This window comes from Lathyrus oleraceus, chromosome 2 (genome assembly GCF_024323335.1).
Source record: "Lathyrus oleraceus cultivar Zhongwan6 chromosome 2, CAAS_Psat_ZW6_1.0, whole genome shotgun sequence".
Taxonomy (NCBI): domain Eukaryota; kingdom Viridiplantae; phylum Streptophyta; class Magnoliopsida; order Fabales; family Fabaceae; genus Lathyrus; species Lathyrus oleraceus.
Window position 1 is genome coordinate 130518302 of NC_066580.1, and position 72089 is coordinate 130590390.

Consider the following 72089-nt stretch of genomic DNA (forward strand, 5'->3'; position numbering starts at 1 on the left):
ACAGCATCATGCATATCAACACCTATCATCAACATATTGTCAATACATTCATCACAAAAGCATATCACAACATGCCATAAAATCAAACACAGTATTAGCACACTCTACTAATACCTATACTACTCAAAACAACGGGAATTGATCCCTATTACATCATACCTCAGCTAAGTCTCACTACTCAGCCTAAACAGTCAAAACTGCACAACAACAGCACAGGAATTCACAATCCTGCCCATACGCGTATTGCCCATGCCATACGCGTACTGCCCAAACCTGGCCAACTCCATACGCGTAATGCCCACTCTCATACGCGTATTGCGCGTTTCCTCGCCCAACTCATACGCGTATCACCTATCTCGTACGCGTATGCTACGCGTAACAATATCCCATTACGCGTACCACCAGAGACCAATTCACGTTCAAAATGTCATCTTTTTCTCCCATACGCGTAAGGCCTCATCCATACGCGTACTGCCCATTCTCATACGCGTATTGCCTAGAGCCATACGCGTATGACCAGAAGCCAGATTTCCAGATCTGCTATGGTTTTTCCTGCTACGAGTTCTATTCGATCTAACCTTCCACAGTCCACATTTACACAGAAATCACTCATATCATCTAACCCGAATCATTCCCTATTCGATTTCACAACTCCTAACATTATCACATACAATTCCTACGAATTTCTTTCGATTATCACCCAATTTCGTTCATCAATTATTTCCACAAATTCCTCATAATCATCCAATTCAAAGGTAAATTAAAGGTCTATCACTACCCATGACATATTATCATACAATACCCGTTAATCAACGGTAAACCCCCCTTACCTGAGTTAATCCGGCAAATTTTGCAGCTTCAAGCTTTTCCTCCCTTCAACCCTTGTTCTCTGGTTCTCTTTTTGCCCTTTTCCACGTTCTGCCTCTTTTTCCTTTTTCACGTGAAAACAATAACCTTTTTTTTACCCAATGGGACCTTTTTTTCTGATTTCCACTTTATTCCAATAATAAAAATAATAATCCAATAATAATAATCCCAATAATTATTATTCCAAAATAATAATATTATTAATCCAAACTTCTAATTATTCACTTAAATTAATAAATAAAATATTAATTTAAATTAAATAATTAGCTTATTTTAACTGGGGTGTTACAAGATGCAACACTAAAATTCAAATAATAGCGACAATTAGTGCAGTAAGAGTTATATTCTTTATTTATGCTTTGTCATTCATTTAAGGAGAATATGGTGTAGTATTTTCACGTACAATTTGATTTTGTTTATAAAATCCATTAAATAAACTGGAATCATATTCAGTTACCCTATCACTACGAAATATCTTAATCTTCTTACTATATTGATTTTCGACTTCACTCATATAAGCTTTAAACATAACAAGCCATTCACTATCATTCTTACTAAATTGATTAAATCAATTTCATTTATTAAAATCTTAAATATATCAATTTAAATTACATAAATATCATTCTTAGTGATTGTGTACAAGTCTATCATAATAGACTAACTAAACCATGCCTTATTCGGAAGTAAACTAAAAACAAGATTCTTTATAATATCAGAAGTATTCATGACATCCTTCAAGATTAAAGTCTTCTCGGAGGTGTACTTTAGTTTGAGTCCATTTATCTAATATCAACAATATTAGTGGCGTGGGAAACTTCCAACAACACTTTCTTATTCGTGTATATTTTGAACATTGCAGGATCATAACAGACATGGCGATAGGAACCAATGTCTATCCACCAACCATCAAATTCACAAATCATATTAATTTTAGTGATTAGAGCAATACATTGCTCACCATTCAGGTTAACTTGTGCATTAGGGGAAGCACGATATTGCTTCCTATCAATTGTAGTAATTAGGGTCCTTAAATAGTTCTAATTCTTAATTCGATTCACAACAATGCAATTTGATTCTTTAATCATTTGCCAAATGGCTTCAGAACTACACCGGTTTTTCTTTTGTTGTTTGAAACAACTAAGACTTTTTCTTTTTGATTTTGTCTCTGAGATTCTTCTTCAATTCAAAGGCGAATAATCAGACTCTCAATTAAAAATTATTTTGTTTTTGTGGTTGTTTCTTACAATAATCTCTAGGATAAAATACTGGTTTTATATTGTAAGATTATTGTTTGCACAATGAATAATTGGCCTAGAAATACACCTTCTCATAGTACAAATATCATTCGAATAAGGTATAAATACCATTCGTAGTATCTGGCATAAAAATCAGTCGTAATAATTTCTTAAATGATTCAAATAATTCTCTAAAAAGAATTATTATTTGACTATTCAAAAAGATTTCTCAAACAAAGAGAAATTCAAATCATTCTCCAAAGAGAATCCAAAAAATATTACTTGATAATTTCTCAACTCAAACGAAGATAAATTAAAATTATTCTCTAAAGAGAATTAAAAAAAGTACTCGAAAAATTCAACGAGTAGAAAGAAAGGAAGAGAAGTTGGCGATTCGACAAATCAAAAGATGCAAAGTTATAAGAGTGAGCAAGAAAAAACTCAATAGAAAATTTTGGTGGGTTTTAGAATGAAACAAGTGATTTCCTTATATAATGAAGTAATCTAGCCAAAATCTCTAATATAAGCAACGTGGGATTAAAGAATATTTTTAACTAACACACAAACACATTTATTTATTTTTAACAACGTGGGACTTAAGGAAAATTTTCAAATTCATCTCCCTAATGGAATATTGACTTGTTCCAACAATTTCCCAGTTGAATTTAAGATTGTGCATAAACAAAGGTACCTACGACTTAAACCTTTGCATAACAAGTAGAATTCCAATTTAACAAGAGTGACACAATTGTCTTGAACTCTATCTCAGACATCAAAATCACACACAACCTTTTATCAATGTGTATTCTAATAAGTATGTGCTTTAATAGCTCTACACGTTTATCCCAGTTTAGTGAAGACTATAGGAATTTTGCCTCGATATTTCATAGGAACCGACCTAAGTTCCCCAATCACACATGTGAGTCTACCAAGAGTACTCAGAGTCGCTAGATACTCCCTCCTATAGATTATAGATATCATTAAGAATTTATATTATCTCATCCTCTTTTCACTTCAGGATTGATGCCTCTCTTATTTATATTAGCATCATCACCTCATATTACTCAAAACTTGTTATTACCCATTGAACCTATTTCTCGGGATCTCCAATCTATTAGGCCGAGTTACCAACATAATCAACTCACTTTAGGCATTAGTCCCATCTTATTGGATGTATTATGGACTTTCTCTCTAGCTAATCATTTCGTCAAAGGATCTCCTAAATTTTTATCAGTGTGTGCATGATCTACTCTTAAAACTCTTTTAGAGATATAGTCTCTAAAAATGTTGTGCTTCCTCTTTATTTGATGTCTCTTACCATTATAATAATGATTATCAATTTTTAGAATAGTCGTGGTAGTATCACATTGGATCAACACAATTGACATATGTTTTTTTTTCTTCTATAAATGGGTCTCACCTAACAAGCATCTCATTTAACTTGCTTCTTCACTAGCAGCTGCTAATGCTAGCATTTCACTCCATCACAGAATAAACCAAGATAGTCTATTTATTTGATTTCTAGGTGTCATACCCCAATTTTGTCCGGACATATTTAATTTTTTGTAAAATCGACTTCATTTTTAATTTGCATCATATGCACAACATGACATACATTCCATCATGAATAATAACTAAAATATCAGTCAGAATAAATTTATTGAAAATACAGACAAATCGGTTGAATCTTTCCTCAAGTACGGACAAAATCAGCGGATAAAAAGTTTCGAAATTAAAATTGCAGACGCCAGTATTATTAACCTACGGTTCATGTAGTTAACCTGGTGTGCTCGTTGTATTTTTCAGCAGCTATTTCAGTTGCGTTTGGACCCGCCTGAGCCTTTTAACCGGTGCAAACTTATTTTAGAATTTGAAGAAACGCTGTATTTTTTCAATAAGTATATTTCGCACTGATCATTTTAATGCATTCAATTTAATTTTTCAAACAAATTTACATCTAATTTCTATTTATATTCAGTCATTTTATTCCTCTGATTCAAATATTCAAATTAAGTAATTAGAGATTTTTTATTTATTTAAATCGAAATATTGGTTAGAAATTTTTAATAAGAATTTTATTTAATAATAAATAATAATAATTGTTTTCAAATAACATAAATTGATAGCATTGGATTCCTTGGCCAATTGACAGCTAGCACCTCACAATATCTCTCTTTCCCCACGAATGAGAAGGCGACAACTAATAGACTTTTTGGATTCCCAATCCAACGATTTTGCTGGCTCCCCTTTTGAAAAGAGAATAAAATAAGAAAGATTGACAGCTAGCATTAGGAGGGACAGCTGGCGATGATCCCTCAATGGAAAGGAGGTCTCTTTCTCGGAGCATTAAATAAAAAGAAAAGAAATCTTCTTGAAAAACCAGATACTCATGACCCTCTCTCTCGGCTGAAACAAAAAGAAAGAAGGAAAAACTTTCATTGTTCCTCTTCATCCTCTTCCACACGCACCGCCGACAAACTCTCAACACCACCACCCGTCGCTCACGTTACAAACTCCACCCTCCGACGACGCCCTTTTCTCGTCGTCACCGATACACACCGCCATTTTCGTGAACAACCATGCACTTTCTCCGTCGATATTCCCTCCACCGCTAGACACAACGGTGCACCACGACGTTTAACCTTACATTCATTTCCGTACATCGGCCATATCTTCGCAACCCAGAAACTCATCCAAGCAAAACTCAAACCATGCAATAGCAACTCAACGGTGTGATACGACATCGAACAACAACAGAGCCTCTTGCTTCAACTTTGTTTTAGATGATTTCGAGTTAACAAGGCGTTTTTCGATTGGATTGCTGTTGGTTTTGATTTTTTTATGCAGGTACTGGTTCGGTTAGGATTCAAAATGGAAGGCTAAAAACACCAGATTCGCTCCACTAACGATAGAGTTTCGAGAGGTAGCAGACACATTTCCGAAGGCGATGTATTCACTATCGGCGATCGTGTTCTGGTGTGTTTTGTGATTTAGAGTGAAAATCAAGTGAAAAGAAATAGAGTCCGCATATCCCAAATCGAAAGCATGGCAACCAACTACTCGTAATGATCTTCTTGGAGCTGTTAAACTGCACCGTTCAGCAGGTATTTTGAGACATGCTTGACACTATATTCCCACTGCTTGTGAAAAGAACAAGCTAAATAGCGCTCACGGTTCTGCATTCGGTAATATTTTGAACCGAAAATACTATTACAAATGGTTTCATATTTTGATTCTGTTTTAGTTATTGAATCACGTTTATAACTCCAAACTTTGTTTCAATATAGGATTGCATTACGTATTGGCTTTACTGCATAAATTTGTTTCGATTCCATATATTTTATGACATAATGTGTTTCAGAATAAATGTTGGATTTATGTCGATATTGCAATAACTTTTTAAATGATTATAAGTTGTTCTTATTTTGGCACATTATTATGTTAGTATGCTTGCTGCTAAAATTTGATTTTATGGAGGATTCATATGAGGCTTCGGTTATATTACGTATTGTTTTGGTATTGCTACTGTTATAGTTTTTTTTTTATTATTCTCCCTAAAAGCCTTTCTTGTATTTCAATTTGTTTTCACTATCATTGCATCTTGGACGAGATTTGGGTTGCATTATGTTTGTGCTGCTTTGATACAAGCCTTTCTTGTGTTTCGATTTGTTTTCCTTATCATTGCATCAGTGTCATATTCATGTTTTATAGTGATTAACCTAAATGCTGTTGTTTGTGGTAACTCTAGGAGAAAAGTGTTTACTATCATTTTAAAATGTGTTTTACTTCAGTTTCCTGCTGCTATCACTTTTAATTAGCACTGCTTATTTATTTTTCTTCCTTTTAATCACCGTTTTGTTAATCCATATCATGTGAATGTCTTTATGTTTGTTAATGGCATATTAGGTATAGTAAATGGGAATGAGAGACACAAAGTTATATCATTTATACTACCATCATTCTAATTTTTTTAAAACGTTTTTATTTGACCTCAGTTGGTTTTATTATAGTCTTGTTTAGGATTGTTATGAGAATTTTACATTGTTACAAAGCAAGAATAACCTATATAATTTACTAGATCGACGAGAACCGGAAATTAGTATGTGGTATAGCTAGTATAGGAAGAAATACTTTCTAATTTTTTAAAAAGTTATTTACTCATTAAGTAACAAATTATATTTAAATGATTACCTAAGTAATTTAATTATTATAGATGACATTTTGTAAATAACTCCATTTTCTTAATTTTAGATAGTTATTAATTTGATTCATATTTTGATAAATGGATTTTTTTTAATTGATTATTTTTTAGATAATTAATTATTTTTCTAATCATTGAGCAAATTATTTAATTAATCGTTTAATCAATCTCATGTGTTTAATTGATTATTTAGATGATTCATGTTTGCATCCTCACATGTAAATAACTTTACTAACATTCCGTACCATTCAAACCACAAACACAAATCACACAATTCTTGATTTAACATCAAGCCCCCTCTCAAAACAAATCCTTTGTAAGTCGATCGCTTTTAAAGCATCGCCATCAACCTCACATAGCTTACTCTTGGGTTTTCTTACAATGAGACCTATTCGGTTTTTGAATAATCGAGTAGATGAACAATTCACTAAAATAAAGTCCAATCTATTCATAAAACACAAAATTAAAACCTTGATCCGATGTCGAGTATTTTCATTAAAAATTAAAAGAACGTATCCAATCACAATCAAACAACATTTCATTTGAAAATGAAAAGGGGGATGGCTTTGAGTTTTCAATTTCTCTCCTCGATTATTTGAATACGAGTTCTCTTATTCGGTTAGTCAAATAGTCGTCACTTCCACCCACTTAAGAACAAATAAATCAAATTCTTTTATAATAAGAAACGAAAAGGGAGATGACTTTGAGTCTTTAATTTTTCTCCTCGATTATTTGAATACAAATCCTCTTACTTGGTTAGTCAAATAATTGTCGTTCCTCTACAAACTTTCAAACCCGACTAAATCAAATTGTTTTCATATTAAGCTAAATGAAAAGGGAGTCGACTTTGAGTTTTCAACTTCACTCCTCAATTGGTTGAATACGAGTTCTCTTACTCAGTTAGTCAAACAATTGTCATTTTTCCGCAAACATACAACTTAATCAAATCATTTTCTTAACAAACTATACGAAAAGGTAGATGATCTTGAGTTTTCAATTCCTCTTCTCAAATGCTTGGATATGAGTTGTCTTACTCAGCCATTCGAGTACTTGTCGTTCATTCTAAAACATATCAACCATACATAAACCTATTTTCATAAATACTCAGATGAAATAGAAAGCGGTCTAGAGTCTTCTATTCCTTTTCCCGATTATTAGGATACGAGTTGTCTTACTCGATTATCCGAGTATTCGTCATCCATTCAAAACACCTTAATTATTATCAAATCCTTTTTATAATTAAGGATGGAAAAGAAAGTGGTCTAGAGTCTTCTATTCCCTTTCCCGACTGTTAGGATACGAGTTGTCTTACTCGACTATCCGAGTAATAGTTATCCAAAAAAAATATCTCAACACATCAAATATATTCTCCTTCTCACCCCCGTGCAATTGAAACCGATCAAACAAAACATCCAACATATTAACTCAACTTGTCACCCCCGTGTGACCAAAACCCTTCTTTCAAAAAGAACATTGTTAATCCTTTCTGATGCGTACAATAAACTAATGCTTAAGCCTCCGCTGAGAGTAGACAAGCCAACGTTTAGCCTTTAGAATGCGATCTACACAGTTGTTCATTAAAAAACACCAACCAATCGTAGTTCCCCGAACTACGAATGCTCTGATTTCCTTATTGCACCATAAGGATACGTAGGCAGGAGATTGTTGTATCTTCACGAGCACACTAATAAAAAACCTCCCCTTTTCCCTTTCTGAGGTTCCCATCCATTTCTATTCTTAATATATTTATAACCCGAAGATAACGAACAAACATAAATTAACACTCGAAACGCACATTAGAACTAAAAGGTTCCCGTTGAGTACAACGGACGTAAGGGGTGCTAATACCTTCCCCTTACGTAATCCACTCCCGAACCCGAATATGGTTGCGACGACCATTATTCCATTTCCTAAAGGTTTTATCGATATTTCCCTATCCCTTTATTGGGATAAATAAAGTTCGGTGACGACTCTGTTCGAACATAATTTTTTCCGCGACCATCGCGAGGAATCGTATTTTTCGAGATGCGACAGATGACGACTCTGCTGGGGACTAGCTCCAAGCAAAAGAGAGTGAAGCCTAACTTAGTTCAGTTGATGTATTGTGTGTTAATTTTATCTGTTTGTTATTTATTCTGTTATTATTATGCTGTCATGATTACTGTATTGTGATTTATTGAATATGTTTTATTTGGGGTTCTTTGGTCGGTGATGCTTTGTGAGATAGGCTCTCCACCCGAGTCTGAGAAAAAACCATAAGATTAAGTTGGTGGTTGTAACACCCCGATTAAAATAAGAGAATTATTTAATTGAGTTAATATTATTTTATTAATTTAATTAAATAAAGTTGATTTATTGGGAATTATTATTATTATTATTATTATTATAGATGATATTTATTTTAATAATAATTAAATAAATAAAGTAATTGGAATATGAAGAGTGGAAGGGTAAAAGTGGAATTGGATATAAGAGGCCAAAGTGAGAACTCAGGTTGTTTTCACGTGTTTTGCCTCAGAGTCAGAGAAAGGGGGAGAAACGCTGAAGAGAAAGAGAAGGAAGAGGAAAAGGCCAAAGAGTGCTCAGAGCTTCCTTCAATCCAAAGAGGTAAGGGGTCTGAACCTTATTAAACGATAATATGCGAGCAAATTCATGATATATGTTGGATTGTTGATGAATTTTGGGGATTTTAGGGAGATTGGGAAAGTTGAGGTTTTGATGGAAATTCTCCGATCTGTGAGTTTTGTTGAGTTATATGCGTTATAATCGAAGTATGTTGAGTATATATGACTGTTAAATGTTGATTTTGGGTTGTTAGCTGTGGGGTATGAGTTATGGCGAGTAGGGAAGCAAAGCTGCGCTGGTTTCTGTAGCAGAGGGCTTCTGTTCGCGCGCGATTCGCGGCGCGAAGCCCAGTTCGCGGCGCGAACTGGGCAGGATTCAGAGGAGTTCTGTAACTCATCGTTCGCGGCGCGAACCCTGCTTCGCGACGCGTACTGAAGCGAAATTAATTGTTCGCGACGCGATCCTTCGTTCGCGGCGCGTCCTGGAATAAATGGAGGAGTTCGCGGCGCGTCCCTATGTTGGCGGCGCGAACTGTGCTGTGCAGCTAATGTTGGTGAGTTTTTGAGTACGTTGAGTTGCGAGACTCTTAGTAAGTTGCTGTAATTGTATCATAAACAATTAATAGTGATTATATGATTGTGTATGAGGTGTTTATGATGATGAGATGTTGAATTTACGTGTTTAATTATAAATGTGTTATGTAACGATGTGATATCGTTGTAATGTTGTTGTTGTTTTGTTGAGTTGTATGTCATGCTATTAATGATGATGATAACATGACTATATGATGCTGTTGTTGCTATGTTGATTATGATGCATGTTTGGTGTGCATGCATTAATGAAAGGCCGATGCCTAGTGATGAACGGACTGAGTTCCAATGATGTTGTTGACTCCGGGCTTGTTGAGAGGCTTGGTTCCTTGTGGGGAACTCGGATTCTATGGTGATGAATCTGGGAGTGGTGATCCTGTAGTTGGTCACAAAATGGGTATACCGAGTCGTGTTGAGTCATGCATGGGTGTGTGCATTGCATTTGATATGTTGTTTTGTTGATGTTCATGAGTATGTTAATTATGATGATTATGATGAGCGGTGTTGTCATATGTGAAATATATTTATGTTTATATTTCTGTCGTTATATTATTATTTAATAATGTAATTCTCACCCCTTCTGCATGTGTTTACGTTCATCTATGATGAGCAATGTGCAGATAAAGAGGAGTAGCTATTGTTGAGGTTTGAAGAATAAGTGTAGAGTTATTCTACAGAGTCGAGTCAAATGCTCTGGTCATGTGACACCGGGGTTATGGGATTCGATAGTTATTATTTACGTTGTTTATGATGACTAATATGTTGAGATGTTTTGTTGAAATAATGTTGAACATTATTATGAATTGTTATATGATGAATGATAATATTTGTGTTGTTGTCCGCTGCGAAGTTTTAATTTTAATAAATAATATGTTTTATGTTGTGATGCGATAATTGTTATGTTGTAAGAAATGTAAACTCTTCTACATGTTGTACTCTGATAATCTATTTAAATATGTCGTTTGGGTAGAAGGGTGTTACATTAGTGGTATCAGAGCATAGTCAGTCCAGTCGAGTCATAACGTGATGTTTTCCCTGTTGGTCGATTAGTGTAAATGACACTGTCGATATTTAACGGTGGTGGCTGTGTTGTGCAGAGTATGGCTGGAGAAAATGACCGTGCGATTGCTGAGGCTTTGGCTGCTATGGCGCAGGCTATGCAGGCGCAGCAGAATCCGCCGGTCGACGAGTTTAGGAATTTGGGAAGGTTTCTGAAGAATAACCCTCCTACATTCAAAGGGCGCTATGATCCAGATGGTGCTCAGATTTGGCTGAGGGAAATTGAGAAGATTTTCCGGGTGATGACGTGTACTGAAGCACAGAAGGTGCAGTTTGGTACGCATATGTTATCTGAAGAGGCTGAAAACTGGTGGGATAACACTCGCCAGAGAATTGAAGTACCAGGTGCTGAGATGACTTGGGAAAGGTTCAAGACGGTCTTTCTGGAGAAATATTTTCCTGCTGATGTGCGATGTAAGAAGGAGATGGAATTTCTAGAACTGAAGCAGGGTAACATGTCTGTTGCTGATTACGCTTCGAAGTTTGAGGAGCTGGTGCAGTATTGTCCTCATTATAATGATGCTGATGCTGAGGAATCCAAGTGTGTCAAGTTTGAGAACGGGTTACGTCCCGAGATCAAACAAGGCATTGGTTACCAGGAGATTCGTAGGTTTCCTACACTGGTTAATAAGTGCAGGATATTTGACGAAGATAGCAAGGCTAGGACTGCTCACTACAAGAGTCTTAGTGAGAAGAAGAATAAGGATCGTGGTAGTCCTTATGCATCTCCGAATGGTAAAGGTAAGCAGAAAGTGGTAGATGCGAAGAAGCCAAGTGGGGGAGGATCTCCCATAGCTGGTAAATGTTTCAAGTGTGGCGAGCCAGGCCACCGTGCTGATAGCTGTACCAAGAAAGTGCTGAGATGTTTCCGATGCGGTCAGGCTGGTCATAGAGTTACTGAATGTAAGGATGCTGGTCCGACATGTTTTAATTGTGGCGAGAAAGGCCATATCAGTTCGCAGTGCTCGAAACCGAAGAAGGCGGCTACTGCAGCTCATACTACTGGTAGGGTGTTTGCTCTGAGTGGGACTGAAGCTCCTAAAGAAGATAATCTGATTAAAGGTACTTGCTTGATTAATAATGTTGAATTGCTTGCTATTGTTGACACTGGTGCTACCCATTCGTTTATTTCGTATGAGTGTGCGACCAGGATTGGTGTGATTATGTCGTCCCTAGGCGGAAGTATGGTGATAGATACTCCTGCTAATGGTTCTGTGAAGACTTCTGTTGTCTGTCGAGGTTGTCATTTGACGATCTTTGAGAGAGAGTTCGTGGTTGATTTGGTGTGCTTACCCTTGCACCAAATTGATATTATTCTGGGAATGAATTGGCTAGAATTCTATGGCGTGTTTATCAACTGCTATAGGAAGACGGTGCGGTTTTCTGAAGTTGGTGAGAATGATGAGGCAAGATTTCTATCTGCTAGGCAGGTGGGGGATTTTGTGAAAGATGAAGCTCAGATATTCGCTTTATTTGCGTCTCTGCAAGCGGATAAGAAAGTGGTGAGTGTAGATTTGCCTGTTGTCTGTGAATTTCAGGATGTGTTTCCGGAGGATGTAAGTGATTTACCTCCAGAACGTGAAGTCGAATTTGCCATTGACTTAGTACCAGGTACGGGTCCAGTGTCGATGTCCCCTTATAGAATGTCGGCAACTGAATTAGTTGAATTGAAGAAGCAACTTGAAGAATTGCTTGAGAAGAAGTTTGTGCGTCCAAGTGTTTCTCCTTGGGGTGCACCAGTATTGTTAGTGAAGAAGAAAGAAGGTTCGATGAGGTTGTGTGTCGATTATCGGCAGTTGAATAAGGTGACTATCAAGAATCGGTATCCATTGCCGAGGATTGATGATTTGATGGACCAGTTGGTTGGAGCTCATGTTTTCAGTAAGATTGATTTGCGGTCGGGTTATCATCAGATCCGAGTGAAGTCAGATGATATTGCGAAGACTGCTTTCCGTACGAGGTATGGTCATTATGAATACACTGTGATGCCGTTCGGTGTGTCTAATGCTCCAGGTGTGTTTATGGAATATATGAATCGTATATTTCATCCGTACCTTGATAATTTTGTTGTGGTGTTCATAGATGATATATTGATATATTCTAAGACGGAAGAAGAGCATGCAGGACATCTGAGAATTGTTTTGCAGGTGTTAAGAGAAAAGAAATTATATGCAAAGTTATCTAAATGTGAGTTCTGGTTGAAGGAAGTGAGTTTCCTTGGCCATGTGATTTCGAGTGGTGGGATTTCTGTTGATCCTGCTAAGGTTGTTGCTGTATTACAGTGGGAGACTCCGAAGTCTGCTACTGAGATACGCAGTTTTCTGGGGTTAGCTGGTTATTATCGCAGATTTGTTGAGGGCTTCTCTAAGTTGGCATTGCCGTTGACGCAGTTGACTAAGAAGGTCAAGTGTATGTGTGGGATGCAGCTTGTGAAGCGAGTTTTGTTGAGTTGAAGAGGCGGTTGACCAGTGCTCCAGTGTTGATCTTGCCTAATCCTGGTGAGTCCTTCGTTGTTTATTGTGATGCTTCTTTGATGGGTCTTGGTGGTGTTTTGATGCAGAATGGTAAAGTTGTAGCTTATGCTTCTAGACAGTTGAAAGTTCATGAGAGGAATTATCCTACGCATGATCTAGAACTTGCAGCTGTTGTATTCGTGTTGAAAATGTGGAGGCATTATCTGTATGGTTCCAGATTCGAAGTGTTCAGTGATCACAAGAGTCTGAAGTATCTGTTTGATCAGAAAGAGTTAAATATGAGGCAGAGAAGGTGGTTAGAATTACTGAAGGATTTTGACTTTGAATTGAGTTATCATCCCGGTAAGGCTAATGTAGTTGCAGATGCGCTGAGTAGAAAGTCTCTACATATGTCTATGATGATGGTTCGGGAGCTTGAGTTAATTGAACAGTTCCGTGATATGAGTTTGGGTTGTGAAGTTTCCACTGATAGTGTAAAGTTGGGTATGCTGAAGTTGACTAGTGGAATTCTGGAAGATATTCGGAATGGTCAGCAAGTTGATGTCGCTCTAGTTGATCATATTACTATGATTAACCAGGGTAATGGTGGTAATTTTGAGATTGATGAGAATGGCATCCTGCGATTTAAAGGTAGAGTTTGTGTTCCTGAGGTGTCTGAATTGAAAAAGAGTATTCTTGAAGAGGGCCATAGGAGTGGATTGAGTATCCATCCAGGTGCAACTAAAATGTATCAAAATTTGAAGAAGTTGTTTTGGTGGGCTGGTATGAAAAGAGATGTTGCTAAGTTTGTGTATGCCTGTTTGACTTGTCAGAAGTCAAAGATTGAACATCAGAAACCGGCAGGTATGATGCAACCTTTGAAGATTCCTGAATGGAAGTGGGATAGCATTTCCATGGATTTTGTGACGGGATTGCCGAGGACGGTGAAAGGTAATGATTCTATTTGGGTGATTGTGGATCGATTGACTAAGTCGGCGCATTTCTTGCCGATGAAGATTAATCACTCTTTAGAGAAGTTGGCAGAGTTGTATATTGAGGAGATAGTGAGGCTGCATGGTATTCCATCCAGTATTGTGTCTGATAGAGATCCCAGATTTACTTCTAGATTTTGGGAAAGTTTGCAGAAAGCGTTGGGGACTAAGTTGAGGTTGAGTTCAGCTTATCATCCTCAGACTGATGGTCAGACTGAAAGAACTATCCAATCCTTGGAGGATTTGTTGAGAGCTTGTGTGTTGGAGCAGAGTGGTTCTTGAGATAGTTATTTGCCGTTGGTGGAGTTTACTTATAATAATAGTTTTCATGCTAGTATCGGTATGGCTCCATATGAAGCATTGTATGGTAGGAGGTGTAGAACTCCATTGTGTTGGTATGAATCAGGTGAGAGTGTTGTTCTCGGACCTGAGATTGTGCAGCAGACGACTGAAAGGATTAAGATGATTCAGGAGAAAATGAAGATTTCTCAGAGTCGTCAGAAGAGTTATCATGATAAGAGGAGAAAGGCACTTGAGTTCCAAGAGGGAGATCATGTGTTCTTGAGAGTTACTCCGACGACAGGTGTGGGTAGAGCTTTAAAGTCTAAAAAGCTTACTCCGAGGTTTGTGGGTCCGTATCAGATTTTGAAGAGGGTTGGGGAAGTGGCGTATCGGATAGCTTTACCGCCGTCGCTTTCTAATCTGCATGATGTGTTTCATGTATCTCAGTTGAGAAAATATATTGCGGATCCTTCGCATGTTGTTCAGTTGGATGATATCCAGGTGAGGGATAATTTGACCGTTGAGGTGTTGCCAATTCGGATAGATGACCGAGAAGAGAAGACCCTGAGAGGTAAGAAGATTGCTCTAGTGAAAGTTGTTTGGGGAGGTCCAGCTGGTGAGAGATTGACTTGGGAGCGTGAAGATCAGATGAAGGAGTCGTATCCGGCTCTATTTGCTTGAGGTATGTTTTCGAGGACGAAAACTCTTTTAGTGGGGGAGAGTTGTAACACCCCGATTAAAATAAGAGAATTATTTAATTGAGTTAATATTATTTTATTAATTTAATTAAATAAAGTTGATTTATTGGGAATTATTATTATTATTATTATTATTATTATAGATGATATTTATTTTAATAATAATTAAATAAATAAAGTAATTGGAATATGAAGAGTGGAAGGGTAAAAGTGGAATTGGATATAAGAGGCCAAAGTGAGAACTCAGGTTGTTTTCACGTGTTTTGCCTCAGAGTCAGAGAAAGGGGGAGAAACGCTGAAGAGAAAGAGAAGGAAGAGGAAAAGGCCAAAGAGTGCTCAGAGCTTCCTTCAATCCAAAGAGGTAAGGGGTCTGAACCTTATTAAACGATAATATGCGAGCAAATTCATGATATATGTTGGATTATTGATGAATTTTGGGGATTTTAGGGAGATTGGGAAAGTTGGGGTTTTGATGGAAATTCTCCGATCTGTGAGTTTTGTTGAGTTATATGCGTTATAATCGAAGTATGTTGTGTATATATGACTGTTAAATGTTGATTTTGGGTTGTTAGCTGTGGGGTATGAGTTATGGCGAGTAGGGAAGCAAAGCTGCGCTGGTTTCTGTAGCAGAGGGCTTCTGTTCGCGCGCGATTCGCGACGCGAAGCTCAGTTCGCGGCGCGAACTGGGCAGGATTCAGAGGAGTTCTGTAACTCATCGTTCGCGGCGCGAACCCTGCTTCGTGACGCGTACTGAAGCGAAATTAATTGTTCGCGACGCGATCCTTCGTTCGCGGCGCGTCCTGGAATAAATGGAGGAGTTCGCGGCGCGTCCCTATGTTGGCGGCGCGAACTGTGCTGTGCAGCTAATGTTGGTGAGTTTTTGAGTACGTTGAGTTGCGAGACTCTTAGTAAGTTGCTGTAATTGTATCATAAACAATTAATAGTGATTATATGATTGTGTATGAGGTGTTTATGATGATGAGATGTTGAATTTACGTGTTTAATTATAAATGTGTTATGTAACGATGTGATATCGTTGTAATGTTGTTGTTGTTTTGTTGAGTTGTATGTCATGCTATTAATGATGATGATAACATGACTATATGATGCTGTTGTTGCTATGTTGATTATGATGCATGTTTGGTGTGCATGCATTCATGAAAGGCCGATGCCTAGTGATGAACGGACTGAGTTCCAATGATGTTGTTGACTCCGGGCTTGTTGAGAGGCTTGGTTCCTTGTGGGGAACTCGGATTCTATGGTGATGAATCTGGGAGTGGTGATCCTGTAGTTGGTCACAAAATGGGTATACCGAGTCGTGTTGAGTCATGCATGGGTGTGTGCATTGCATTTGATATGTTGTTTTGTTGATGTTCATGAGTATGTTAATTATGATGATTATGATGAGCGGTGTTGTCATATGTGAAATATATTTATGTTTATATTTCTGTCGTTATATTATTATTTAATAATGTAATTCTCACCCCTTCTGCATGTGTTTACGTTCATCTATGATGAGCAATGTGCAGATAAAGAGGAGTAGCTATTGTTGAGGTTTGAAGAATAAGTGTAGAGTTATTCTACAGAGTCGAGTCAAATGCTCTGGTCATGTGACACCGGGGTTATGGGATTCGATAGTTATTATTTACGTTGTTTATGATGACTAATATGTTGAGATGTTTTGTTGAAATAATGTTGAACATTATTATGAATTGTTATATGATGAATGATAATATTTGTGTTGTTGTCCGCTGCGAAGTTTTAATTTTAATAAATAATATGTTTTATGTTGTGATGCGATAATTGTTATGTTGTAAGAAATGTAAACTCTTCTACATGTTGTACTCTGATAATCTATTTAAATATGTCGTTTGGGTAGAAGGGTGTTACAGTGGTTGCGTAGTGGGCGCCCACAAGGAGTCTTCCTTGTTGGGAAGATACGAAGACCCCGCCTAGAGGAGATTCTCTTGAGATATTATTGCCCGACGAGTTTTCGTCACGACGATAGTATTCTCAAGTTGGATCAATGACTCTAGGGACCTTTTAACCCATTATATTCGGCGGTTATGTAGTATTAACCTACGAAGTTTCAGACTTGTTGGGTTAATACGAAAGCCCCAATCAGATGAGATCCCTTGGACGTATTACTATCTTACAGTAATATTTCCAACCTCGATCTATGACTCTGAGAACCTTGTTAGAACCCTGGACTCGAGAGTCATGTAGTAGAATCCTCATGGAGTTTTCCTTGTTGGGATAATACAAAGACCTCACCTAGATGAGATCTTCTTAAGGATACTATTGTCCGACGAGTCTTCGTCACGGAAGTGACGTCCTCAAGAAATATCCATGACTCTGGGAACCTACCAACTGTAGAGCCTACCCATGGGGTTCCATTAATCAGAGATACCTGTCATTTACCCATTATTTTGATCCATCTGAAAACACTTTGAACCTGTGATCCTGAACATGTCACTACAACTCATACACATATCATTGCATCTGCAATCGTCATGCATTGCATATCACCTTTCCAAAAAAAAAAATACCAAAAAACTCATCCATCCTTCGTCCATAACCTGCAGTTGATTTCCCGACACTTATATCAGACTAAAAGTAGCTCTTGAAAAACTATGGATCCATTGGAGCAAAATCACATTGCATTAAGAGGAGATCTTGACTCGATGAAAAATCAGCTAGACCAACTTGTGGAAGCTATGATAGTTTCATAAAAAAAGGAAGACATCCTCAACACTGGCAATCGTTGGACTGATTTGTTTCTATTTTTGCACTTGTAGTTTCTTTGTTGTTAAAAGCTGCTTGTGTTTAAACATTGTTGTTTTTAATGGTAATATTGATGAAGTAATGATGCATGTTTTGAATTAATTATCTCGCATTCGCTCATTTTTATTCTCTTATATCAAAAACAAAAATACATCAGTGTTTCTCCCATTCACTTTTCTTTATCATAACCTTTGTTTTAGCAAAGATTTGAGGGAGGATGACGAAAACAAAATACCCATAATTGCTGACTGTATGCTTTCGGATAAAATCCTACTGATGATGTACAAGCATTGTTCAAATCCCCAAACACTGGAGAGATAAAGAGTTAATCCCTAGTCAACCACTTCGAGCATAGAAGTAGGAGTTTCTTTCGGATCTAAAAAACCTTACATTAAACCTGGGGCAGGGTAGTGTTCAGTTAATCTAACTATGCATTCAAATTACAAAATGAAATATCCCGTATGTGGATCAACTACATGACATTCTCCACACACATCCTAAAGTGTCGAAGGAACCTTGAAAAATTCAAAAGTTATGATGGTTGTTCTTCAATGACCAATGACTTGGCAGTCACATTCTAAAAAAGGGAATCAATGAAAAAGCCCGCTAAGTCGATACCCCAAAAGGAGACTTAGGCAAAAACCGGGGCAATCCCGATGGACTAAAGCTTCAAAAAGCGGTCCATGCAAAAGTTAGGGATCAAAACAAAAATCAAAGGAGGTCACGAAAACCCTCAACAAAATAAAAACAAGATTTAGTGACCACCATATCAAGAATCAAAGGGTCACCAATATCCATGAAGAGCAAAATAAAGTGTCTGTCATTTCAAGAGATCTTACACCTGCAAACTCTCTTAAAAGTTGAATGTGTATGGTGAATTAACTGAGCGTAGGACTGGAGTTTATCAAGAAGAAGGGTGGGTACAGAAACAATTTTGAGCCTCATATCCTTTGTTTCGATAACTCTCCCTCAATTTCGTCGTCTATAAATCGATAGATAAATGTTTTTTAATAGGAGATCATATATAATTAAAAATAAGGATTTAAGTATAAAAACGATTATTTATATAAGAACAAAAATAATATAATATGAAAATGAATTTTAGAATTTTTGATGTCTTCTCTTTGTGCTTTTCCTTCTTCATCCAGTTTACTTTCACTTCCATTTCTATCTTTTGCAAGAGATAAACAAAACAGAGTACCCACTTTACCAACAATGCCATTCCCTTTCTCCCCAACTCGAAACCCTAATATCCAATTTCTTCTTCTCCCTCCAAAAACACTCTTCAAATGCTTCTGTTCTTCCACCACTCTCTCCCCCGACAAATGGGAACCTTTTCTCAAGAAAAAAGTCGTTATGAGAGTCGGATATATTGGAACAGATTTTAGAGGTTTTTTTCTTCTTCTTACTTTATTATTATTATTTTTTTATTATTGTTGAAATTAGAGGCTAATTTGTGTTACTGATTTTATTTACAGGTTTGCAAATTCAACGGAATGAACACAAATTATCCAGTAAGACCTTTACTCTTTACTTGTTGTCTATTGTTCTTCATTGTATATATCATTTCATTTCATTCTATTTTTTTTTGATTGTGTAACATTGGTTTTAATTTAGTTAACATGTTTCAATTTTTCAAATGATGAAAATGATATTTGTGTGTGAACTTTTTGGGAATTGTATTGAAATTGACTAATGTTTGAGATTTGGATTCTGTACTTGCTAAACGCTAAAAGTACAATACATGACATGACAATCCTTTGCGCTGTAGGGCTATAAGAGGTTTTTAGAGTTGTTGTGGTGTTAGAGCAAGCTCACGCAGGGATGATGAGAAGCTTTGTATGTGGTGTTTTGTGTAATGAACTGACTGTCCTTTCAACCTCAGGGTTGAGGTATTTTTAAGAACCTCGTAGGTCTGGATCTTAGATCCCGAGAAGATAGATTCCTAACCTTCCATTTTCAGGAGCGGAGAAAGAGGGTAGTTATTTCCCCCGTTTCTTTGAGGAACGTGGCTCCCTCCATTTGACTCCTTCTCTCATATTGTTATGAACTGGGACAGTCACCTCCATGTTATCACAGGAGGGTGAGTGATCGGGGAAATGAGCGCCATAACCAAATGACGGGTGCCTGTTCCAATGATTGGGCGTCCAGGAAGCTGGTGTGAGTGACATGTTACGTCGCCTTCCTTTAGTGAACCTTTTGCGCCGTCTCTTGTGGGTTCTTTACAAATATACCAATACAGATTCACATTAGTGAAATTTAATTATGCTCTTTTTTTTTTATATGAACAAAGTTTAATGTAACTATTGAGAATGAGTGTTGCTAAAGCATTTGAATTTTGACACGATGTAGCTATTGAGAAAGAACTTGAAACTGCTATCTTCAAGGTCGGTGGCATCCGTGATAGTAACTTCGGTGATCTGGATAAGATTAAATGGGGCCGAAGTAGCAGAACCGACAAAGGAGTAAGTAATCTTCTTATTACATAAATTTGTTGTTATTCTGTTTTTCATTGTCACAATGTCATGATTTCTTTATGCTTTTATGATGTGTGTCTGCTAGGTTCACTCTCTGTCAACAATGATATCCTTTAAGATGGAAATCCCTGAGAATGCATGGAAAGGAGATGATCATGGCATTGAAATGGCAAACTACATAAATTCTTATCTTCCTAATAGTATCAGAGTTTTTAGTGTATTGCCTTCAACAAAGTAAGACTATTAGTCACCTATTGTTTAAAATGTTTGATGTTTGATTTTATTCGATAACAATTTAGTTTCTCTTATCTGAATCATTTAGTTACATACATTATACATGCTTGACGCATGTTCTTCTATAGTAAACACATGATTTTTTTCCTTCTCATTATTTGAGCTATTGATTATGATTTTGTGATTTTTCAATTGACTAAATAATTAATAGTGTTCCTTTATTTTTAATTGACGATGACTTCTCATTCATATTTCTAACTTCATTGTTTTGGCTTATTTTAGAAGATTTGATCCTAGAAGAGAGTGCAATCTGCGGAAATATTCTTACCTCCTCCCTGCTGATATAATAGGAATCCAGAGTCACTTTAGTGAGGATGAAATAGATTTTCACATTTCTGAGTTCAACAGTATACTTGGTGTTTTCGAGGTATACTTTTTTTTTTCCATTTGTATTTTTTTTCATTATTCTAGAATTAACAATATTCTATTATACATTACAAATTTAATTTAGTTACAGTCATGATAAACCTCTCCTAAATGTTTACATTGGAACATTTTGTTGCTTTTTTGATGTAGGGAGACCATCCTTTCCATAATTATACTGTTCGGTCTATATACAGGAAAAAACACCATGTAAGGAAATCACCAAAAAATGGTGACATGTCGAAGAGAACGGGATCATCATCTAATTTGTTATCAGCCTGTGATTCAGAGAATGAGGAAAGTGATGTCGATGATTCTTTGAGCGATGATGAGGAACAAAGCCACAAGTGCTTAGAGTCTAGTGAATCAAATAGTTTGAATAATCAAAACTCTAGTTTAGGAGTTCGCGCAAGGTGGTTGCATGAACCAGATGAGGCAGATCGATTAAATGCTTCTCATTTTAGAAAGGTCGTACATTGTTCCTGTGGGAAGTTGGAGACACTTCTTGGATATCGTTATGTTGAGATCAATGTATGGGGGGATTCCTTCATGCTACATCAAGTAAGTCTTACTTGGTTTTATTTCCTAATAAGAGTTTAATTTACATGGCATATCTATCGGTTGAATGCACACTTATTGAATGACTCATCAGATACGCAAAATGGTCGGGACTGCTGTGGCCGTAAAGCGCAAGTTAATTCCAACAGACATCTTTTCATTGTCACTCCTCAAGTTTTCCCGTATCGTCCTCCCAATTGCCCCACCAGAAGTCTTGATTTTGAGAGGAAATGCTTTCAGAATGAGGTCAAGTGGTGGAAGCTACACCAGGCCTGAAATGGTGTCCATGGTTGAATCAGAACAAATTCTTAAATCCGTCAATGAGTTCTACACATCTGTTATGTTGCCTGAATTGTCAAAGTTCCTTGACTCGTCAAAGTCTCCTTGGGCGGATTGGGTTGAGAAATTGGATAAGTATTCAAGCATTCCAGATGATCAATTGGAGGAAGTAAGAGAGGCTTGGAGGACATGGAAGGTAAGTTTCAAGGCGAAACCGACATCGGATGCATAGTACATGTATTCAGTTGTTAAGGTACTGCTCATGTTCAACTGATCTAGTCATGTTCAAATTGATAATATATATATTATACAGAACAAAACCAAATGTGCTTAAAAGGTAAAACCTTGATTATGACGAGATCTAAAACCTCGATTATTACAGCTATATATGACGAGAAGACACATAAAATACAACCACATATATGAATGATTATAGTGCCGACATACTTTCTTTCACTTCTCAGCTGCAGTTTGCTTGATTTTATCATGGATAGATCTCTATGACAGACCTTAGGCCCAAAACTGGAGTTATCTTGTAGTCACTGAAACTAGCAGAGAAAATCAACTCGATCCATTCTTTCTTGTTTCTCTCTTTTCCAGCAGGCACTACCATCATCAACATATGAAAGAAGAGTTGAGTTTCAAATGTTTCATCATTTTCATTATCTTTTTCCACCACCATGCCGATGATAATCACTTTCCCTTTTTTTAAACTTTTTTTGCTATTGCATCTTTACATTTTTTTAATATCTTTATACATTCCTCATCATTCCAGTCGTGCAATATCCACTGCTTTGTCATTCAAAGTAATAAGGATCAAAACCATTTAAAGGAAATTAACAATTTTATGGTACGAACGGATAGGCTGCAACTAAGTTTTAAAGCACATATCAATAAAATTGTGATATAACTGTTTACCTTCAATAAAATGGCATCAGTTGGAGGAATTTTCTCAAACATGTCTCCACCAACATAATTTAGGTTCTCACCTCCCTGCAAGCCATCAACGACGAGTGGGAGATCAAACACAAAGCACTCCAATTGGCAAAGGCCTTTGCCATGGTTCCCTGTGCCTCCTCCAACATCAACCAATGATTCCAACCCATTGAACATTTCCTTGCACCTCTCAATCACCACAGTATTGACCAACTCGCCATTGTATCATTCATCATTTTGTTATATTCCGGCTTACTTGCTGCATACTCCCATGCCGTTATTCCATGTGTTGTTTTATACGGTGTAGGATCATTTTTTAACCAAGTAGATAATTGATGAAATGGATTTGTCATAATCGGGCGGAGCATCGCCCGCATAAATGGTGTCACACTCATTGGATTGTCCTTAAGAAGTAATATAGATACATCAGTTAGCGTATACTCAATTTTTAACTCATTATCTGTAACATTTTGTTGAGAAAAAGCCAAAATGAGTGAAATTATCTCACTCGCCAGGAAACATATTTGAGATATCCCTCTCTCTTTCTCTCTTACACACACATGCACACACATTTTCTTAATGTTTTTGAGAGTGAAATCATTATATTTGTGTGGTAGTTTGGTCTGGTGTAAAGGCAAAATTGTATTTTCTCATTAGGAGAAAATTTATTTTGGTTGTGAATTAAACTAAGTGTAAAACTCTCTTTTGGTTGTTGATATTGTGGATCAATGTGCTTGCAGGTATGAAGATGAAGGTCATGCTGAGAGTCTTCCTAATGTTTTGATGACGATAACACTAATAATTGTCGAAGTCGGTGGTAATAACTCTCCAACTCTCTGATGATGGTTATCAAATTTGAAGACAACTCAAGCCTTATCAAGTAGGAAATTCAATATTCCATTAAAGTGTTTATATAGTCAATGTATATAACAAAGGATCTTGAAAGAGAGAAAGTGTGAAAGTTTGTCTGATCGTGTTTGTCTTAGTGACCAAGAGTTTTGTGAATGTAAGAGAGTAACTCCTAAGATACTAAGACAACTCTCTCTCTCTCTCTCTCTCTCTCTCTCTCTCTCTCTCTCTCTCTCTCTCTCTCTCTCTCTCTCTCACGTGCGCACACGCACACGCACACTCACTATTTGGAAATCTTTTTTAACTATAAAAACTCCTAAAAATGTATTCACATGGCTCATGTTAGTTTTATTGGGGCCCCATAGTGGGAACAACTATACTTTTAAAAAAATATAGAATGTGTGGTACCCCTAAGCTAATAGGGGTGACTAGAAGCCTTAGTATTTTTTTAGGTGGTTTAGGACTTGCCCGCGGTGGTGAGATCCCCTGTTTGGTGGTGTTATGGTGATGAGAGAGCAAGCTCTCATGAGGTGAGAAACTTTGTGGTATTTAGGTGTATTGTGTGTATTTACAAGCTACCCCTCTTTCCCGCTAGGGAAGATGTATTTATAGGGGCTCTTGGGCCTATGGTTTTCTTGGGAATGATAACCATCCATTTAGTCAGTGGTGAATTGTTGAATCCTTATTTCCTAGGGATATGTAGGTCAGACTGTTGACCCTGATTTCTCTCTAACCGAGAAACGTCCTTTCCCATGTTTTCCACGCTATGCGTATAAAGAGAACTCAGGGTGAGATGATCCCTAATGACAGACGAAAGATTGAGGTCTCCCCCTTAAGGGAAGTTGTCAATCCCCCCCACCCTTAATAGATCTTTTTACAAATATATCACTGCAAATATATACCACGATAAAGCATCAAATCATAAGTACTGGTGAAATTTCTGGCGGAATTCAATTCGCCGGTAGACGAGATGGATTTCCTCACCTATACTCATTTAGTAGAAGGAGCCTCTAACCTAAAAGGAAATGGTGTTGGGATAGTGTTAGAAAAACCGGATAACCTATTGATTGAGCAATGGTTGAAGTTCGAGTTCAAGGCTAGCAACAACCATGCCAAATGTGAACCTCTCATCGTTGACATGGGCTTCTCCCTTGAGATAGGAACATTGAATCTAAAAGCCAATAGTGACTTCTAATTGGTAGAATTTCTTTTATCGGGAATATCAGATGAATGGGCCCTAGCTTATCAAGTATCTAAAAAAGGTACGTGATTTGCCATAACACTTTAAAGCCTTTGAGACGATGTATGTTCTCAAGGAGCACAATTTTAAGGTGGCCATTATAACCAAAATCGCTAGCTCGAACAAAACAGGGTACAACCACACTGTATATTAGGAGATGCTCGCCATCCCTAGTGTCAAGGCAGGCGAGACCAACACCGTCAAATTCGCCTAGACCAATGTGTCGGTGTAAGCCCTAGAGGCCAATACTTTTGGTACCTGTATCGAATTATTTATTAATAATAAAAGGTTTTTTCTTTATTATGTTTGTTTAATAAAGTCCCTAGAATAGCTAGTCCATTTAATGTATCAAGTGTGACTTAATCATGAGATCACATTAAACATAAGAACATTATTCTTAAAGTATCCGTAGTCGAGCTTTATTGTGAAGTGGGATAACATTAAAGCATTAAGACTATTATGTATATAGACTGATGATCACATCTCATGGATCATGGATAAGGAGTTATCAAGTCTTAAACATAGGTATGAATATTAAGAGTAATATTTATACTGGATTGACCCGCTATGAGAATACTATATAGAATGTTATGCAAAGTGTCATAAGTTATTCTCATGGTGTATACCACCCTTCGACCTGAAACCACTATGGACACTAGATGTAGAGTCGAGTGCCTTATTGCTGATCAAACATTGTCCGTAACTGGATGACCATAAAGACAGTTGATGGGTACTCCACGAAGCATGCTGAGGGATATGAGTGACCTAGATGGAATTTGCCCATCCTACGTAACAGGATAAATGTCTACGGGCCCAATATTGAATTGGACAAGGATGACACGGTCTATGCCTTGTGTTCAATATAGACATAAGGGCAAAAGAGTAATTATACACATAAGTATTATCACAAAAAGATTTGTCAGATCACATGACATTTTCGTGTCTTGGGTAGCAGTGATGTGTTGCTAGATACCGCTCACTGCTTATTATGTTAAATACGTGATTTAATATAATTGCTAATGTCGCGAAAACCTACAGGGTCACACACAAAAGGACAGATTGATGAGAGCTAGAGTAACTAAGGAACACCATAAGGTACAGTGCACTTAAGTGAATTGTAGAACATTGTAAGATACGATGTACTTAAGTAGAATACGAAATATGGTAAGGAACCACATGCTTAAGTGATTTTGGCATGTCATAAGATATGGGCCACATACACTTAAGTGGGCTTTTTAGCTTGTAGCCCACACAAGTGGTTTTATAAATAGAACCTTTGTACAGAAACATTTGTGCAGTTGTAATTTCGTTTCTCTCTCTCTCACTCAAAGCCTTCATTCGTAGCAGCTAGCACTGAGATTGAAGGAATCCGTTCGTGTGGACTGAGTAGAAGCGTTGTCACCGTTCAACGTTCGTGATCGCTCCGCAGATCGGCATCAAAGGTTTCAATCGCCACAAGAGGTAATGATTCTATCACTGATCATGCCCATTCGTAAGGATCACTAAAGGATAATTTTTTTTAAATTCCGCTGCATTTTGGATCGCCCTTCTCCTTCACAATGGTTGGATGACATCCATAATATACTATGTGCAATCAAATGAACTACCACAAGACGAGTAAGAGGCAAAGAAGATCTGTAAGCATGCAATAAAGTACACTTTGATGTCAAGAAGGCTTTAGAAAATAGGAAAGGCATATCCCATGTTAAGATGTCTGAGGGAAAATGAAACCACCTAGTTATCTCTAAAGTACATAAGGGAGCTTGTGGCCATCATATCGGTGGGTGATCCCTAGCCCACAATCTGCTACGGGCGTGTTCTAGTTGACCTACACTAATGAAGGATAATATGGAGTTCTTCAAAAAATGTGATAAATGCCAGAGGCACGCTAATTTGTACCACGTACTAGCTGAATTCCTTCATTCCGTCATGATGTCCTAGCCATTTTACCAATGGGGTTTGGACATTCCAAGCCCTTTTTCCCTGACACCCAATCAACTATTTTTATTTATTTTTGGAGTGGAATACTTCATAAAATCGATAGAAGCTGAAACCGTTTCCAAAATCACTACAAAAGGGCCCGCCATTTTTATTGGTAGATGATTATGTGTCGGTTAAGTTTTCCAGGCGTCATCATTTCAGACAATGAGACTTAGTTTGCCAACCCTTTTGTGGTTGATTTATGTTATGATCTAGGATTACAAATAAAATTTATTTCTGTTGTCAATCCATAGGCCAATTGGTAAGCAGAATCATCAAACAAAGTAATATTGAATAAAATAAAGAAGAAGCTATATGACGCCAAAGGACTTTGAGATGAACAACGACACTAAGTACTTTGGTCATATCACACCACCCTTCATTGAACTACCAATGAGATTGCATTCACCATGGTATATGGGGCATACAACATGTTGCATGTCAAAATTAACACGCCTTCCTAGTTCAATACAAAAGAAAATGAGGTAGGGACGAGATATGCCGCGGACTTGATTGACAAAATAAAAGATGTTTTCCATATCTTAGAATTTACAAATATTAGATTTTCATAGGAAGATCCTTGCCACCTTAAAAGGGAAATTACAAATATTAGACTTTCATAGGAAGATCCTTGCCACCTTAAAAGGGAAATTACAAATATTAGACTTTCATAGGAAGATCCTTGCCACCTTAAAAGGAAAATTACAAATATTAGACTTTCATAGGAAGATCCTTGCCACCTTAAAAGGGAAATTACAAATGTATAAACACTGTCTCTATAAGAAATCTCCCACTGAGGGACTCAATAAAGTCTCGTCAGAGGAACTCAAATGAAGTCTCGCTAGGTGGACACAAGTACAAGTCTCGCTAGAGGGACTCAACTGAAGTCTCTCTAGAAGGACTCAAGTACAAGTCTTTCCAGAGAGACTCGACTAAAGTCTTGTCAAAGAGACTTAACTAAAGTCTCGCCAGAGAGCTCAACTAAAGTCTCTCTAGAGGGAATCAACTAAAGTCTTGCCAGAGAGAATAAACTAAAGTCTCGCCAGAGGAACTCAACTAAAGTCTTGCTAGAGGGACTCAACTAATGTCTCGTCAGAGGAGATAAACTTAAGCCTCGCTTAAGGTGTCCCATTTGAGATTCCCGATAAGCTATTTTGAATAAAAAAATGAAACTAAATCACTTCGTCATTTACAAACCTCATACTTAAGAGACTGTGTATCAATATATCCGTGAAGGGTCCATTGTTTTATAAGAAATTCATTGGAGTCGAATGTCATGGTGACTTGAATAACATATTCACTTGATTTAAATCACATAACAAGATTGATTATTCGAAAAAGTTATTGGTTCATGTTATTTGGATCACATATTCACTTGACTTAAATAATGATGCGAAATCATTCCTTTTGAAAAGTTTTTAGTGCATCTCATTCCAATCACACTTTTATCTTGAATCAAAGCATATAATTTTTTCTTATAAAAAACTTAAAATGGGATGCTTAGAATCCTCCAAATATTTAAAAATATTTTTTCCAATCATGTTGTTAAAATTTTTTGTTATAAAATATTTTTACTATGAATAATCTTTTTCTCTCGTAACTTCAAATAGTAAAACTCCGATCCAGCTATTAGTTTTTCAAACTCTTTTCATCTCTTTGAAAGCTCATTAATTATTATTTAGACATTTGAAAGTCCTTGATTGAAGATATATCTTATGTAAGTAATATAGTTATTTGTTGTATCAATCGGGCTGTCAATTGGATATTGTAGAAGAAAATATTAAGAATTAGTCTTTTTATCTAAGTGTTGAAATTAGTGGTTTTCTATTTAACGGATTGAACACCCAATTATCTTTAGATACAGAAAAATTGATCAAAAGATCAAACACTAATCCAATCCCATACTAAGGTTTTGGTTAAAAAAATAATATCCCGACTCTCTTTCATCCAATCATTGAACAAAATGTCATTCTTAATTAATAAAATATCCTCGACGTCAGATAATCAAATAATCTTTTTTATAATTTTGAACTAAAGACAAATAATAAGAGATGATCAGAAATGGTAGAAACGAAAAAATTGTCAATCACCCCTATCTACTCCATAATAGATAGCCAAATCTGATTAACAACATGATAAATGATGGTGAATCTCGTCCGGACTAAGACATATTTCTTCTGTTCCTTTTTAATTTTTTTTTTTTACATTTTACATATATCAAAAAAATTAATTATTATTTTAATTTTTTCAATAATAATTCTCCTTTTGTCTATAATAGGTAAACGAGATTATGCACAAATGAAATAACTCCTCTTTTAACAAGCTCATTCCTTCTTTGCAATCTATAATTAAGCAACCTCCACTCAAACACTTAAATATTCAACTGACACATTTGATTTTCAGACATACTTTAAAGAAGACAACAAACCTGAACTAAAAACGAATTATGATCACTGCTCGTGCGCAATATGTCGAAAGCAGATTTCACCAAAAAGCCCCAAACAACACTCCATCAAATGAAACGATCAAACTGATTCGAGTCAGGCTGAAAATTCTACAAAATGAAAAACACTCTCACACTCAGTAGCTTCTTGCACGAACAACAACTCACAATTGGTGACTTGATATTCGATTGAGACTAAGGAAGTTCATGGTGGTGAAGTTTTCCAACAATCTTGATGGTAAATTCTGTGAAAGTTTTAATTTATGTGGGAATTGAATAAACTAAGAAAGAAGATTTCAAGAACAAATGAAGAATTGAATATTATCAGTGCTCAGACTCGAGGATTGTGTGAATTTCTTGTAAATATTTCCCTAAATAGTTGGTGAGTAATATTATAACAAATAAACTTCATCTACCTATGGTCTTGGAGTCAAAGCAATTAAGGAATTACAACTCATGATGACACAATTGTCATTATGAGACAATTGTCATTATCTGCATCATTATGGACAAAAATGCAACAACATTATTTCCTTCCTTTTATAGCTATGTACAGTTATTGTCATTACTATTGTAATTATAGATGGCTCAATTATAGGAGAATGACCATACACTATTATGTATATTTAAGCACTATTGATACAATGAGAACAACATCCTATTATTCCCAATTTCTAACTTGGTATCAGAGCTTTAAGCTTGAAAGCTCCCTTCTTTTTATTCGATCCAACCATGTCTTCTACTGCCAACACAAAGAAAAATGACCTGCCCACAATAGTTTCTGTCAAGCTGGATAGAGACAACTACCCTCTATGGAAATCCTTGGTCCTTCCATTAATCAGAGGCTGCAAACTTGATGTTTACATGTTGGGAACAAAAGAATGCCCAGACCAATTCATCACATCAAATGAAACAACAAAGAAGGCCAATCCCGACTATGAGGATTGGATTGCTCGAGATCAAGCACTCCTTGGATGGCTAATGAACTCTATGACAATAGACATAGCCACACAATTGATCCACTGTGAAACATCTAAGGAAGTTTGGGATGAAGCTCAAAAGCTTGCTGGAGCACATACAAAGTCAAGGACAATCTACCTAAAATCAGAGTTTCACAACACTCGTAAAGGCGACATGAAGATGGAGCAATATCTCATGAAGATGAAGAATCTTGCAGACAAACTGAAACTGACAGGATCACCTATCTCAAACTCCGATCTGATGATCCAAATCTTGAATGGATTGGATGCTGACTACAATCCTGTAGTAGTCAAACTTGCTGATGAAATCAATCTCAGTTGGGTTGATCTACAAGCACAACTACTAGCCTTTGAAAGTAGAATAGATCAACTCGACAAACTCAGCGGTCTCACAATCAATGCATCTGCAAATTTTGCCAACAAGACTGAGCACAGAGGAAACAAACATGGAACACGAAACTGGAGAGGTTCCAACTTTAGAGCTATGAGAGGAGGTAGAGGTAGAGGAAGGCCTATCTGCCAGATATGTAATAGAGTCGGTCACACTGCTGCTCAATGTTACTATCGGTTCGATAAGTCCTACACAGAACCAAACAACTATGGTGAGAATGCAAAACAAGAAACCCACAGTGCCTTCATAGCCTCACCCTACCACGACCAAGACTATCAATGGTATTTTGATAGTGGAGCTAGCAATCATGTCACACATCAAGGTGGCCAACTTGGAGATCTTAGTGAAAACAATGGTAAGAACTCACTACTTGTTGGTAATGGAGATACATTAAAAATATTGGCATCTGGTTCTACTAAGTTAAATGATGTTAATTTGCATAATGTACTATATGTGCCTGAAATCACCAAAAACTTGTTAAGTGTATCCAAGTTAACTGCTGACAATAATGCTCTTGTTGAATTTGATGAAAATTGTTGCTATGTGAAGGACAAAGTGACAGGGAAGGAACTTCTAAAAGGGAGGCTTAAGGATGGCCTATATCAACTCTCAACCAATAAAGATCCTTGTGCCTACATGTCCCTCAAAGAAAATTGGCATAGGAAACTTGGACATCCCAACAGTAAAGTTCTGGAAAAGGTACTGAAAGATTACAATGTAAAGACATCACCTAGTGACCAATTTACATTTTGTGAAGCATGTCAGTTTGGCAAACTGCACCTGTTACCTTTTAAATCCTCTTCCTCTCATGCTAAAGAACCTTTAGATCTGATTCATACCGATGTATGGGGCCCTGCACCAATATTGTCTAAATCAAATTTTAAATATTATATGCATTTTATTGATGATTTCAGCAGATTTACTTGGATTTTTCCCTTAAAACAAAAATCAGAAACTGTGCATGCCTTTAACCAGTTCAAAAATTTAGTGGAAAAACAATTTAACAAGGAAATAAAAGTGATTCAGTGTGATGGTGGAGGTGAATATAAACCAGTACAAAAACTTGCCATAGACTCTGGTATCCAATTTAGAATGTCTTGTCCATACACCTCCCAACAAAATGGAAGGGCTGAAAGAAAACATAGACATGTAACTGAACTGGGATTAACATTGTTAGCACATGCCAAAATGTCAATGTCATACTGGTGGGAAGCTTTCTCTACTGCTGTTTATCTCATAAATAGACTGCCGTCATCTATAAATCCAAATAAAAGTCCTTACTCACTATTGTTCAATAAAGAACCTGACTACACGACCCTGAAACCGTTTGGTTGTGCTTGTTACCCTTGCCTCAAACCTTACAATCAACACAAGCTTCAATTTCACACAACTAGGTGTGTATTTTTGGGTTATAGCAATACTCACAAAGGCTATAAGTGTGTTAACTCTCATGGAAGAGTGTTTGTGTCAAGGCATGTAGTGTTCAATGAGAATCACTTTCCGTTCCAAGAAGGTTTTCTTGACACAAGAAATCCTATAAAAATTGTTACTAATGATATTTCTATAGGATTTCCTTCTTATCCTGCAGGTGTAGCTACAGACAACATAGATGATGCAACCGACAATGTTGTTGATCAACAAGAGCCAGAAGCAAATGACAATAACACCATAGAAGATGAACCAGTCGTGGGTGAAAATTCTGAACCTACAAATAACAACAATCTCAGAGACAGTAGTAGTGAAACGGAAAACCCAACAGAAGCGGTTGGAAGAGAATCGGTGGAGGAAATCACTCAGACATTCTCAGAAAATAATTTACCACCGCAGCAGAACATCACTAACACACACTGGATGAGAACAAGAGGCAAGGCAGGAATATACAAGCCCAAACTACCTTACATAGGGCTAACTGAAGCATCTAAAGAAGATAAGGAACCAGAGAATGTAAGAGAAGCACTAGTCAGACCAGAATGGATAACAACAATGGACAAAGAGTACAAGGCATTGATGGACAATAAAACTTGGACCTTGGTACCATTTCAGGGACAAGAAAATATCATTGACTCAAAGTGGATCTACAAAACAAAATACAAGGCAGATGGCACAATTGAGAGGAGGAAAGCAAGACTTGTTGCTAGAGGTTTTCAACAAACAGCAGGATTGGACTATGACGAAACATTTAGTCCAGTCGTAAAATCTAGTACTATAAGAATCATTTTGTCAATTGCTGTACATTTTAATTGGGAAGTCAGACAATTAGACATAAACAATGCGTTCTTGAATGGAAATCTCAAAGAAACTGTTTTCATGCATCAACCGGAAGGGTACATTGATAAAAAAAAACCACGTCACATATGTAGATTAAACAAGGCAATATATGGTTTGAAGCAAGCCCCGAGGGCCTGGTATGATAGCCTGAGACACACACTATTAAGTTGGGGGTTCCAAAACACCAAGAGTGACTCGTCCTTATTTGTCCTAAAAGAGGCTGATCACACTACATTCCTTCTCATCTATGTCGATGATATTATAATAACCGGCAGCAACAATAAGTTCCTAGAAGCTTTCATCGGCCAACTTAATCTTGCCTTTTCACTAAAAGACCTTGGAAATCTACACTATTTTTTGGGAATAGAAGTCTATAGAGACAACAGTGGGATGTACTTGAAACAGACAAAGTACATAGGAGATTTACTCAAGAAATTCAACATGGAAAATGCAGCATCATGTCCTACGCCAATGGTAACCGGGAGGCAATTCACAACAGAAGGAGAACCAATGTCCAATCCTACACACTACAGACAGGCTATAGGCGCTCTACAATACTTAACCAACACAAGGCTTGATATAGCCTTTGCAGTCAACAAGCTCAGCCAATACATGAGTTCTCCAACAATAGATCATTGGCAAGGTATAAAGAGAATACTGAGGTATCTCCATGGAACAACAAACCTAGGCTTGCACATTAAACCTTCAACGGATCTTGACATAGCTGGGTTCTCAGATGCAGATTGGGCCACAAGCATAGATGACAGGAAATCCATGGCGGGACAATGTGTGTTTCTTGGTGAAACTTTGGTGTCGTGGGCCTCAAGAAAGCAAAAAGTGGTGTCCCGGTCAAGTATAGAATCAGAATATAGAGCCTTAGCTGATCTAGCAGCTGAAGTAGCATGGCTGAAATCATTACTAGGGGAACTCAAACTGCCAATACTTCGAAAACCTGTTTTGTGGTGTGATAACTTGAGTGCTAAGGCACTAGCCTCCAATCCGGTTATGCATGCTAGGTCTAAACACATTGAGATAGACATTCACTACATACGTGATCAAGTTATTCACAATGAAGTTACAGTTGCCTATGTCCCTACTGCAGACCAAATTGCAGACTGTCTAACCAAGGCTCTAACTCACACTAGATTCAACATCATGAGAAGCAAACTTGGTGTCACTGAGTCACCACCAGTTTGAGAGGGGGAGTCAAAGCAATTAAGGAATTACAACTCATGATGACACAATTGTCATTATGAGACAATTGTCATTATCTGCATCATTATGGACAGAAATGCAACAACATTATTTCCTTCCTTTTATAGCTATGTACAGTTACTGTCATTACTATTGTAATTATAGATGGCTCAATTATAGGAGAATGACCATACACTATTATGTATATTTAAGCACTGTTGATACAATGAGAACAACATCCTATTATTCCCAATTTCTAACTCTTGGGACTAGATTAAGCTGTTAGATAGGAAGATTGAACTGAACTAATATAAATATTTTTGTTCTTCATCTTCTAACCCTTACTTTCTTTATTTTTTAGTAAATTTAAAATTTTCAAAAAGCAATTTTTCAAATTGAATAAATTTTGTGTAATGTGTAATGTTTAGAAGTTAGTATATCAAAAGTGTTAATTTTTTTCAAATTTAAATCTCATTTACTAGTAAGCAATTCTTCGAATCGAATAAATTGTGTTCAAGAAAAATATTTTCTTAAAAAAGTTTTAGTTAGATTTCCATGTTCGTCGAAGTACTTATACTTGTTTTTAAAAATAATTTAGTGACTGTAATTCATTATTTAAAGTTTAAAGATAAATAAGTAGGATGTTGTCACAAGTTTGAACTCGCGACCCTTCTTATTCTGATGTCCATACATAGTTATTAATTGAATTGATTTAACAAATTTATTTTTAATTAAAATAAAATCAAATCATTTTTAAAGCTTTGCTAAAAAGTGATAGCATATGAGAAAAGAAAGAACTTAAAAAAAAAGCAAATTTCATGAAAGTGATTTTGAAGAACCTTCTAATGAAAGTGATACATGGAAACTAGAACACAAGATGAGGATAACCTATATCCGGATTTTTAGGTTATTCAAATTTCAAGGATAAAACTTATCTTAGGAGGTGAATAATATGTGCTATTTTGTTAATGTTTGGATGTTTGGAGAGTATTATAGAACAGTCAGAAACATTTTAGTAGATGTCTTAGAAAATGTAATTATTATTAATTATTATTCTAATAGATTAAAAATGGACAAATGATAGCCGTGCAAATAACAAGGGATTCTAAATATAGGTTTATAGGTGGTTGATTGCGAAAAAGTAAATGAAGATTTTGATGTTAACAATAAAAAATTGGTTAGGGATAGATTTTGTCATCGTTTATCCTCATGAATAATTATTTATCCTCATGAATAATTATTGGTTAATAATATGTTCTTCTACTCCGCTATTAATAACACATTATGTTTCTCTCATTGTATCTCATTTTTGACTCAACGATGTGAGATTAGTGATAAGCGATTTCTCACACTATAAAATTCAACAACTTTATGTTTCAACAATGATATAAAGCTTAATTTTTTACGATGTTTTTGCTCTAGGGATGAATATAGTATTTAATAAGGGATGAAAGTCAAACAATTGTTATGTACAATAACAAGTAACAATTAAACATGTTTTTTTTAATGATTTTGAATTCCATAAAAAACAACAACATGAATACATGATCACTCAAGACATTATTATTGTTACTTATATTAATATTCACTAATCAATAATTTCAGATGGTTATAACATTTGGTTTACTTTATTATGGATATATCTCGCTCATGGATCTTAAACCTAAAATTGGGGTTATTTTATAATCATTAAAACCAACCAATAAAATCTACTTAATCCATTCTTTCTTATTTCTCTTTTTTCCCGCGGGTATTACCATCATCAACATATTAAAGAAGAGTTGTGTTTCAACTGATTCATTAACGTTTCCATTTTCATTGTCCAACACCATATCTATGATAATCACCTTCCCTTCTTTACCTTTCTTTTCTAATGATTCCCTGCATTTCTTCAATATCTTCACACATTTCTTGTCATTCAAGGAATGTAAGATCCACTGTAATTTTATTAATACTTTGTTTAATTATTAAAGTAAAATAGAAAAAAATAATAATGCGAGAAGATAAAATAAGACGAGGAGACAATTACAAGATTATGAGTGCATTTCTGTGAAAAAATGAAAGAAAAATGTAATAAAATATTAGTAAGCATAAATGAAACAAATAGAAAATTATATATATATATATATATATATATATATATATATATATATATATATATATATATATATATATATATATATATATATATATATATATATATATATATATATATATATATATATACACGCTACTATATTAACAAAAAAAAAAGGAAAATATGGCATATATTACACATTATCCAGAAAAAAAAATTCGAAAAAAGAACTAAACGAGAATGTTTAAAAAAATCTAAAAGACCTAAAGGAAAATAAAAACAATCTTGAAGAAATCCTCCCTAATGATGTTTGGTAAAGTGTCCCACCTATCAAAGTCAGGTATGTTGTGTTCATGTTTTTGTGTTCATGTTTTGCTAATATACCCAAGCAACCGTTTCCTTATGTGAATATTAGCGAATAAACAAAATTTACACATCTTGCCTTGCCAATAACCATACATACATTTCTAAGGTCCCATGAGATAAGATAAGACTTTTTCATGGCATTAATTTCTCCATTTGAATTATTCTCTATCCAAATCTTATTCCATTTATTTATTATCACTTGTTCCACCCATCTATTATTCTCAAAAGCAAAACCTTCAACAAAGATTATATCCCCACAAAAATTATTTTTGCATTCATATCATATGCATCATGAGGTCTCTTAGGGACCAAAATTTATTTCTTCTTGTTGTTAGTTAAATCCGTTCTACCGCATTGATACAAAGATTTTAACCTTCGAATCCCCAGATAGAATGACCTTAAATTGGCACTACAACAAAAATGAGTTTAGGCAACAAAGGATAACCGCGGTATAAACTAAGAAAACCGTTGCCTAAACGTTTAAACTACGGTTTTCTAGGCGTGAAATAAACAACCTATATATATTATTTGGCTATAAGACGAATTATGTATCCTATCATATTGGCAATTTTCTAAATAAAAACCCAAATTGATTTAACTAAATAAAATTTTGTCTATGTTTTTCAGTATGTAATGGTGCCACCGAGATTTAAATCCATAACTTCACACATAATAAATTATCTCAGATGAGGCCAATCCTAGTATAGCTATAAGAAATTATAAGAACTTATGTATTGTAAATAATATTTTAAAATACTTATGTTCAAAATCAATTGTCACCATAGCTTTCATATCACCCTACACTAATACCAATCATATTTGCATCCAAAATGTTATTCCTAAGATATCAAATATCAAACGCCTAAAATTTTTCACATGATCCTCTTTGCAACAGTAGTTGTGACCAAGATTAACATCGTAGACATTGACCAAAAATTGAGTCAAGAAAAGTGCATACTCAATTTGGTAATGTTAGCTCGCACTCCAATTGTTGAAAGAGACCATACCTCTGAGTTTGACTTGGATGTCGACTATAGGTCATTTCTTCAATACTGTTTTATGAGCATGATGGTGGATGCATGACCAAACCATCTAGAATACATGAACAAACCAAGAAGATGAAGGTCATAAACTTATGAGCAAACCATCTAGAATACATGAACAAACCATCTAGAATACATGAACAAACCAAGAAGATGAAGGTCATAAACTTATCATGGATGGATGATACGAAACAATTTTACAGACTAAAAATCTTTTTTTGCAATAGGCCCAAAACATCATTTGCAAATATGAAAATATTTATGAATAAAAAGTGATTTTTTTAGAAAGAAATGATATTGTCTACCTTGCTTGATTCATAGAGAGAAAATGAAAGCTTCTCGTTGGTGTTGATTACGTGTTGATTACAAGGCTTTGCAAGTGAAGATGGAAACATTAACAAAAGAGAGTTAGGATCATTTCCTTCTCCAAAACAAAACTTGCTTGGTTTCCTTCTTCAGAGATTAAAAGTAACATAGAGATTCCTGCTCAACTTATCAAAATCATAATTCACTTAAAATTTCCCACAGTAAGAAGACAAAACACTTTAGAAAGATAACAAGAGCATCATGACTACCAAATTTCACAAATAACTTTACAAAATCCTGTTCTACATACCTGCAACTTCCACAAGAATTCAGAAGAAATCCACCACAATCAGTCTGTGATTCACTTCCTTTAGACTTTTATAAATTTAGTCCAACAAGACATAGTTTTTTTTACTATGGTTGGAAACCAAGCTGAAAACCAAATAGAAAATATAATCAGGGTCAAATTCCCGAATCCCCAAACACTTATCTTTTAACAATTTTTCCTTTCACAATTGCAATTACTAATGAAAAATTGAATTTTAAACCTATGCCCACAACCTCACCATATTGGAATAGAATAAATGAATGGCCAAACATAGTCAACAAATAAAATTGAAAGAAACATAGTTCTTTAAGAAAAAAACAATTAAAATCAGACTTTTTTATTACCTTTATCGGTTCCCGCTGCGTCATCAAAGAGAAAGCCTAATCGATTATCTTCCCTTATATTTCGGTGTAGTTAGGTTACAAAACAACCCCTTGCACGGTAGAATCAAGATGGTGAAGAGAAAATCTAGCAACTACGGCGGCCTCGAAAGGAGAGAGATAGTTTCATGGTTGCCTGAATCTAAGAGTAGATAAAAGAGTTTCAGCGACTAAAAGGGTTTCAGGGTCGCGTGAATCTGAAAGTAAGGATAAGGGTTTGAAGGAGCCTCAGCAAAGAGATGGTGGTTTTTCTTTTATTATTAAACTAAACAATCTTTAAGATTTTTATTTAATAGAATTAATTTTATATTTTTACAACTGCTTTTTTATGAAAATATATTTTAAATAAGAGTAATATTCATGTTAATCCACTTGTCATAAATTAAAAAAATTAATTGAAATACTCATTATTAATAAATTTTGTATAAAAAATCAATATTTTTTCAAAACCTTTCCAAAAACGTTTTTACAAAAAAATTTAAAAACAATTTTAATTTAATTATATAAAATTTTATTAAAATATATTTAAACATAATCCAACCAAATCGTCTCATTTAAATATTAGTGAAATATTTCAAAAATTAGTATATAAAATGATACTAATTTTTGATTATCCTGATTATATAAGATATGTATAAATCAGAGTTATAAATAGTCTATAAATAGTTATTAATTTCTTGTTTTAATTGATTTAATTTTAATTTGTATTCTCTTATTTTAGTTCTTTAAGTGAAAATTTATTAAAATATTAAAAAAAAAAGGTTTGTATGATTAAAATATGATTTTTATATTGAAAAATTATTTTTATATTCATAAAAAAATAAAATAATTATAAAATAGAATGGTTACGTAAAGTTTATAACTATTTCCTTTTCAATAAAAAATAGTATCTTTTGATATAGTTTATAACCAATCTAAAATTGAAAGAAAAATAAACAAATAGAATAAGGAATCAGATAGAAAAAGAGGAAAAACATATATGTTAATTAATAAAATTAATGAGATAAGGACATATATAAAACAATTTACTGATTCTAATATGTTTCCTTTAAGATGCGGTTTTATATGTGAAATTTATAACCTACGCTATTTACATGTGGCCTATTACCAAAACCGTAGCCTTTTGTAATAAATAAGAAAAGACAACAAGTCTAGAGCGTAGCCTAAATATCTAAGTTGCATATTCTTTATATAGGCGACGGTTGTGTAATACCCACACTAAAAATAGTGTGGCTTATAGGGAACATGGGACAATTATTTTCAAAAATCTATAAATTTGACAACGCTTTGTAAAGTGCGGCCTATAACGCTTTAGACTGCGGTTTTATAGTTGTTGCCTATTCTTCTGTTGCCTAAAGTAAAAAATGTTGTAGTGTGGGGTAGCTGTAAGACCCCAATTTCGACCCTAAGATCCCTCATGCCATCTCATTAACATGGCATTTGCATTGGGATCACACCTTGGTACCTTCTTACCTATCATTCATTGAGTTTACATTGGGAGAGATCACCAAGCATTTGACTGTATCATACTTTATTTTTCTTTGTTTTACTAACCAAAATACCAAAATATGTCTAGTGTGGCTTTTTTTCTTTTGTAGGAAGTGTGTATGTCCACCTGTGCCTCATTAAGCTCACAACTAGGGTTTGAGCCCCTCAGTGCAAGGGATCAAGTAAACAATGATTTAAATTGGTTCAAAGCATCATATATGGATCCCATTGTTCTTCATTTGTCATTTTGATCAAGAATTCATCAAGAGTTTGGAGTTTGTTTGTCAAGGAAGCCTTAATTCATTTGGGTATCTTGTGTGCCTTCCTCAGAAAGTCTCTTCAACAATTGGTCAAAGATATAAAAGGATACTCTATTTAATATAATCATAAGCATATATGATCCTCCATGAGCCTCAAAGATCAAAATAACTTCAAGTTTGCAAGTTGGTTCAAGGAGGTTGACCAGAAAAGTCAACGGGTCAAATCTAGGGTTCCCTAGACTCTATCTCCTATAATTTTTGTCATATGAAAATTATTCCAAGATAAACGTTACTCTTTATGAAATTACAAACAACTTTCATGTTGAAATCAAAAGCTAATTTTGCTTGGAAAGTTGTTTTTTATGGTGAACGGTTATATGTCATTTTGTTTGTGCCCTAGATAGAAGGTCAACTTCCAAGAACCATAACTTCTTCAATTTTAATAATATGAAGACCATAAAAGTTTCATGATCAATTTAAAAATGCCTTCTTCAACTTTTCTTCTTTTATAAAGGTCCAATTCCACTTGCAAGAGCATGTACCATGAGGAAACATTATAGGTCCATTTGGGTCCTCATCATTGAACAAACAATTTTCCTCAACTTCTAAAATCCATACTCCATCATGAAATATCCAAATGGTGTCAAATTTGTGACCAAATTTAATACAATTGAAACATCTACAACTTATAAGAAGGAACCAAAGTCATTTTAAGCTCATAGAAAAAGTTATTCAAGGTAGAAAAAGGGGTCATTTGACTTTTAACTTAGAAAATTTCCAAGTAAGTTTGATTCCTCCAACTTAAAGGTTAGAATTCATCATTATCCAAGCTTCAAATGGAAACATTCCCAACATCAAAGTTGTTCCCCTTAATGGTAGCTTTCAAAAGAGTCCAAGATCATTGCATTTGGATCAAAATTGAGGGACTTGCACATGGTTCCTTTGCATGGTCCAATTTGGAAACTTTTGCACTCAAATGTTAATCTCTCTTGAATGCATCCATGTCATGACTTCAGTATCAATTGTGCAAGAATTTGGAGTGGATTACATGGGCCTAATCACATGCCCATGCACCCATGCACACAATTTTCTATTTTTGATTGAAAAATTGAAAGGTGTGGAAATGAATTCAAGAGCCTATAATACATGTGCATTGCATAAGAATGGGAGATAACCTTGCCCAAGCTCTGCCCAACACCTCCATAACCTCCATTGAAAGAACACCTTGAAGATTTCTTTGAAATCGAGTTTTAGTTCAAATTCTTTTTATGAACTAAAACTCCAAGGGTTCACATCCTTTTTCATCTCAAACATCTCCTGCAAGCAAGAGGAAGCAAGGCCAAATGGATTGGAATCGAGATCAAGCCTCATCACTGCAACCCAAAGGTGAAAATTCTCAAACTTTAACTCTTCAATTCTCTCTCATTTTTCCACCTTTTTACTTGCTTTTTAGTTGCCTGAAGCCCTACCAATGTAGGCAACAAGATTGAGTTGCTTTGAGGTTGAACTGAAGCAACTCAGTTATGGAACCTCAATTTTCAATTCCACATATCTTCCTATATAGTGATAATTGGAAAAATTGGAGGTCAGATTCGAGATCCTCATGATTTTCTCTTCTAAATAGTATATGATCCATGAATTTTTGTGAACATTTGGTCCTGACCAGTCCGGTGAGGGTGGCAGGAGAAGATGACCGAAGCTAGGGTTCCGGGGATGCACTAGTTCAATCCAGACCATCTGATCCTTGGTCTATGTTCTAATCTTGGCCTTTCATTCTGATTACCGATTGTGCCGCGCATTGACTTTGGAACATGGTGGACTTGATGAACGTGGCCATCAGACCCGCCACCTCAATTAATGAGGGAGATCTGATGGCCCTTGTGTTTATTTTATTTTATTTGGTTTTCTGAATTAATATTTTAAATAGCCTTTTCTCATTTAATTTATTATAAATCCAATTTTAATTCAAAAAATCTGGGACATTCACAAAAAAATTTCAAATAATTTTCTCTTCCATTTTTTGAATTAAAATTATTTTTTGGATTAGACTTCACATTTTTAGTTAATTTAATGGTTTTTAACTTGTTTTTAATTGATTTTAAATACTTCTGACTTTTCAAAAATGCCAAAAAAATTAGTCTAAGGTCCTTTGACCTTGTTTGACCTATGATAAATCCCTTGGCCATTTATTTGATGATTTGAAGGGATTTGAGGTTTTTCCCCTTTTAAAATTTTTTTTCTTCATTTAAAAATTGAATTGAATTTGTTTAATTGCTTTATTATTTTGTTGAGCTATTTGATTGACTTTGTGTTAACTCATCTTCTATTTGGCATTGATATTGGTTGAATTAGACTTCAATTTGATCAATACTATTGGATTTAGGGGGTTGATGAAGTTTGAACTTCATCCCTCAAGATGAATGAATAATATTGATCAAATAAGGTTCATCCCTTGATCAACTTGGGGATTCTTTTTTTTCACTTCACCTCTTCATCTTCATCTCTTTCTTTCCCAATCCATCCATGGCCAATGATTTGTCAAAGATCAAATGCTAGTTGATTCATCAATGACCTTGTATCAAACATGAGCTTGATTGAGATAGATCCATCCTATTTTTTTTTGTGTGTCGTATGCTTTACAAGCTTGGTTCTCTATACCTTGTCTCTAGCATGCATTAACACCAATATTATTATTTCCCTAAAATAAATGGAGATTTGAATCTATTAACAACCAACACCATTCGTATGTCAAGCTGTACCACGATTTTTTTTAGGTAATTAATCCAAAATAAGCATTAATAATGAAGAATCATCAATATTAATTCTTAAGTAGAATTACATAAAACATCATGGCTGTAATTAAACATGAGAATATAATGACTACATCTACCCCCAACAAAGAGATTTTTAGCTATACAGGTAATCCCGAGAAGATAAACTTGAAAGACCATCTCCAACGATCTCTCGAGCAGTGCTTCCACCTTTGATCCCCCTATCCTATTCTCCTGTTAAGACCAATGTGAACCTACTATATTTTTGTACTCCCTTGAATCCACTGAAACTCCCTTAAAATTGAAATTGGACATCCTATTTATAGGCTTTAGAGAGGTAGACTTGCTAGACGTACCACTTATCCTCTCCTTGAACGCCTACTTTCTTCTCTATTAAGCAATATCAACTCACCCTATAATTAGCCTTAGCCTCTCTAGCTTGCTAGACGCACCGCTTATCTTCGCTTAGAGCACATCCTCTTCCTTCATCATGAAGTTACTTAGGCATGGAGTCTTATCTCGAATGTGCTTGCCTAGCATGCCCATAAACATGGACTAGTGAGCCTTGTTTGTAGGAAAATGGTCTTAGAAAAGTCTTTGTGTTGTTTGGTGATTTTTCAGACGTTTTCACATCTTTTTGATTAATATGCAAGTAGAAAGTTCAAACATATGTTTTAGCACTTTTCATTGATAAGTTGAGGGATTTTGTATTGATTGATTATAAAATAAGTTAATAAACTAGAAGGTAACACGCGCGTTGCGTGGAAGTTTTAATATATTTCTTTTATCAATTTTGTATTTATTTGGATATTCTAATTGTTAATATTTGGTTTTTTTCATAAAATATAGAGAAATTTAATTTAGATATTTTAATTATTTTGACATTATTAAAAAAAATTGTTGACTAAAATATGATAATTGTTTTGAATTTTGTGGTTTTTTTTAGTTTCAAGTAAATTTGTTATTTGTTATTTGTAGGTATTATGAATACTTTATGTTATTGAGGAAGCGTATATCGTGTTTTTAAATTATGAAAATTGATCAACTAATTAAATTATTGTAATTATTATATTTTGTAAAAATTTAAAATATTTAATATAATTTTTTTAGTCATTAGTTTTTAATTTTTATTTTTAAATAACTATTCCTTTTTGTGATGTTTTGTAATTTAACAAAATAACGTAGTTATTATATTTTTTTAGATATTAGACTCTATAAAATAAGAATAGTGTAGTTTTTAATAAAATTGTGTATTTATTATTTATTTTTTAGACGTAAGATGAAAAAATTGAATTATATAAAGAGTGATAATTGTGTTTAATTGTAATTAACTATTGCGAGATATTTACTATTAAAATTTTTGTAACATATGATTTTTTGAATAGAAGTTAAAGTGTAATTGTGTGAATTTTTGCAAGCTTCAATCCCATGTAACACATTCTATTTTAATTGATGTGGAAAAAATAACTTACATAACATATTAGATGTCGGAACATCATTTCTTGTATTAAATTTAATATATTATAATAGATTCTTATTTATTTTAATTCTATTTTAAAATAAGATTTTAACTAAATCTTAATTTTTTACAATGTTTTTGCTCTAGGGATGAATATAGTATTTAATAAGGGATGAAAGTCAAACAATTGTTATGTACAATAACAAATAACAACTAAACATGTTTTTTTTTTAATGATTTTGAATTCCATAAAAAACAACAACATGAATACATGATCACTCAAGATATTATTATTGTTACATATATTAATATTTGCTAATCAATAACTTCATATGGTTATAACATTTGGTTTATTTTATTATGGATATATCTCGATCAAGGATCTTAAACCTAAAATCGGGATTATTTTACAATCACTAAAACCAGCCGATAAAATCAACTTAATCCACTCTTTCTTATTTCTCTCTTTTCCCGCGGGTATTACCATCATCAACATATCAAAGAAGAGTTGTGTTTCAACTGATTCATTAATGTTTTCATTTTCATTGTCCAACACCATATCTATGACAATCACCTTCCCTTCTTTACCTTTCTTTTCTAATGATTCCCTGCATTTCTTCAATATCTTCACACATTTTTCGTCATTCAAGGAATGTAAGATCCACTGTAATTTTATTCATACTTTGTTTAATTATTAAAGTAAAGTAGAAAAAAATATAATGCGAGAAGATAAAATAAGACGAGGAGACAATTACAAGATTATGAGTGCATTGGTGTGAAAAAAATGAAATAAAAATGTAATAAAATATTAGTAAGCATAAATGAAACACAAGTAGAATTTTTTTTATCTATCTATCTATCTCTCTCTCTATATATATACACACACGCTACTATATTAACAAAAAAAAAAGAAGGAAAATATAGCATATATTAGACATTATCCAATTTTTTTTTTAGAAAAAAGAACTAAACGAGAATGTTTAAAAAAATCTAAAAGACCTAAAGAAAAATCAAAACAATCTTGAAAGAAATCCTTCCTAATGAAGTTTGGTAAAGTGTCCCACCAATCAAAGTCAGGTATGTTGTGTTCATGGTTTGCTAATATACCCGAGCAACCGTTTCCTTATGTGAATATTAGCGAATAAACAAAATTTACACATCTTGCCTTCGAATTTGACCATATATTTCTAAGGTCCCATGAGATAAGATAAGACATTTTCATGGCATTAATTTCTCCATTTGAATTACTCTCTATCCAAATCTTATTCCATTTATTTATTATCACTTGTTCCACCCATTTATTATTGCCAAAAGCAAAACCTTCAACAAAAAAATATTTCCCATGTATTTAATAGCACTATCATAAATTCTACCTCCCATTGCCACTGCCACAAGATTCTACTTTGATCCATCAGAATTCAGCTTCACCCACCCCATTGGTGGTTTCCTCTAGTTAATGGTGGTTGTTCGCGACACATTTTATAGAGTTGGTTGGATATCAAGAATTCCCAATATTCACACCTTATCACGACACTTCCAAAGTTTCAAATAACTTAATGCCAAACTATAGCCAAAACTTCTCTAACTTGGACCCATGACATTACGTTCTAAAAATCTCAAACAAGGGTCCTAACTCCCTAGATAAAACTAATGTTCACCCTAACCACCTAAAGTGTTTATACTAAAAAATTACACTAAACTCACATGATACAAACAAATGTTCCACCAAATCCACACACATCTAAAAATATCACAAAATATCCCAATGAGGTCCAACAAAACCCCCCATTCTAAACACATTTCCCTGGTTTGAACCCTATCTTACAATAGTTTATAAGAAAATACTATTATTTTTGAAGGTGCTCAACTCTTCCACGCTAGAGGGAAATAATAAGCGTTAACACTATTTGGATATTCTTGCTTTAAATTTTGAATAAGAATAGTAAGGTATCTTAATCTAAATAAGTTTCTTTCCCTAGGTTCATTAAGCCAAAGAAAAAAATCTAAACCCTAAGAGGGTATGACACCCTTGATATATAACATCAAACTATTCACCAGTTCTTTCTTTCAAATAAAATTCCTCTCATTCACCTAAAGCCTAAAACAAAGATACCTTGATGCTAAAAGCCTATTCCACCCACCAAAACACCTAATTAACTAGAAATCACAAATAACTGCTTGAAGTTATTTTTATTAATAACAACTCCCATCTATAGGTCTTCTCATAAATAAGTATGAAGGTCGTCGTCACCTTGCTTTTTAGTGATACCCTTAGAGAACCAAGCTGAATTAGATGACTGATCTGAGTCAAGGAAGGATACATTTTTTCACTAAGATGAGTTTCTTGTAAAACCTTCCACCTACCATAACAAGTCACAAAATAGTCACAGAACCATAGTGAGCCGATAAGATGTCATGTCACAAGCTACAATCATCCATAATCAACCTCTAACGTCCCTTACCAAGAAGAGCTAGGTTAACCAAATGAAAGTCTCTCACACCGAGACGACCTATATTATATGATTACGTACAACCGAGCTTCTATCCTAGAAAATATTTAGAAACCTCTTTGTTTCACCCCACAAGAAATTCTTTTGAAGCCTACCAATCTTTTTTCACACCTTTAACAACATCTTCACGAAGGATAATGAAAAGACGGGAATAAAGTTCAATAATGAATTGGTCAACACCACTTTATTCCCCATCTAATAGACCCATCACATAACGATTCAAACCTATTAGAGATTAGAGAGATAAGAGGCTTCCACATCAACTCAAGACGAGGGTTATCCGCATCTAGAGGCCTAAATATCTAAATGGAAAAATCCCTCTCTTGAAATTTAAAGCGCCTTCTACCATCATCAAGAAGTCAACAAAAACATTAAACCATATGAGACTACTCTTGGAAAATTTGATATAGAGACCCAAGTCTAGTTCAAAACACCTAAGGATTGTTTTGATAGTCCAAATGTTGTTTTATTGTAGCTTCTCCCAAGATATAGATATCAGACACATAATACATATGCAAAACAACTACATTAGAAGAGAAAACATGAAAACAAGCCCAAAATACTTGCTCTCGATAAGGATCCACAAATACCCTCAGCGACTAGAAGGAAAAGAAAATGGACAAGGGGATTCATTGCTTAAGACCCCTCCAAATACCGACCTCTTGAGTCAGACTCCCATTTACTAAACCATGGCCTTTGAAGCATATAATCCATAAAACACTAATTGATCGAATCATACACATTTTCAAAATCTAATTTAAATACGAGACAATCCTTCTTAGATTTTTTTTGCTAAGTTAATTAACTCATTGATCGCCACTACTCTATGAATCAATTGTCTCCCTATAATAACCATTGATTAGTTAGGAGAGACAATTAGATCAATGATGATAGACAATCTATCATCTAGAATCTCCGCCACCAACTTATAAAGAGATCTGATTAGTGAGATTGGAGGGAAACCTCCTAAACGCGTTGGAGAATCCATCTTCAGGATTAAAGTAACAAAGTACGAAGCAAAGTTACGCCGTAGAGATGCAAAACTAAAATAGTGATCAAACATAACTTATAGGATTAAGTTATGTTGGAGTTGACGAAGTAAGAAAATGTAAGAAGAAGAAAAGAAGAAGATGAAGTTGTGTTGGAGTTGAGAAAGCAAGAAAATCGAAGAAGATGAAGTTGTGTTGGAGTTGATGAAGCAAGAAAATCGAAGAAGAAAAGAAGAAAAAGAAGTTGTGGAGGAAGAGAGATATTTAATTAATCAAATAAATGAGAGAATATATGGTTGAAAATATTGACAATAAAAGAAGTTGAGAAATCAATACGTTAGAAATCAATACGTTTTTATCAAAAATTTCCATTATTACTTTGAAAAATCTGATAAATGCATAAAAAATAAGAATTTTTTTCATATGGGCATAAAGGGTAAGCCCTATGTGGAGGTGCTATGTGCCAGATGCAATTAGAGGGAAGTTAGAATAAAATCTCATCTTAGCTAGTAGGTATTAAATCTGAAAGGCTTAAGCCCCCAAATTCAGTTTCAGTAACGAACGATCAAATGACAGTAGTAAGAGAGGTCAGTCATGCCCCGTAGATCCACTAACCCTCTTGAAACAAAAATTCTATCCATCTGACTTACTATTTTTCCATTATGTTAAAACCATGTAAGCCACTTTTCTAAAGGGTGGATCAATCAGCTTCATTAGATCAAGATTAATTAGGGGTATACAAGTAAACAATAGAATTATATTATAGCAACATGTAAACAAATATTTAACATCTTACCTTTAATAAAATAGCATCTGTTTGAGGAATTTCTTGAAACATATCTCCACCGACATATTTTAGATTATCACTTCCTTGTAAGCCATGAACAACATGTGGGAGATCAAACACAATGCATTCCATTTGTGGAAATGATTTCGCAAGAGCCTTTGCCATGGTCCCCGTGCCTCCTCCGACATCAACTAATGACTCCAATCCATTGAACACTTCCCTACACTTTTCAATCAACAAATCACTTACTAATCGAGCATCACTTGCCATGGATTCATTGAATAAACGGTTAAATATTGGGTCATGAGCTGCATAATCCCAAAAAAGCCTCCCATGGGTAGTTTCAAATGCGGAAGAATCCTCATTTTTTAACCACGTGGATAATTGATGAAACGGATTGGTCAAAACTGGATCAAGCATCGCCTGCACAAACGGTGTCACACTCATTGGATTGTCCTTAAGTAATAACCTAGATACATCCGTTAACATATACTCGATTTCTAACTCATTATCTGTAACATTTTGTTGAGAGAAGAAACCATAATGAGTCATGATTCGCATCAAGCGATGTATGCAAGGCTTTTTGGAAGGATGGATTGGTAGTGAAGAAATGAGTTTCGAGAGTGACATGGGTTTGCCATAGTTGTGTATGATATCTGGTATGCCTAAATCAACAACACATTTAAGTGACATGGAATTTATGAAGTTGAAAATATGATTCCATATGTGACTTTGTGCTTTGAGCAAATTGGATTCCATACTTGCAAACGGGATTCTATTAACAAGGTTTAATGTATATAAAGAATGAGGATTGGAACCTCACATTATTTGGATGTTTATGGTAGCTGAAATGCGATATTCAATGCGTTATAATGTTATTATCCTATTTGAAATTCAAGGTTATGGATGTTTTATTTATTGCGCTTGCTTTTATTGACTTTTTTGATGTTTGGAATGGGTATTTCTTGTTTTAGTTTAATCCAAACATGCAACTTGGAACTAATGATAATTTAGTCAAATTGATGGAAGGATTAGACTTCCACGGCATTGCGAACCACAATATTCAATTTTCAATTAAAAATATCTTCCATAAAAAAATCTTATATTTTAATGTTTGATATCCCTTAAGTGAGATTATATTTGGTTATATCATAAAGTTTGTCATATCTCCTCGTTTAATTCATCTGATTTATGATTGTTCATTTGTATATATTTGTCTATTTGGTCATGCATTTAGGTCATTCATTGATATTTGCATATTGTAACATATTCAGGTCAAAAGTTCGACAATAATGAATTTATTTGGTTTAAGTGGATTTTCGAGGAGGATATTATGTGGTAATTATTCGGATTTATATCCAATATTACCTGCAGTGGGATCATCTCTTTTCATAGTTAGTTGATAGATTGAAACGATTGTTACTTGATTCAGATGATTTGCTTGAATTCAAAGAAAATGACAAAGTTGGAATAAAAAGAAGATTTCATTCATTTATTGGAAATTCACGGTACAATGCAGTTTATGTTTGACTCTTGTTGTTGGGCCTTGATCAAGATTGATTTGACTTTGTCAAATTAATATCATTGGATTTAGGGGATTGATGGAATGTACATTCCATCTCCCAAAATGAATGAATGATATTAATTTGGTAAAAATCCTCCTTTGATCAATTTGATATTTCATTTATTCCCTTCCCTCATCATCTCATTCCCCTTCTTTATGCATTCATCTCATTTGGCCTATGATATCTCAAAGTCCTAAAGATAGTTGATTGAAAAATTAACATGAGTATGAATGAGATTAGGCCACACCTTTTGCATATTCTTTTTGTGTGTGGTATGTTTCATGAGCATAGTTCATTATACTATGTCTCTAACATGCATTAACACCAAAATTCTATTGCCCGACCTCAAATAGTTGTGACTTCTACATAAATCCAATTACGATTGCTTAACATAGCGCAAATTTGTGACATAAAAGGCATAGCATTCTAGTTAGTGAGATTGTAAGTCTCCCCTCTTTCATGGTATTGTGTGGAAACTTGACATTTTTTCCTTCCTTTGAAAGATGTCTTGGTTCAAGGATCTATGCTTGTGATAAGTGGGTTGAGTGTTCTCCAAATAATGTCTAAGAATGAAAAGCAAAAACAAAACAATACTAACTTCTAACCTATTAACAACTAACTTTTAATTTCAAGCCATTTACTTTAATGTCATTTAATTCTTGTCTTTATACATTTGCCATTGTTCATATCATTCTAATTGTTTATGTTAATGCAATTTTCACTTTGTCCATTTGGACCATATTGTGTGATATATTTTGTTTGTGTATACTTAGCTTGTTTGTGTGGTCTTTGACCATTAATGTACATAATAACAACAAGAACCCTAAAAAACTTTTGTGTGGACTGTTGGCTTGATCTTGGACAAATGGACTTAGAATTTAGGCAACATTCATATGCTAAAGGACTTGGCCAATGCCAACTTATTGAGAAACCAAGTACTTGCAATTTGAAACTTCATCTGATACATCATTCAAGATCTCTCTATGTTCATCTGCAACACGATCATGGTGAAGCTGTTATTTTGAACCTGTGACTTGTGAAATTCATCTGTTACATGGGCTACCTTGAAGAAGACCATGGAATGGATAAGCTTGGATGTGGCCATCTTTATTTGATGCCTTGCTCTTCAAGATAATATAATTGTGCATTTGTGTGTTGCTTGATTCTAAAAGTCCAAGGGAATTCTGGGTTTCTATTAACATTTTTGTTTATTGGATTGCTACCCACTTAGTCAGATCTTTTCAACTCTAAACTTGTAATTTTGTACATAGGATTAGTCTCTTCATCTTCTCCCTATTTCTTTAATTTCAAAATCTCTCCTTCCTTTTTCAAAACCTTCTTTGATTGAACTTATTTTGTTCTAAACTTTGACCACTTTTGCAAAAAGATAGAAACTTTGGCCTTATGCCATTGCATTTTCAAACTTCTTTTCTAAATCAAACTTGTAAATAAACTTAACTATACTTGACTTAAACTTTCAAAAAAGCCAAAAAGAACTAACTCATTCAAACCTCTTTTAGGCCTTTGTGCCTTTCAAACTTAATTTTTGTTAAAAGAAATGCATCCACTTTGAAATTTGTATCACGAACTACGAGGTTTTGATCCCTCATTTTTATGTTGGTACGTAGGCACAAGACCGAAGGTATTGCCAAACACAAAAATATAATTAATGAATTCTTTTCTTATCCCCCCATTCTATTTGTTTGTAAACATCACTTTATACCAACTACACATGCACACAAAAGGTCTCCCTAGGAGTACCTAGGACACTTTGGGTGCTAACACCTTCCATCTGTGTAACCAACCCCCTTACCTGTAATCTCTGATATTTTATTAGTTTTGATTTGAAAACTTCTTACTTTTTGGGTTTTGTTCGTACTTTTTCCCTTTTCCCTTGGAAACAATAAAAGCGCGGTGGCGACTCTTGTTATTTGATCTCTAGCTTATCCATAGCTTGATGATCATGAATTTACCACTACAGACCTCACCAGACTGGTCCACCCTCAACGAAATTAAAAATGGAAAGTGAGTACACGTTTTTGAAGGAAAAATGCTCGGGAGCACGAGTCTGACCTCCAATTCTTCAAATTCCAAGTATATTGAAAGATACACGAATTTGAAATTTGAGGTTCATGATCTGAGTTGCTTCGATTTGACCTCAAAGCAACTCAATCTTATTGCCTACATTGGTAGGACTTCAGCAAACCAACAATCAATCAAGATGGATGAGAAATAAGAGAGAATCGAAGAAGAAAAGTTTCTGAAATTTCACCTTCGAGGAGCTTCAAATTGGCTTGATCTTGCTTCCAATTTGGCTTGGGTTGACTCTAGAAGCTTGCAGAAGATGATTTGGATGGTTAAGAAGCTTGGACTCTTGGAGTTTCAATTCAAAAACAGAATGAGAATTGAAACCCGATTTCTTAAGAGATCTTCAAGATTATCCTTTCAATGACATTTGGAAGAGAATGGGGACGAAGCTTGGGAAAGAGGGATCCATTTCTGAGCTTAAGCCACTTGTATTTATAGGCCTACTCATTGCTTTTTGCACACTTCCATCAAGAATCCAGAAATAGCAATGATCTCATGCAAGCTTGCATGGGCGTGTACAAAGCCCAATCAATGATGCCAAAAGGTCGAAACTCAATTCCAAATGATGCTAAAACAAAACCAAGGGACCATGCAATGTTGAAATGGAAATTGGTTACAAATCTTTCCAAGTGGGGCCATGCATTACACCTATGCGCAAGACATTCAAACCTTATCTAAATGAAGTGATTTTGGACTTTTTGGAAAGGTGAGATCAAGGGGAACAACTTTTATGTTAAACACTTTTAAATTTGAAGCTTGGATCATGATAAAGTTTGAGGTGGAAGTTTGGGAAATCAAACATATTTGAAAATTTTCTAAGTACCAAGTCAAATGACCACTTCTTCCACCTTGAATAACTTTTGCCATGAGCTTCAAATGGAAAACGTTCCTTCACGGAAGTTGTATCTCTTTCAAACCTATTCAAGTTTGTCATAAATTTGACCTCAATTGCATTTGGCATGAGGGAGTTATGCATTTTAGAAGTTGAGAAAAATTGTTTGTTCAATGGTAATGGCCCAAAATGACCTATAATGTTTCCACTTGGCAGATGCTTTTGAAAGTTGAATTGGAAGTTTCTGAAAGAATAAAAGTTGGAGAGTACATCTTGAAGATCATGAAAATTGAATGGCCTTCATATCATAAAAATTGAGCATGTTATGGTCCTTGTAAATTGACCTCCTAACTAGGGCACAAACAAAATGACCTATAATGTTTCACCATAAAAAATGTCTTTCCATGAAAAAATAGCTCTTGACCTCAACATGAACGTTTTTTGGAGTGTCATAAGGATTAATTATTCTCTTGGAATCATTTTTATATGACAAAAGTTGTAGGAGATAGGGTCTAGTGAACCCCAGTTTTGACCATTTGACTTTGTTTGGTCAACCACCATGAACCAACTTGCAAACTTGATGTTATCTTGATCTTTTGGACTCATGGAGGATCATATATGCATAAGATGATGTATAATGAAGTATCCTTTTATATATTTGATCAAATAATGAAGAAACTTGCTGAGAAAGTCACACAAGATACCCAGATGAATTAGGGGTTCCAAGGCAAACAAGCTTCAAACTCTTGATGATTTCTTGATAAAAATGATAAATAAAGATCATGGAGATCCATATATGATGTACAGAACCAATGTAAACCATATCTTTATTGATCTCCTTGCATTGAGGGTCTCAAACCCTAGTTATGAGCTTGATGGGGCATTGGTGGATGCACACACTACCTACAAAAGAAACAAAGCTATACATAGACATATTTTTGATATTTTGGTTAGTAAGTAATGAAAAATAAAGTATGATACAATCAAATTTTCTTGGTGATATCTCCCAATGCAAAACCAATGAATGAGGGGTAAGAAAGATGCCAAGGTGTGATCCCAAAGCCAATGCAAATGATGAGATAACATGAGGGATCTTATGGTCAAAATTGGGGTCTTGCAGCTGACCCTATTTAAGGACATTCTAACTGAGGATGTGAAGGTTAAAATCTCCGTATCAACTCAGTTGAATGGACTTAAATAACAACATATAAAAACAAATTTTGGTCCCTAAGAGACCTCATGATGCATATGATATGAATGTTGAAATAATCTATATGGGGAATATATTAACACAAAGGAAAAGAATTTGGAAGAGACTAAAGATCCATAGGAGCACCATGCATTCCGTAAGGAAAACTCACTGGGGAGACAAAGACTCTGGGGGGATAAAAGGTTATGCATAGGCCAGGCTACGACTTGAAAACTGCTGGAGACACGAGGGGATTTCCATGAAAATAAATCACTGGAAAGAATTGGTCTAGGGATAAGGGAAAAATGCAGGGGATAGGAATGGGATCAGAACAAAACCTAAATACTCAAACCAAACAGAGGACTGGTGATTTCACTAGGGAAATACACACTCAAACTCAACCGGGGAAGAATGAACTTCAACATAGGAGTACTAGAGATATATTATCCATTACCGGTTACTGGGTAGAAAGATAATATACTCTGACAGAGGAACATCCGTTACCAATTAGGGTAAACATATCAAGGATGACTCGTTGAGGAGAAAAAGGTGTATTCATTACCTATTACTAGGTAAGAATAACCTACTAGGGAGAGAACTCAAATAGGATTTACAACTACCGGTTATTGGGCAGAAGACCAAAGAGAGACTATCCGTCACCTAAATAAAGTGAACATATAAAGGATAAAATCAAAGGAAGAATATCCGTCATCGGTTAGGATGAACATATCAAGGATAAACTGCCGAGGATAAATAGGAATTATATCTATCAGTTACTTGATAGAATACCAAAGACATAATATCCATCACCGGTTAGGATGAACATATCAAGAATACACTCAGTAAGGGAAAGTAGGAATTACAACTACCGGTTACTAGGTCGAATACCGAAAAGGGAGAGAAAATCCGTCACCGGTTAAAGTGAACATATCAAGGATAAACTCTTTGGGGAATAAAATAGGGGCTACAACTACCATTTTACTGGGTAGAAAACCAAAAAAGGAAGAATATTTGTCACCCATTAAGGTGAACATATCAGGGATAGACTACTTGGGGAAATCGTGAAAACAAATCCGCTGGGGAAAAGAAAGGAAGTAGATTGCATTTTATCGGGTATTGGGAAAAAGTAATGTACTCAAAAATCGAGAAGAATATTACCAGTTACTGGGTAATAAACTCTGAGGGGACCAAAATATCTATCTAGGTAATAACTAGAAAGAAACGATCAAACAAAGACTCAACCCAAAGAGGATCTAACTCAAGGGGAGTGGTTCCATCCAGATAATTAATTGGGAGGAAACTGAAATAAGAATCATTCATGAGGAAATAACTCAGTGGGGAATGAGAAAGGTTAAACTCTTTCAGCTTAAAGGGATGACACTCTACAATTGAAGGAGGACAGACACACCAAATCTGCCAGGGTAAATAATATTACTGAAGCAGGGAATCAGAAGAAAAGATCAAATGTGATAAAATACATAATGAAATATATGATGTTGTGTTTACACATGAATATGCATGTATATGATCACGATTATGCTAACAAAATAACACAAAGGATACAAATAAGAAAGATTTGAGCCACTACTACAACACTCGGCTAATCTCAACAAGATGGAAATACAAACTGGAGAAAATTCTAGGGATGAAAATAAATCATCTAGCTCTGAATAAATCAGCCTTGGCTGGGAGAGTCATGGAGAACATGCTTCCAATCAATCACGACAAACCCTATGGGGAGAGTACTGCTGAAGGATGATCAACCAAACATACCGAGGATAGAAAAAGGATCTACTGAGGATCCAAATTGTCAACACTACGGGGAATTTTAATTCAATACCATATTAGAATGGGAGACAACCTTGAAGGGAAAAAAATCAAACACTGCTCAGAATCCAATGAACTCCACCGGGGAATACAAGAGGTAAAACTCTGTATAAGGATTTAAGAAACTTTTTGGGGATGCTATGACCAAGACCATCACATTCCTCAATACTCATTGAATTCTTCTTGGAAATTGCAAAATAAACCAATTTCAAGGCAAAGATAACCGGATCTGATTCACACAAAGGAGAAATTGCCGAAGTTATGCAACAATAAAATGGAAATGGTAACCAAATAAAGGTTCATGATCTCCAGGGTCTAATTATAAATCACAAACTGGGAGGATACAAAACATGAGCACCTCAGTCGGGTAATATGAATTTGCAAAAGGGACCGATCATCAGCTTTATTCTATTGGGGGATGATAAATTACTCGGGGATAAACTCATCAACCAAGCTAGGGGTAAATGACGAACTATTAGGAAGGAAAGTAATTACGAAACCAAATGCTTGGGGAAGACCAACAATGCTTCACACTTCAAGACTTACATGTCCTTAGATTTATGTTGACATTCCTTGCTGAAATCGATTATTCTTGAAGTGAATTATTTTTTATCATTTTAAGAAAAATAATTATTATTCATTAATTTATTTTAAAATCATCATCATAAAAATTCAATTTTATTTAGCAGAAGTAAGTAAGAATAGAAACAATTGGATAAAAACTCAACTTTATTTAATAGAATGATAGTCCGTAAATGAAGAAACTCCATAGATCTTTACAAAGTTTGAAAATGGTAATTTACATGGAAAAGGGATATATTGAATACAATGATCACTACTCTCCCTCCCAACTTTAACATCCATTGTGCTTGTCTTCAGTTGAAAACAATGAATCAGAACCAAATGACTTGCCCAAAATTGCTTCCATGATTAGGACCAACCGAATGCAGTTACTTGCCATAATCCCTAATTTTTGCCTAGATTTCCCTTACTGGATAAACTTTCTATTTTATGTCTCTAATTTTGGCCTGGATCACCCTTTCTGGTTTTTAATTCACCGAGACACTCTTTTTTGCCTAAGCCACCATTTCGGGTTTTCAACTTAGCAAGCTGTTCTTTTATTTTTAGGAGAAGTATTTCTTGACTACATCGGCATTCATAGGACGGATGAACTCTTCACCATCCATAGTTGTAAGAACCAAAGCACCGCCTAAAGAGGCTCTCTTAAAAACATATGGGCCTTCATAATTAGGAGTCCATTTTCCCCTGGCATCAGGTTTGAAAGACAAAATCTTCTTGAGAGCGAGGTCACCTTCTCTAAATACACGAGGCCTGACCTTCTTATCAAATGCCTTTTTCATTCTCTGCTGATACAACTGACCATGACACATGGCAGTCAATCTTTTCTCTTTAATCAAATTCAACTGATCATATCTGGTGTGGCACCATTCAACTTTTGTCAACTTCGCTTCCATCAATACACACAATGATGGGATCACAACTTCCATGCCATAAACAAGAGAGAAAGGGGTTTCCCTTGTTGGAGTGTGAATCGATGTACGGTACCCATGCGAAGCAAATGGGAACATATAATGCCAGTCCTTATATGTCACAACCATCTTTTGAATGATCTTCTTAATGTTTTTATTGCATCTTCAACAACCCCATTCATCTTGGGTCTGTAGGTGTCGCACCTCTAAAAAAAATGCGATCCCTCGCGATGGACACAGAAAAAATTTAGTTCGAACAGAGTCGCCACCGAACTTTATTCATTCCAACGAAGGAATAGGAAAATATCGATAAAACCTTTAAGATAATAGAATAATGGTCATCACAACCATATTCGGGTTCGGGAGTCGATTACACAAGGGGAAGGTATTAGCACCCCTCACGTCCGTTGTACTCAACGGGAACCTTTTAGTCTAATTTGCTATTTGAACCTATGTTATTTAGTCTAATTCGCTTTTAGTATAATTCACTTTCTTTGAGTAGTTAGAATAGATAATAGATATGGATGAAGACCTCAGAATGAGAAAGGGGAGGTTTTTTATTAGTGTGCTCGCCAAGATCTCGCAATCTCGTGCCTACGTATCCTTATGGTGCAATAAGGAAATCAGAGCATTCGTAGTTCGGGGAACTACAATTGGTTGGTGTTTTTTATGAATAACTGTGTAGATCACGTTCTAAAGGCTAAACGCTGGCTTGTCTACTCTCGGTGGAGGCTGAAGCACTAGTTTGTTGTGCGCATTAGAAAGCATTAACAGTGTTCTTTTTTTGAAAAGAATTTTGGTCACGCGGGGGTGATAAGTTGAATTGATGTGTTTGATGTTTTTGATTGATTTTGATTGCACAAGGGCGAGAGACATATATATTTGACGTGTTGAGATATTTTGTTGGATGACGATTACTCGGATAGTCAAGTAAGACAACTCGTATCCTAATAGTCGTGAAAGGGAATAAAAGACTCTAGACCACTTCCTTTTTCATCCTTAATTATAAAAGGATTTGATGATGATTAAGGTGTTTTGACTGGATGACGAATCCTCGGATAGTCGAGTAAGATAACTCGTATCCTAATAATCGGGAAAGGGAATAGAAGACTCTAGACCACTTTCTTTTTCATCTGAACAATTATGAAAAAGCTTATGTATCGTTGATGTATTTTAGAATGAACGACAAGTGCTCGAATGGATGAGTAAGACAACTCATATCCAAGCATTTGGGAAGAGGAATCGAAGGCTCAAGACCATCTCCCTTTTCGTATAGTTTATTGTGAAAATGATTTGATTAATTTATTAATTTGCGAAAAAATGAAAATTGTTTGACTGACCGAGTAAGAGAACTCGTATTCAAACAATTGAGGAGAGAAGTTGAAAACTCAAAGCCATCTCCCTTTTCATTTAGCTTATTATAAAAGTATTATGATTTAATTCGGGTTTAGCAGTATTTAAGAGAGATGAAAGTTATTTGACTAACCGAGTAAGAGAACTCGTATTCAAATAATCGAGGAGAGGAATTGAAACGTCAAGACCATCTCCCTTTTTATTTCCAAATGAAATGGTATTTGATTGTGATTGGGTATTTTAATTTAATTGGGATAAATGTACTCGACATTGGATCAAGGTTTTAAATTTGTGTTTTGTGAATAAATTGGATTTTTTAGTGTATTATTCATTACTCGATTAGTTAATAACCGAATAGGTCTCATTGTAAGAAAGCCCAAGAGCAAGCTATGTGAGGTTGATGGCGATGCTAAAAGCTATCGACTTACGAAGGCTTTTTGAAAATGGGCTCGACTTTGAATCAAGAATTGCAGGATTTTAATATGATTTACCATGGTTTTGAATTGAATGGGCTTAGCTTGAGAATGATTGAAATGGAAGCAAAATAGATTGATCAATGTTTAATTATCAAAGTTAATTGATTAAAATTCGGTTAAATCGATTAATTAAGTTAATTAAGATTGATTATCAAAATTATTTAACTAAGTCCAATAATTAAGTTAATCAAAATTAATTAAAAATAATAATTAATTAATCAAAATTTAATTAATTAACTAAGTTAATTAAAAGAGATAGAAGTAAGTGACAATGTTAATTTGAAAATGATCGGATTGAACGAGTCATAATGTGCTCAAGAACCGGTTTGCGCGAAATGAGAACATGATAAATGTCATACGCAAGGCTATAACACGGTGAAAATTTACAATCAGTATATAGGAGCTTGGGTGGCATATCGGCATGAAATTACCGAATCCACAGATTCAATCCAATTCTAACACAATGGAAATCAAGTAAAAACCCGATATCGTATATTTTTTTTACAACTATCGCCATATTGTACTAACATCACGACATCAAGTCCAAATCAAACACATTTGTAATAGAATCGAAATCCGCATATACCATAATATTTGACAAATAACTAAGAATATAATTCAATTTCTATGATTTAACGCAAAATATATTTTCAGTAGAGTATTTGTACCAACTAGAGCAAATGTCAATAACAACTAACGAAATAGTCAGAAATGTGGAAAATATGAGAAAGTAAATTTCCACTTTAAGCTCTCCACATGATCAATATGCGATTTCCCACCTTTGCAAATTCAAACCCAATATTATGATTTTCAATATCAATAGAGAACCACCAATTAATACACAACATAATTGACTCTTTTATTTAAACACATTACATCAGCCTATTATGCCGATATTAGTAACGAAACACAATCGTTACTAAAATTGTCGTATTCTGATTTGCTATATTTACATTACAGCAAACGATACTACATCAGCCTGGAAATTTAAACACATGGACTAAGAATGATTGCCTAAAGCTGAGGTTTGTATAGGCATGAGTTTGCATAGCAACAGGAAACGTGAAATTAAATTGAGTAGAAAATACCAATTCTGAAAACTTATGTGCATCAATAACCACATCAATAGACTAAAATACGTGAGTAAAGTAAATCCATTGGAAAAAAGTTATTAGTGAGCAATAGTTTGGTATTTCATTCACAAAATATGCGTCTTTATTTTTCAAAGTGAACCAAATCTACAACTAAAATCTGAGTTAGAAATGTATGTATGCATGTATGTTGCCCTCAGTATTCCTATCACATGAAATAAGTAAAGAAACACAATCTTAGTAACGAAAAAAAAACTAATACGAAAGCTCTATTATTTTTACCCAATCGTATCATTCATCAATAGCCAAACAAATATAGCGATCAATTTGTGCAACAAATTCATCATGATACCGCAGAACCAAATCAATAACAAGTAGCAAAATATCTGAGACATGACATAGTGCGAAACCGAGTTTTGATATGGATTTTTTTACCAGAAATATGTAGTTGGTGTGAATAGTCGTATCAGCGGCGTGGCTTCACCACTTCAATTTTATTGTCCGAGCTGGAGCTGAATACGCTTGCATCTGAGTCGCTGCAACAACCAAAAGAAGCAACAGTGAAACATTGTTGTACTTTTGTTGCTTGAAGAATTGTCGGTGGAAGGCGGAAGGTTGGATTTATCGTTGTTGCAGTGAGATGAGAGGTGCGTTGTGCAGATCGTGGTAGACGTTGCGGAAGTAGAAGGGGCTTGGTGCTGTCACGGGAGATTGTATGTTTGCAAAGAGTTTCCGGCAGCGTGAGGGAAGTGAGGAAGGAGGTGTGGCCAGCGTTACCCCGGCGATGAAGAAGGTTGTGTATCTGGTGACCGGAAGCGTGGAGGGCATAAAAAGGAAAGGGAACGGCGGTTGGGTTGTGAGAATGGAGGACGCGGCGGTGCATGGAGATGTGAGTGCCGTTATGACGGTGACGGGTGCAGAGTTTCGCCGGCAATCAGAATTGTTAGGGAGAAGAGGAGGTCGTGTGTGGTTTTTAAGAAGAAGAGGCACATTCCTCGTTCTTTTTTTTTTATTCTGTTTTCCTTTTGTCTTTTTGTCACCAAGAGAGTGAGTGTAGTGATCTAGCCTCCTCTTTTTATTTTCCTTTTTACTGAGCAAAGAGAGAGAATGTGAGGAGTAACGTGTGAGTGTTGGTCTGTGAGCTGGCGAGAGAAGAGATGTGCTATGAGGGTTGCCAACTGTTTTTTTTTGTCCTTTCCTTTCCTTATGTTCGTTGAGAGAGAGTTATGGAGGAGAGAGTCTTTTTTTTATTCTTTATTAATAGTAACTAAATTAATAATTAATTTTGATTGGAATCAATATGTATATGAATTGTAAATTTAGACCTTTGATTAGTTTAAATCAAGGGTTAAGATTGAATCAAAGAAACACAAATACTTTCAAAATGTCTACAATGTCCTTCTAGATGATTTAATTGATTTAAAACAATTTAAATCAACCAAATCAAATAAAAATCGTGACCTTTTAAATAAACATGATAAAATTAAGGTAAGAACATGGGAAATTCTATTTATTTTTTCGTAATATTTTGGCGAAAGAGCAAAATTAAAACGATTAGAAATGAATAAAAGTCGGGCAAAATTTTGCCCAAAAAATTAAATCGGACGCACTAAAACAATCAGCACGAAATATACTTATTGAAAAAATACAACGTTTCTTTTAATTTTGAAATCAATTTTCACCGGTTAAAAGGTTCAAGCGGGTCGAAATGCGACCGAAAAAGTCGTCGAAAAATATAACGAGCATACCAGGTTAAACTACACGAACCGTAGATTAATAATACTGGCGTCTACAAGTTCAATTTCGAAACTTTTTACTCGCTGATTTTGCCCGTACTTGATAAATGATTTAACGAATTTATTTTTATATTTTCAAGAATTTATTTCGACTGATATTTTAGGTATTATTAATGATGAAATGCAGGTTATGCTACAAATTAACAATGAAATCAAATTTATGAAATTTTTAAAATGCCCGGACAAAATTGGGGTATGACAGTTGCCCCTATTTAATTACCTTGAACCAGAAGGTGAGAATGACAACGATCTTCATACATTCGTGGTGGAAGGTAATTAAATACGAAAAGACCCAAATTTTGTCCTTTGAAATGCAATTGAGGAATGCAGAAAAAATGCAATAAATTCAAACAACACCAAGGTAATAAGGGTAGAACGTCCGATTAATGCCAACCCTCAAGTCGACACTCAAATCTTGCAAAGGTTGTTTGTTGATATAAGGACAATGGGGAGACTAAAATTGAATAGGTTTTATGGCACCAAAAGGATGACAGTGGAATTAGTTGCCATCACCAAAAGGATGAGGGTCAGACACAATAAAATCCAAAAGATTTCCATCACCAACAGGGATGATGCCCATCCCCAAAAGGATAATGGTTATTCTGATAAAGCTTTCCATTACCGAAAGGATAATAGCAGGACTACCGCCAAAAGGATGATAGTTAACTTATCAATTTCAAAGATCACCGTCACCACAAGGATGAAGGTAAGAATAGATAACAAAACTTGTTACCACCAAAAGGATGATACTAAGTCAATAACTTTAATGGTCACCATCATCAAAATGATGAAGGTAAGATCGAACAACAAAACTTGTTATCACCAAAAGGATGATAATAAGTTAATAACTTCAATGTTCACCATCACCAAAAGGATGAAGGTAAGACCTAATAACAAAACTTGTTATCACCAAAAGGATGATCATATCTTCAAAAACTCTAACGATCACCGTCACCAAAAGGATGAAGGTAGGATTAAAACAAAACTTGTTACCACCAAAAGGATGATAATAAGTCAACAATTCAAATGATCACCATCACCAAAAGGATGAAGGTATGATCAATCAACAGAACTTGTTATCACCAAAAGAATGATAATAAGTCATAACAACTAAATGATCCCCATCACCAAAAGGATGAAGGTAAGAACAAAACTTCAAAACTTGTTATCACCAAAAGGATCATAATAAGTCAACGATCACCATAACCAAAAGGATGAAGATATGATCAAGCAACAAAACTTGTTACCACCAAAAGGATGATAAAAAGTCCACAATCACCATCACCAAAAGGGTGAAGGTAAGATTAAACACACAAAACTCGCTACCATCAAAAGGATGATACAAAGTTATGATAACTTCAAATGTCAATGACACCAAAAGGATGACAGTAATATTAAACAACAAAATCGGTTATCACCAAAAGGATGATAATTAGGTCGAACTAGACGTCATCTCCAAAAGGATGATAATAAGTCGACAGTCACCATCACCAAAAGGATGAAGGTACTATTAAACAACAAAACTTGTTACCACCAAAAGGATGATAATAAGTCGACAATCACTATCACAAAAAGGATGAAGGTACTATTAAACAACAAAACTTGTTACCACCAAAAGGATGATAATAAGTCGATAATTACCATCACCAAAAGGATGAAGGTGAGATCATAACTTCCAAACTTGTTACCACCAAAAGGATGATAATAAGTCATGATAACTTCAAATATCACTGACACCAAAAGGATGACAGTAGGATACGAACTTTCCTAATGTCACAATCACCAAAAGGATGATAGATTAAACCAAACTCCATAGTTTCTATCACCAAAAGGATGATGTTTAGATCGAACTGGACGCCATCACCAAAAGGATGATGATTAGACATAATGACAGAGATCACCAACAACAAAAGGATGATGGTTGAACCAAAATGACAAGGATCCCTATCACCACAAAGATCGCTGACACCAAAAGGATCACGGTAAGTTATAATAATTGCAGAGGTCGCCATTCACCAAAAGGATGCAGGTTAGGCCAAAACTTCAAGGATCGCCGACGCCAAAAGGATGAAGGTAAGGTCAACTGACAAAACTTGTTACCACCAAAAGGATGACAATAAGCTTTAATAATGAGAGGTCGCCATTCACCAAAAGGATGACAATAAGCTTTAATAATGAGAGGTCTCCATTCACCAAAAGGATGAAGGTTGGACCCAAACTTCAAGGATCTCCAACACCAAAAGGATGACGGTCAGATCACAAATGTCAAGGATTTGCCATTACCAAAAGGATAACGATTATCGTAAACAGGGTGATGATTAATATTATTCCTTAATGGACTTTCACCAAAAGGATGATAGTGAGAAAAATATTCGAAAAATAGGGCTACTGACAAAGTTCAATAAACCCGACTTGTTGGGTAGTATTAGAACATTACTGGGTAAGACTTGCTTGGGGGTATCAACAACAAAAGGTTGCAGAAAAATATTCTATGGAAAGATGTAATTTTAACTTTACCAAAGGTTTAAAGGAAACAACTCATTCAGGGACACTCAATGTGAAACAAGGTAGGGGTTTGAAGAAACATTGTTTGACTTAACTGAGGGTAACATCTTATCAACAAAAGGTTAAAGGATGTAACTCAATGGGGAACACTCAACAATACAAGGTAGGAATTCACTCAGAGAAAATAATAATGACTCAACTGAGGATTGGCCTGGATACCGACGACTAAACCTTTGATTTTGATTTGTGCTATATGCATAAATGCCATGTATGCGTTACGTATGAGGTGATGCATGCAGTGTATGTGATGCATGTTTGTATGCAAAGGATAATTGATTTGTTTGGGATTAACCCCCCCTTTTTCACAAGTGATGTATTTTCTGGAAACCAATGCTGGTTGTATTTATTTTTGTGTGAATGTCAGAAAGGTGGACTTCATTTGTTTGGTAATTGTCATTGTGGATTGGACTTTGATTGGTGAAAGGATATGACTTCCCGACACTCGGTAGTTGATGATGTGATGAACACACGACGGATGTGGATACTCCTGGTGCCCCAAGTTTGATCTCTTGCTGATACGTTGTGTTTTTTCCCATGAGGAGATCTTGACTTCTTCTCTTGAGATGTTTGGCAAACTTGTAACTTGAGCATAGCGACGTGATCAACGCATGATGGTTATGCTTTTGACGTGCCCCAAGGATTCTTGTCGATATGTGATGTTGTACTAGCATGAACTTTTGACATTTTGGTTGGGATCTCAGACATTTTCTATCGTCTGACACAGTTTGCTGGAACGACTTGAAGATATGAAGGGAATTTGCCCCTTACAACTTGTCTTGCCCCTGATTAGTCTTTGAAGGACTTGCCCCGGACGGGTTGAGTATTGAAGATTTTTTCCTCCCTGATCAACCAATGCTTGGAGATCTATCTTACACTGACTACTCCTGAAGTCAACATAATAAAAAGATGCCATGCCCCTGATCCATAGGGTTATGAGATTGGTCTTGATTTGTGCCAGCTCCAACAATCAAGCACCACTCGAATTTCCCCTTGTTGGAATTTCCTGATGTCAAGTACTGACTGACAGTTTAAGAATTGTTATTCAAGAAATGGTGATTTTAGTGCAATAATTATGCAAGTTTTTGAAGAACAATCATTCATTTTGGGAGTGTCGTGGTAGTGCGACGAGTGGCCCAGGAGTCCAAATGCGGTGTTGATTTTAGTTAGCGTGTGAGTAATATAGTGAGAATAGAAAAATTAGCAAATCTCTAGGAGTCAGTTTACACAACCTTGCTGTAGTATGCTTTCAGAATAATCCTTACTTCAATTAGGTCTTTTGAGGGTTGTAACGTGGCTTTGGTTCATGGTTATCGAAACAAAAGGATATAAGGCTCCAAGTTTATTTTAACCCACCCCTTCTTCATGATTCTCCAATCCTACGTTCAGTTAATTCGATACATACATTAAATTTTTATGAGAGTTCGGCAGTGTAAGATCTCTTGAAATGGCAATCACCTCATTTTGCTCTTCATGGATGTTAGTGACCCTTAGATTTTGGTATGATGGTCACCGAATCTTGTTTTTTTCTCTTGTTGAGGATTCTCATTGTGTCTTTCGATTTTTTTTGATCCCTAACTTTTGCATGGACCGCTTGTTGAAGCTTTAATCCATCAGGATTGCCCCAGTTTTTGCCTAAGTCTCCTTTTAGGGTGTTGGACTTAGCAGGCTCTTTCTTTGTTTTTTTTTGGAAATTGTGACTGCCAAGTTATTGATCATTGAAGAAAAACCAACATAAAATTTGGATTTGTATGGTTCCTTCGACACTTTAGGATGTGTGCGAAGAATATCATGTGATTAATCCTTGTATGGGATATTTCATCTTGTAATTCAAATGCGTAGTCAAATCTACTGAACACTACCCTACCCCAGATTAAGCGTAAGGGTTTGTAGATACGGAAAAAACTCCTACTTATAGGCTCGAAGTGGTTGACTAGGGATTAACTCCTTATGTCTCCAGTGTTTGGGGATTGAAACAATGCCTGTACATCATTAGCAGGATTTTATCCGAAAGCATACAATCAGTAATTATGAGTATTTTGTTTTCGTCATCCTCCTTCCAACATTTACTAACAATAGTGTGATAAAGAAGGTGAAGTGGAAAAGTATGTGTTTGTGCTTTGCAAATGCGATAACATGAGTGAATATGAAAGATTGATTCAAAACATGCATAATCATCCCTTTAGTAAGACCAAATACAAATAACAATATTTAAAGCATACAGTACTTAAACAAACAAGAACAAATTACAAGAATGGAAACAGTAAAAATGGCATAATGATTGCCTTTAGTCAACGACACGGGCCTTCATCTCTTGATTCTTTGTTTGGAATTGCTCTGCTTGTTCAGGCCAGTGAGAAGCTTTATCTTCGAGCTTCACTCTGCTCCGCATGCGCCGGTATGGGGTTTGTTGCAACATTTGGCCTGACTGGTGTGAAAGAAACTGCTTTGCTGTCAATCAGGTCTTGGACTTTGTGTTTGAAGGCCTTACAGTTCTCAATTGTGTGCCCTGGGGCACCCATATGATACTCGCAGTGAGCATTGGCGTCATAGCCTGGTGGATATGATAGAGTTGCAGGCGTTAGCTCCTTCAAAACAATTGATCCATCCTTTAGCAGGTAGGGGAGGATCTTGGTATATGGTATTGGCAGCAGATCAAAATGTCTTTCCACCCTCCTTGCCCTTTGCTAGTTAGGTTGACGCTGTGGTGGAGCATGTTGTTGTTGATTTTGGTGTGGTTGCTGGTAAGCTGCCTGTTGGTACGACTGCTGATGTTGTTGCTGATAGGGTTGCTGATATGGTGGCTGATACGGTGTTGGGATGACAGCGGCAACCTGATGGTAAGGCATAGCAACATACGGATGCGCCCTATATCCTTCTCCTCTCATTATGGCGTTGGCCTGACCCTCTGGCTTCTTTGGGAGATTCAGATAGGGTTTCTTCATCCCACCCAAAGCATTGGCGGTGCAAGGCAACTTTCCTTTCTTGATCTGGCTCTCGATCCGCTCTCCCACAGAGACAACCTCAGCGAAAGTTGGGAAGATGGATCCTACCATTTACTCCATGTATTGAGTATGAAGAGTTCCCATAAACATATCAATTATCTCCTTATCAAGGAGAGGAGTTCGGACACGAGCTGCTAGCTCTCTCCAATGCTGGGCGTATTCTTTGAATGACTCATTGTTGCATTGAGTCATGTCTTGCAGCTGGGTGCGATTGGATGCTAGATTAGTGTTGTACTGAGAATGCCTAAGGAAGGCTTCAACAAGGTCTCTCCATGACTGGACCTGTCCTCTCTCTAGGTGCATGTACCACTCCAAGGATGCCCCACTGAGGCTATCTTGGAAGTAATGAATCAAGAGTTGATCATTGCTGATATGGGCATCCATATTACGAAAGTAAGCTCTGAGATGAGTCCTAGGGTAGTTGATCCCTTTGTACTTGTCAAATTTTGGGACTTTGAATTTTTGCGGAATCACGAGGCCTGGCACCAAGCACATGTCAACGGAGTACAAACAGGGTGTAGTGTGAACCTCCAAAGACTTGAATTTCTCTTCCAAAGCTTGGAGTCTCTCAACAGATGGGTCTACGAGACCTCCAACAGCAGGTTTGACGGGTTGTGGCATGAAGAAAGCGTCATATGGATCTTCATCACCCATCATGGATCCATGTCGAGCAGATGTAGCGGAATGCTCATGGGGGTTCACATTGTCCATTGGGACGGGAATAGGAATCGGTCCTCCTCTAGGATGGGCAGGGTTACCATCGAGGCCAGTCACTCCAGGGATGCTAAGCGATGGTGATCCAAACTGAGTAGCAACTTTTCTGGCTTCGGCGCTAGTTTCAGGATCTTTCTCCTTCTGGGCTAGGAGCATCATGGTTTCAAGTAAATGATCCATATTCGCTTGCATGGAGTCAAAGTCTTTCTTCATTGAAACCTGGTTCGCTTCTAGTTGTTTGGGTGTTATCTTGTAGTTGCGGCGTGTCTCGTACCGGTGTCGAGTAGTCAGAGTTACTGGATAAATGGTAGAATATGGTGTAAGTTTTTGTTTCTGGAAGATGATATGCAATGCATGTTGATGATATGCAAATGCATGAAATTTTGCCATGTTTTTGCATAAGGGATAAAAATACTCAAGAACATTCAAACGTCGGGTACATCAGGATAATAGGAAGAAGCGTGAGTTTCTCTGATTACTAGAAATTCCCAAAGGTAGGTTCTAAAGTTAATAGGTTCCCAGAGTCATCGATTCTTATTGAGAGCGTCACTGCCGTGACGGACTCGTCAGGCAGTAATACCCCTAAGATAATCTCGTCTTGGGCGAGGTCTTCGTATTGTCCCAATAAGGAAGGCTCCATGGGGATTCTATTACGCAACTCTCGAGTCCAAGGTTCTAATAAGGTTCTCAGAGTCATAGATCGAGGTTGGAAATATTACTGTAAGATAGTAATACGTCCAAGGGATCTCATCTGATTGGGGCTTTCATATCAATTCACCAAGTATGAAACTTCGTAGGTTAGTACTACATAACCTCCGAATTGAGTGGGTTAAAAGGTCCCTAGAGTCATTGATCCAACTTGAAACACCATCGTCGTGACGAAGGCTCGTCGGACAATAATATCTCAAGAGAATCTCCTCTAGGCGGGGTCTTCATATCTTCCCAACAAGGAAGACTCCTTGTGGGCGTCCACTACGCATCCACCAATATTAAACTTATAGTTTTTCTCAGACTCGGGTAGAGAGCCTATCTCACAAAGTACCGACAATCAGAGAAACCCAATAATATCTTAAGAAATAAACCACAACAATAATTATAACAAAGTAACAAAAGAATAAAGATAACAAACAAATAAGGTTAACACTCAATACAAAAATTGAACTAAGCTAGGCTTCACTCTCTCTTGCTCAAAGCTTACTCTCCAGCAGATTCACCATCTGTCACACCTCGAAAAAAAATGCGATCCCTCGCGATGGACGCAGAAAAAATTTAGTTCGAATAGAGTCGCCACCGAACTTTATTCATTCTAACGAAGGAATATGAAAATATAGATAAAACCTTTAAGATAATAGAATAATGGTCATCACAACCATGTTCGGGTTCGGGAGTCGCTCACGCAAGGGGAAGGTATTAGCACCCCTCACGTCCGTTGTACTCAACGGGAACCTTTTAGTTCTATTTTGCGATTTGAATGCTAACCTATGTTATTCGCTTTCTTTGAGTAGTTAGAATAGATAATAGATATGGATGAAGACCTCATAATGAGAAAGGGGAGGTTTTTTTATTAGTGTGCTCGCCAAGATCTCGCAATCTCGTGCCTATGTATCCTTATGGTGCAATAAGGAAATAAGAGCATTCGTAGTTCGAGGAACTACGATTGGTTGGTGTTTTTTATGAATAACTGTGTAGATCGCGTTCTAAAGGCTAAACGCTGGCTTGTTACTCTCGGCGAAGGCTGAATCACTAGTTTGTTATGCGCATTAGAAAGGATTAACAGTGTTCTTTTTTTGAAAAGAATTTTGGTCACGCGGGGGTGAAAAGTTGAATTGATGCGTTTGATGTTTTTGACTGATTTTGATCGCACGAGGGCGAGAGAGAGAGAGAGAGAGATATTTGACGTGTTGAGATATTTTGTTGGATGACGATTACTCGGATAGTTGAGTAAGACAACTCGTATCCTAATAGTCGGGAAAGGGAATAGAAGACTCTAGACCACTTCCTTTTTCATCCTTAATTATAAAAGGATTTGATGATGATTAAGGTGTTTTGACTGGATGATGAATCCTCGAATAGTCGAGTAAGATAACTCATATCCTAATAATCGGGAAATGGAATAGAAGACACTAGACCACTTTCTTTTTAATCTGAACAATTATGAAAAAGCTTATGTATGGTTGATGTATTTTATAATGAACGACAAGTGCTTGAATGGATGAGTTAGACAACTCATATCCAAGCATTTGAGAAGAGGAATCGAAGGCTCAAGATCATCTCCCTTTTCGTCTAGTTTATTGTGAAAATGTTTTGATTAATTTATTAATTTGCGGAAAAATGACAATTGGTTGACTGACCGAGTAAGAGAACTCATATTCAAACAATTGAGGAGAGAAGTTGAAAACTCAAAGCCATCTCCCTTTTTATTTAGCTTATTATAAAAGTATTCTGATTTAATTCGGGTTTAGCAGTTTTTAAGAGAGATGACAATTATTTGACTAACCGAGTAAGAGAACTCGTATTCAAATAATCAAGGAGAGGAATTGAAAAGTCAAGACCATCTCCCTTTTCATTTCCAAATGAAATGGTATTTGATTGTGATTGGGTATTTTAATTTAATTGGGATAAATGTACTCGACATTGGATCAAGGTTTTAAATTTGTGTTTTGTGAATAAATTGGATTTTTTAGTATATTGTTCATCTACTCGATTAGTTAATAACCAAATAGGTCTCATTGTAAGAAAGCCCAAGAGCAAGCTATGTGAGGTTGATGGTGATGCTAAAAGCTATCGACTTACAACGGTTTTTGAAAATGGGCTCGACTTTGAATCAAGAATTGCGTGATTTTGATTTGATTTACCATGGTTTTGAATTGAATGGGCTTACCTTGAGAATGATTGAAATGGAAGCAAAATAGATTGATCAATGTTTAGTTATCAAAGTTAATTGATCAAAATTCGGCTAAATCGATTAGTTAAGTTAATTAAGATTGATTATCAAAATTATTTAATTAAGTCAAATAATTAAGTTAATTAAAATTAATTAAAAAAATAATTAATTAATAAAAATTTAATTAATTAACTAACTTAATTAAAAGAGATAGAAGTAAGTGACAATGTTAATTTGAAAATGATGGTATTGAACGAATCACAATGTGCTCAAGAACCGGTTTGCGCGAAATGACAACATGATTAATGTCATACGCAAGGTTATAATCCGGTGAAAATTTACAATCAGTATAAGGAGCTTGGGTGGCATATCAACATGAAATTACCGAATCCACAGATTCAATCCAATTCTAACACAATGAAAATCAAGTAAAAACCCGATATCATATATTTTTTTTACAACTATCGCCGTATTG

The 72089-nt window shown here is 35.5% G+C and overlaps 3 protein-coding genes across 13 annotated transcripts; 2 read left to right on the forward strand and 1 right to left on the reverse strand.

The window, feature by feature from the left end:
- Nucleotides 1-4384: 4384 nt before the first annotated feature.
- LOC127118467 (uncharacterized) lies at nt 4385-16687 on the forward strand. Of its 4 annotated transcripts, none has more exons than XM_051048673.1 (3): nt 4385-5206; nt 8822-8910; nt 10079-12986. In XM_051048673.1, exon 3 carries the CDS (start codon nt 10514-10516, stop codon nt 12968-12970), a length of 2457 nt encoding a protein of 818 aa, XP_050904630.1. In that variant the 5' UTR covers nt 4385-5206; nt 8822-8910; nt 10079-10513; the 3' UTR covers nt 12971-12986. The 4 variants fall into 4 exon arrangements, 2 of the variants coding, with proteins under 2 accessions (XP_050904630.1, XP_050904631.1); XR_007802231.1 differs by lacking the exon at nt 10079-12986 and adding an exon at nt 16472-16687 and having other exon boundaries at nt 4392-5206; XR_007802232.1 differs by lacking the exons at nt 8822-8910; nt 10079-12986 and adding exons at nt 15215-15303; nt 16472-16687 and having other exon boundaries at nt 4392-5206.
- A 2133-nt stretch (nt 16688-18820) lies between these two features.
- On the forward strand, nt 18821-23662 carry LOC127121006 (putative tRNA pseudouridine synthase). 4 transcript variants are annotated; one of them, XR_007803281.1, is made up of 9 exons: nt 18821-19116; nt 19205-19240; nt 20079-20191; nt 20289-20437; nt 20720-20864; nt 21014-21421; nt 21513-21950; nt 22162-22330; nt 23374-23662. XR_007803281.1 is itself a non-coding variant. In XM_051051629.1 (8 exons), the coding sequence occupies exons 1-8, from the start codon at nt 18840-18842 to the stop codon at nt 23377-23379; spliced, it is 1515 nt and encodes a 504-aa protein (XP_050907586.1). In that variant the 5' UTR covers nt 18821-18839; the 3' UTR covers nt 23380-23662. The 4 variants fall into 4 exon arrangements, 3 of the variants coding, with proteins under 3 accessions (XP_050907586.1, XP_050907584.1, XP_050907585.1); XM_051051629.1 differs by lacking the exon at nt 22162-22330 and having other exon boundaries at nt 21513-21893; XM_051051627.1 differs by lacking the exon at nt 23374-23662 and having other exon boundaries at nt 22162-22897.
- Nucleotides 23663-35460: 11798 nt separating this feature from the next.
- LOC127121007 (probable O-methyltransferase 3) lies at nt 35461-49653 on the reverse strand. Of its 5 annotated transcripts, none has more exons than XR_007803285.1 (5): nt 38443-38735; nt 38081-38202; nt 37770-37947; nt 37429-37513; nt 35768-35915 (listed from the first exon to the last, which is right to left on the reverse strand). XR_007803285.1 is itself a non-coding variant. In XM_051051631.1 (2 exons), the coding sequence occupies exons 1-2, from the start codon at nt 49499-49501 to the stop codon at nt 35688-35690; spliced, it is 978 nt and encodes a 325-aa protein (XP_050907588.1). In that variant the 5' UTR covers nt 49502-49653; the 3' UTR covers nt 35461-35687. The 5 variants fall into 5 exon arrangements, 2 of the variants coding, with proteins under 2 accessions (XP_050907588.1, XP_050907587.1); XR_007803284.1 differs by having other exon boundaries at nt 35784-35915; nt 37380-37513; XR_007803283.1 differs by lacking the exon at nt 35768-35915 and having other exon boundaries at nt 37126-37513; nt 37770-37955.
- Nucleotides 49654-72089: the final 22436 nt, after the last annotated feature.

What these genes read in the sequence shown, in the direction of transcription:
- LOC127118467 (XM_051048673.1), top strand. Translation starts at nt 10,514, where the DNA reads ATGACACTGTCGATATTTAACGGTGGTGGCTGTGTTGTGCAGAGTATG.
- LOC127121006 (XM_051051627.1), top strand. Translation starts at nt 18,840, where the DNA reads ATGTCTTCTCTTTGTGCTTTTCCTTCTTCATCCAGTTTACTTTCACTT. An exon ending in AGTGTATTGCCTTCAACAAA is followed by an intron (nt 20,438 to 20,719) that starts GTAAGACTATTA and finishes GGCTTATTTTAG; the next exon opens with AAGATTTGATCCTAGAAGAG. An exon ending in ATTCCTTCATGCTACATCAA is followed by an intron (nt 21,422 to 21,512) that starts GTAAGTCTTACT and finishes ATGACTCATCAG; the next exon opens with ATACGCAAAATGGTCGGGAC.
- LOC127121007 (XM_051051630.1), bottom strand. Translation starts at nt 49,501, where the DNA reads ATGGAATCCAATTTGCTCAAAGCACAAAGTCACATATGGAATCATATT. An exon ending in CAGATGCTATTTTATTAAAG is followed by an intron (nt 45,121 to 48,751) that starts GTAAGATGTTAA and finishes ATAAAATTACAG; the next exon opens with TGGATCTTACATTCCTTGAA.